The sequence below is a fragment of the Sus scrofa genome, chromosome X, assembly GCF_054392235.1.
Source record: "Sus scrofa isolate SSC_HxYL_T2T_F1_AM1 chromosome X, Sscrofa_HxYL_maternal_Yorkshire_Landrace_v2.0, whole genome shotgun sequence".
Taxonomy (NCBI): Eukaryota; Metazoa; Chordata; class Mammalia; order Artiodactyla; family Suidae; genus Sus; species Sus scrofa.
In genome coordinates, this window is record NC_139401.1 from 65628901 (window position 1) to 65700638 (window position 71738).

Here is a 71738-nt window from a genome sequence, read left to right on the forward strand (position 1 = left end):
TGAAAACATCACTCTGGGTTGGAAAGAAGCCAGCATGGATGTGTAGAAACCAGTTTGCTCTGCTAGATAAAATTAGAGATAATGGTAAATTGGACAAGGGTAGTGGCTGGCAGTGTCATTGAAAAGATGTGCATGGACTAAGAAATTTTTAAGAGGTAAAATAGAACTTAGTGATGGATTAGATATGAGGGACAGGGGTTGCTAAAAATGACTCCTAGGTTTCATGTATATATGTTTTTTTCTGGCCACACCACAGCATATATAAGTTCCCTGGCCAAGGACTGAATCCAAGCTGCAGGTGCAGCAACGCCAGATCCTTTAACCCAATGCACCAGCCTGGGGAATGAACCCGTGCCTCTGAAGCAACTCAAGCCACTGCAGTGGGATTCTTAACCCACTGTGCCACAATAGAAACTCCCCTAGGTTTCTGAATGACATAACTGAATAGTTGGGGATGCCATTCACCACAAAAAGGAAACAGTGGTAAAGATCCAGATCTCAGGGAAGAGATCATAGGTTTGGTTTTAGATATATTGAACTTGAGTTATGTTTCAGTCATCTCAGTAAAGATATAAATATGAGATACATGCCATGATCATGGATTAGATTTCCTTGTGAAAGAGTATAGAGAGTGAAGATAATGCAAATTTGAGGAACTCCAACATTTAAAAGCCAGTTAGAGAAAAATGAGACCCTAAAAGAAACCAAAGAGTTCTCAGAGACAGGAGAAAAACAAAGAAAAGAGGCTAACAGAAGACAACGGCTTGATAAAGAAGAAGCAGTCAGTAATATCAAGTGCCACTGAGAAGTCAAGTAAGACGATGATTGAAAGAATCCTTTGATGTTTATTGCCTGAAGGTCATTGGTGACCTGGGTGAAAGCACTTTTGGTGTAGTGATGGAGAGGAAGCATGTTTGGAGTAGGCTGAGGAGTTAATGTAGACAACTCTTTTGAGATTTTTACTTTGGAAGGGGATAAGAATAAGTGATAACTCAGAGTTCCCTGGTCACTTAGCAGGTTAAGGATTCAGTGTTGTCACTGCTGTGACTCAGGTCACTGCTGTGGCATGGGTGTGATCCCTGGCCTGGCCCAGGAAATTCCACATGCAGCGGACATGGCAAAAAAAAAAAGAATGAGTAAGAACTGGTGAGGAGTGTGGAGTGGAGTTAAGGAGGGTTATTAGTTTAAAAAATGGGAGAACAGGAGTTCCCGTCGTGGCGCAGTGGTTAACGAATCCGACTAGGAACCATGAGGTTGCGGGTTCGGTCCCTGCCCTTGCTCAGTGGGTTAACGATCCGGCGTTGCCGTGAGCTGTGGTGTAGGTTGCAGATGCGGCTCGGATCCCACGTTGCTGTGGCTCTGGTGTAGGCCGGTGGCTACAGCTCCGATTGGACCCCTAGCCTGGGAATCTCCATATGCCGCAGGAGCGGCCCAAGAAATAGCAAAAAGACAAAAAAAAAAAAAAATGGGAGAACATGTTTTACCTGCTACTGAGGAGGGTCCAGCTGAAAGAAACAGGTTGAATACACAAGAGAGAAAAGGGATGAATGATAGAGAGAAGTGGTAGGCTACAAAAACCAATGGAGGGGGAGTTCCCGTCGTGGCGCAGTGGTTAACGAATCCAACTAGGAACCATGAGGTTGCGGGTTCAATCCCTGCCCTTGCTCAGTGGGTTAACGTGGCTTGGATCCCGCGTTGCTGTGGCTCTGGCATAGGCCAGTGGCTACAGCTCCGATTCGACCCCTAGCCTGGGAACCTCCATATGCCGAGGGAGCGGCCCAGGAAATGACAAAAGGACAAAAAAAAAAAAAAACCAATGGAAGGGAATCGGCCTCGGAAAAGAAGAAACACTTCCTCCACCATTACTGGAGGAAAGAAGATGTTGATGAGGTAATGTGGGAAGCAGAGGCCCTGCCTGATGTTTCAATCCTCTTGATAGAGTAAATGATGGGTGAGCTCTCATAGTCATCTGCTGTGAGAGACAGGGTGAACACATGGGTTGGAGGTTTAAGAAAAGAGTAGAGAAGTTTTGGTTTTGTTTTGTTTTTTTTTTTTTTGTCTTTTTTGTCCTTTTTTAGGGCCGTACCAGCGGCATATGGAGGTTCCCAGGCTAGGGGTCCAATCGGAGCTACAGCTGCCAGCCCACACCAGAGCCACAGCAACTCCAGATCCGAGCCACATCTGCCACCTACGCCACAGCTCACAGCAACGTCGGATCCTTAACCCACTAAGCAAGGCCAGGGGTCAAATCCCCAACCTCATGGTTCCTAGTCAGATTTGTTTCCGCTGTGCCACAACTGGAACTCCAGAAGATTTGAAATAGTTATTCCAGAGAGGGAGGTGCTAAAGCAGTTTAGTACCTAATAGGACTATGAAACAGTATTGAAGGCTCAATTGAGATAAGTGATTTACAGTTGGGCAGATTCAGTTTGCGAAAATGGAGGTAGGTGGTTCAGGTAGAGTGGAAGAGATGAGGATGTTTAGGAGGCAGGAGGTACAAATGATAACTGAATCATCATGGACACTGAAGTCCCTTAGGATGATGTCAGGACTTGCTTTTGCGGGGGAGGGGGGGTTAGGAAAGCCAGTGAGATAGAAACAAAAGTCTTCATTGAGAAAGAGGATGTATTCATTTCCTAGCGCTGCCCTAACAAATTACCATAAAAAGATTTGCCTAAAACAATAGAAATTTATTCTCTAACACTTCTGGAAGCCAGAAGTCCTAAATCAAGATGTGGGAAGTGTTGATTCCTTCTAGAGGTCCTGAGAGAGATCTATCCCATGCATCTCTCTTAGTTTCTGGTGATTGTCAACAATCCTTGGTAGTCTTTGGCTTGACTTGTAGATCCATCACTCCAATATCTGCCTCTGTCATTGTATGGCCATCTTCCCTCTGTGCCTGTCTCTGTATCCAAATTTCCCTCATCCTATAAGGAGCCCACCCTAATCCAGTATTGTGAGAATTAACACATGTCTTTTCTATCAAAGGAAGCCTTGGTTATGCCATTTCGTTTCTGCTTTGTCTGAGACACCCTCCTCTACCCACTGCCCCCTTTTTCCTCTTCTCCCAGTAACAGTCTGTTTCAAATTAGCCAACCGAGAATAATGTACGTCCTGGCCTGACCAACGGGAAGGGGACAGATGTACTGCCTAAGTTAGGGGTAAATAGTGGGTTCTTCTTTCACGCACACTTGCTCACTTGCCTGCTTGTCACCGACGGGCAGCACTTGCACCCTTCTGCAGAGGTAAAGAGCCTTGTCGAGATCTCTCTGTGTTCGTGTATCTTACATTCCGACACTGATTATCTGAACCGGGGTCACTTTTCCTCAGTAGTATGACCTCCTCTTAACTTGATTACATTTACAAAGACTCTATTTCCAAATAAGGTCACCTTTACTGGCACTGGAGGTTAGAATTTCAACCCACCACAGAGGACAGAACCAGGAGGGCTGTACATGAAAGCAATGAAAAGGAGTGAGTGATATAGCAAAATGATGTGTGTCTCAAAAGAGCTGTAGTTTTTGCAAAAGAGAAGAAAACAAATGGTCCAGAAGTAGTAGTGGGGAGCAAGGAAAACATCCGCCCCACCTCTTGACCCTAAGGTACTGGACATGACAAGAAGCAGCCTTCACATAAGAAGGCAGCAGGGAAAACAGAGCCCTCTGGGTAGAACTAGGTTTCTGTTAGGTAAAAGAGGGCGAGAATGCTGATTAGGGAGCAGCTGGTCAAGAGGGCTCTTGTGGAAGACATGGGAAGATGGAAAAAAACTGGAAGGATGGATTGTATCTAGAAAAAAGGCAGAATAGTATGAGAATCAATGGGAGGGTGGAGGTTAGGCTTACACTTGGGAGTTAACTGATGACTTTGGGAAATGTGGCACATGGTGGCTTTAGTCCTAGTATCTTTGAGGAGTCATCAGGCTCTGGGCTTGGTGACCAGAAAACTGGCTCTCTTGGCCTGGGTTGGTGGCAGCTGCAGGAGCTGCGGGCCCAAGGGCAGTGGTGACCTCTGTGGCCTAAAGTGGAACAGAGTGTAGGGTGAGGTCACTGTCAGTTACCTAGGGCTGAGGTTGGATTCCTCACACTAGCAATTGGAAGTGAGAGGGAAAGCCCAAGGTGAGCTAAGATGTGAACATTTACTTCTCTTAGTTTTGACTGGGAAGGTATCAAAATATCTAAGAGCAATCCCCTGAGTTGGAGGTCTTAAAATGGGGCCCTGTATCTCTCTGCCCCATCTGTGCCAACTTACTCATCCCTACAGAACAATCAAACAAGCAGAAAATGCTCTCTGGTGTTCGAATCTGGGCATTTACCCAGAATCGCCAACCCTCTTCTGAGAGGTGAGGTGAGCATGAACCCTTGTGTTCAAATTCCCCCTCGGTCACTTGCAAACTATGTGACCTTACGCAAATGACTTAAACCTGTCTTCTTCATCTGGGAAAATGGAGACAATAACAGTTCTTACCTCTCAGAACTGTTGTCATAGAGGACTTAATATGTGTAATTGCTTAGCATGGTACTTGGTACATATGAAGCACTATATAAACATTGGTTTTTATTGTTCTTGATTCCCTCTCCCATTTAATCACTTGATACTACCCTGCTTGCTCTAATCTCCTTGGCTCTGAATGCTAACTTGAATAGGTACTTCTGATCCTTCCCCTCTGGGAGCTCTTCCCTGGGCCTGTTTACCTCTAGACCAAAGAAGCCCAGGTCCCTCAACTGTTCCTCATATGATGTGACTGCCGGTGCACCAGCCTAGTTACTCACCTTTGGACACTTAGCACTTTGTCATTGTATCCTTGTTTAAATGGGATGCCCAGAATGTAGTATGGCACTCCGGTTGGGATCTGACAAGTGTAGAGAAGGGAAGAACCGTCTTTTCTCTTGTTCTGGTTCTATACTTCCATTAATGCAGCCGAAAATCTAATTACCTCTTTTGGCAGCATCATCACTCTGTTGGCTCACATTGACTTTACAGTCAAATCGAGGTCTTTTTCATATGTGCTGTTGTTAAACCAGACAGGTATTTTCTCTCCTGTGCTAGAGAAACAAAGCAGCTCTAGCTGCTGTGAGGAAGTCAAGTCCAAGAGTCAAAGCCCAATATCTGTGGGGTTTAGCAATAAAGGAAAGGTTAGCCAGGCAAGCAGTTGGTGGTTGGGGTTCATGGCAGATGCTTCCAGTTGCTTGCCTAAGTAAGGATTTCCCTTTCTTGCTTACTTACAGAATCCCAACTTTGCTCAGAGCAACAATGTGCCAGCTAAAAGTACTGGATTTCCCAGCTTCGTCTCTAGCAAGGAGTGTCAATATGACACAGTTCTAGTCAGAGAGATGCAGGTGATCACTGGGAGGAGTGCTCTGTCCTGAAGAAAAAAGCAAAGCCTCTCTGGAAGGTCCATTGTTCTTAGCCTTCTTGCCCTGTGGCTGTTTCCCCTTATTTCTGTCTATAATACAGACAGGAGGCCCAGAACTGCAGCAGCAGTCTTGTGGCCATGAGACAAAAAGTAAATAGATGAAAGTTGACCCTAAGGAGAGTGGAGATGAAAAGCCAAGGTATTGATGACATTGTTGAACTGTCCTTCCTGTCAGGGAGTTGTTATTGCATAAGACAAAGAAACTTCTATCTATCTAAGCCGCTGTCGTGGAGTTATTATTTACAGCCCAAAGCATACCTAACTGACATAGGGTTATAATATAGGAAAACTAGGGATCCAAACAGAGGGCAAATATGACTAGAGGCATTTAGACATTTAAAAATATAAGTAGGCAGCTAGGGGGATCAGAGGAGTCCATCAGTAGGGCATAAGGACTTAGCCACTGGGTCAGGGCCTGTGGTCAGGACTCTCTCTAGATGGTGGACTAAAAGAGCCTGACCGGACATGGGCCTTGACTGGGGCTGGTGGTCAGGCTGGGTCTCTGACTGGGGGACTTAGACACAGGACATGAGACAGAAGGCCAGGGATCAGAGCTGAGCAATGAGCTAGGCTCGGTGGAAAACCTGAGATCACAGACTGGTAACAAAGGAACTACTTGATCCTGAGTTCCAGTGTACAGGGTGGGGTTACTTCAACCCTTTCTGCCTTAGCACAGACGTAGCCTTCAGGTGAGAGGAAAATTACCCCAACTATGGAAGGAGAGGGGGGGATAGAGGGTGTGATCCAGGCAAAGCCTAACAAGCTTCAGTTTAAGCTGTGCTTTAGCCATCCTGATGTTTTTCTTTCGGGTTCTCAGATTCACCTTAATTACAGGCTCTCATTACCATCTTTTACCCACGACCATTTAAGATCTGAGCTGAACAGAAATTTCCCCATGTAACCATGTTGGCCTCTTTAAATGACTCCCACTTTTTCCTCTGCCTAACTGTCGGAATTTCACCATGGAAAAAAAAACCTTTCCCTCCTCCCTCTACTCCAATCTGTCTTCCTCGCTGTCTGATTTGAGGGCACTCTATCACTGGGCAGTCTTGGTCCCCTTAGAAGTGAGCCAGCTGTAGCCTCCAGCTGTAGCCTCTGCTGACCCGGGAGCAGGTGAAGAGAAAGGGCTGGGAAGAAGACTGGCCAGGGTCCGCCAACTCTGGGAAGCACCAGCCCCCTCCCCACCTGGCTATTCTGTTCCAAGGGCTAGATTAGAAGCCAATGCCTTCCCTACCCCCATCCCAATTTCTTGTGTCATCTAGAGCGAGAGAAGAACTTCCTCCGACTGCTGGTGTGCTACCACTTCTCCTTTGTGTGCAGCGGTTACTGTGTGGGTAAGTTATTGTTATATTGTGCTCCTGTGATAAATGGACCTTTGTGAGACACTTTTCACCCTGTATGCGCTGGGGAGAAGGGAGGGAGTCTTGCCTGAGTGACTTCTCACAGAAAGCTCCAGAGGTGCTCAGAGCTGATAGCCTAGGCCTGGCAGGCTGCTCTTTCATTGGCACTCAAGGGTGTCAATCACCATGGCCCTGCCAATCAGCTCTGAACTAGGTATCTGTAAGCGATTAGCCTTCTTTGTTAAACAGAACACTGAACCCTCCAAGGACTAAACAAAGAATGGCTCTGGAAAGACAGTTCCTAGGTGGGCAGAGGCAGTAGTGCCTGTGTCACTAACTGGAACCCTTTAGTTTTATCCTCCTTCTTCAGGCCCAGTCTCTACTTGATTCCTTACATCTAGGCCAGTCCTAGTTCTTTCAATTCTATGTCTGTTATTTCCCTCCCAGGTGCATTTCTTCTCTCCACCCCTGCTGCTGCTGTCCTTGTTCAGCCCTCAACACCCCTTACCTGGACTACTAACCAGTCTCCTAACCAGTTTCCCTGCCTCAAGTCCCCCACCCAACCCAGTCTCCATCCTGCAGTTAAATCAATCTTCTAAAAATACAAATCTGATTGTGTCTCCTCCTGCTGAAAACCTTTCAACCTCTCTCATGGCTTTTAGTACCCTTGGGAGAAAGTCCAAACTACTTAGCATGACACCCAGGGCCCTTCATGATTTGGCTCCTGCCAAATCCTCAGCCTCATTTTTGGCAGTGCTCCCATTTCACACCTAGTCACAATGAACTACTTTGCAGGTTTCTGAGCATGCCATTCTTGGCTTTGCTCCTGGGTATTTACACATGACATTCCCTCTGCCTGGGACATCCTTCACGCACCACCTTCTCTCCTATTTGTCTAGCCAGTTCTTACTCATCCCTTAAGACTTCGACTAAATTCCCTCAGCCCAAGACACATATTTCACTCCTGTCTTTATCTCTGATGCTTAGTTCAGTGTCTGGAACATAACAGATCCTCAATAGATGTTTGCTGAATAAATGAATGAATGAATGCCCCCAACTCAATTGGCTGTGTGCAAAATCATCTCTGAGGGATGCTGGCAGAAATGATCAGTCTCTTCCTCTACAGGAGGGAGAACACTTCTCCCTCTCACTCATAGCACCCTTATTACTCTGGGTTGCAATACGTTCTCTAAAATATCTGCCTCCCTAATTCACCTGTGAGTATCTGAAGGGCAGGGCCATGTCTGACCCACCTCAGTCTCCTACTTAGTCCCTAGCACAGTGCTTGGAATATAATAAATGAGCGTCCCAAATGCCTGACAGTTTTGTCCCTTGTCTCACATTCCTCTACTCTCTTCCCCACAAGCTCTCACCACCAATACAACCAAACTGTCATATTCGTGGCTTCACAACCATACATGGCTCCTCCTCCTCGCTGAAACTTTTCACCTGCCTTCCTCTTACCTGAAATGCCCTCCTCACCCACCCACCCACTTACCCACTCAGATTCTGCTACTTCTTTAGGAACCAGCTCAAATTCCCCCTCTTTCAAAAAACTTTCCTGTATCTACCTCAGCCCATCTCTGAGCAGTGCTAACAATGCCCACCCATCTCATTCAGCCCTGGGCAACTCCTTGTTTTTCTCAGGGGAAACCCCAGACTCCAGGAGAGAAAGGACTCTCTCATGGCATGTTCAGTGGTAGAACTATGACCTGAACGCTAGTCTCCAATCCATAAATCCTCCCACCTCCCACGAGCCAACATGTATGCCTCATCTGTATATTCTTCATGCAGACTACGGCCATCTTCCACCTTTCCTGGGCTTTGACTGGAGTGTTTAAAGTTCTAGAGCCAGACTGCCTGGGTTTCTCTCTTAGCTTCACTGGTTACTAGCTGCATATCTCTAAGCAACCTAACTCTTCTAAACCTCAGCTTCCTCATATGTAAATCAAGATAACAGCCGTGCCTATCTCATTAGATTGTTGTGAAGATTAAATGAATAATGAATGTAAAGTGCCTAGAGCAGTACCTAGCACCTAGTATATGCTCTATAAAGGCTATTTTCTTTATTGTCAGTATTCTTAATAATGAACGAATCCTTACTGTTCATGGTTGATTAAAAATTAGAGGTGGGAGTTGCTGGGGTAGGAGGGAATGAGAAAGGAAACAGACGACCGGAACAGTCTGAGATTTGGTGGAATCCAAACAAGGTTAGTGGCGCGGCAGGACGTTTGTTCGTCTGAGTTAGTGCCATGTGACTCTGTGAGGGCCCCAAGCACATGGTTCAATCCTGGCGGCGCAGCTTCCCTAACTCTCGCTCAGCTATTCTCAGCGGCCTGTAGGGGGAGCCAGGAAGCTAGGACGGGGGAGAGGCTGCTGAAAATCTTACTAAGGGCAGAAACGACACCCCATCGCTACTACCCATCTTAGCCCACTGTCTTGCCCCCTCCAGGACGCTCTCCAAGCTCTGTCCTCTGCGGCGGCTAAACTGGGAGCTGTCCTTCAGCACCACGGGCCGTCTTGGCCTCGGGCAGGACAGTGAGGGCTGGCGGAGTTAGGGACACGGGACTGGTCCGATCCGCAGCCGGCTCCAGCGTCGCCTAGTCACGGGGACGGGGGCGGCGACCCAGGGTGGCAGCGAGATGCTACGGAGGTGCCTCCTGCCTTCTGCCTCTAACAATCACCCTCAGAAGTCCCCGAGCCCTCGGGGGGAGCGAGCAGCCACCCCAGGGAAGGAGGCGGGCGCCTGGGTCGGCGGGGGAGGGGGGGCACCGGGGCCTGGGACTCAGCGTGCGGCGTGTGCACGCGGGGAGCGGGCGGATGAACGGAGGCGCTGAAGTGAATGGAGTTGGGGGTGGACTGGAAACATCCCCAAACAGCACAGGCTGCGGCCGGCTGGGGTGGGGGGGTGGCGGGGGGAGTCCTGAGGCGCAGGCGCAGTCGGGGCCCCAGTCCCGCTCCCTCCGCCTCTTCGTGCCTCTTTCTCCGCCCTGCTCCCCCCCAAACACACTCGCACACGGGCTCTCAAGGTGTTCTCCGCACAGCGGAAGATGGCGACAGACTGAGGGGGCATGGCCAGCGGGAGCCACGGGGCCATGCCGCTCGGCGGCAGCCACAGCGGTGCGAACGAAAGGCGGAAGCGAGAGGCGCACTAAGTAAAGCCCCGCGTCGGCGTCCGGCGCCTGTGGCGCCGCCCGGAGCCAGGTGGCCCGCCCGAGCTGGAACTCCGGGAGCAGCGGGAGCGGAGCCGGAGCAGAGCTGACCCGGGACCGGCCCCGGCCCCGGCGAACGGCCAGAGCGCGAGCGAAGCCCGAAGGGCCGGGCAGCGGGCCGGCCGGAGGGCCTAGGAGGGCGCGAGCGAGGCAGGGAGCGGCGCGGAGCGGGCTGCCGGCGGGCAGACGGGCGGGCGGGAGCGGAGCAGCGCGGCGCCGGGCGAGCGAGTGGAGCGGAGCGCGGCGGCCGGGCCCGCACGGCGGCGCTGAGGGGCGCAGAGCTGCGCCGAGCCGAGACGGCCCGAGCGGAGTGCGAGCCGGGCGGCTGCCGGCGCGGAGTGGAGTGGCGCGGAGCCCAGGGCAGCTGAGGGGCCCGACACTATGAGGAGTGCGGCGCCGCCGCCGCAGCCGCCACCGCCCCACTGCCCCGCACCGCCCCCCGCCGGGACATCGGGCAGCGCCTAGCGGGCCGGGCGGCCGCGCCCGGGCGGCGTGCGAGGGAGCGCGGGAGGGGCGGGGGGACGGCGCGAGCGCGCCCCGCCACTCCGGCCTGAGCGGGGCCCCGGGCCGGCCGGCCTGCCTCGCCATGCAGCCCCCGAGGTAGAGCCTGGACGGCGCCTAGGAGCGCGGAGCGGCGCGCAGCCCGCTCGCCCGCCCGCCCGAGACGGCCGTCCGGCCTCGCGCCTGCCTGCTCCCTCCAGCCCGGACCCCCCCTGAAATATGTTCAGGGGCGCTTGGATGTGGCCCGGGAAAGACGCCGCCGCGCTGACTATCTGCTGCTGCTGCTGCTGCTGGGCTCCCAGGCCGAGCGACAAACCTTGCGCCGACTCCGAGCGGGCGCAGCGATGGCGACTATCCCTGGCATCCCTGCTCTTCTTCACCGTGCTGCTCGCTGACCATCTGTGGCTGTGCGCTGGGGCCCGGCCCCGGGGCAGGGAGCTGAGCAGCGCCATGCGGCCGCCGTGGGGGGCCGGCCGGGAGCGGCAGCCGGTGCCTCCTCGTGCGGTGCTGCCACTGCCGCCGCCCGGCCAGCCCAGCGCGCCCCCAGGCACCTGCGGCCCGCGACACAGCAACCTGACCAAAGCAGCCCCCGCCGCCGGTCCCGGGCCGGACTGCGGCGGCGTCCCAGAACCCACGGGGCTGGACGCAGCTTGCACCAAATTGCAATCTTTGCAGAGACTTTTCGAGCCGACCACCCCAGCGCCCCCTCTGCGGCCCCCGGACTCCCCCTCCCGTGCCCCGGCCGAGTTCCCCACCGCCAAAAAAAACTTGCTCAAAGGCCACTTTCGGAACTTCACTCTTTCCTTTTGCGACACCTACACGGTCTGGGACTTGCTGCTGGGCATGGACCGCCCCGACAGCCTGGACTGCAGCCTGGACACCCTGCTGGGGGACCTGCTGGCCGTGGTGGCTAGCCCGGGCTCCGGGGCCTGGGAGGTGTGTAGCAACTGTATCGAGGCGTACCAGCGGCTCGACCGACATGCTCAGGAAAAATATGACGAGTTCGACCTCGTGCTGCATAAATACTTACAGGCAGAAGAGTACTCAATCCGGTCCTGCACGAAAGGCTGTAAGGTAGGGACTGGCGTCTGCGGCCACAACGGCTGCTTCGGCGGCGGCGGGAGCGGCGGTGGCTGTGGGACCGGGAGAAAAAAAGATTTCCCCCTCATCTCCCCATCACCCCCACCGTTCTCAGGGCTTCACGAGGAGTGCTACCTTGGGACCCTCCCCGGAGAAGGGGCCTCAGGGATTCAGGTCAGGTAATCACCTGACCAGGTTCTATTAATTCTGGGTTTGGGCACCATCAGAACTGGGGCTTCCTGGCGCCCGGCCCCCGCATGAGGAGGGAGGGGTCCCTGGGTCCCAGGGGCTGGCAAAAGGATGGAAAGAGGGATATGGCTCCCCCAGCTCCCATCCTCAGCCGGCCGTGCCCCTTTCCTTTCCTGAACTGAAAAGTCTTGGGACTGACTGGTGCAGGGGAAAGGCCAATGGGTGGGGGGGATATTTGGCGACCTAACCCTCACCCTTTGGCCCCTGCCAGTGGGCGAGAGGAGGGGGTGCTCCTGGTTATGGGGCACAGCACACTGTTGACCTTATATGACCTGAGGTGGCTGGTCAGAGCCTAGGCAGGTGGATGCCTGTTTTCTCCCAAGGAGGGAACCTGCCAGCCCCTCCCTCTGCCCTGACAAAAGAAGGAGCTGGGAGCCAGGCACAGCAGCTTGTGGGAGGGCCACTGAAGGCTGGTGCATTACAAAAGTCCCAGTGCCTTCCCTGCGCCCTGGGGTGGCAGTGGAGGGAAAGCTGGCTTTCTGGCTGCTGGGGACATCCAGAGGAGAGGCGAGGCCGCTGCGGAATGGGCCTGCCTAGGGCAGAGCTGAGTGTTGAGAAACTTCTTGACCCTTAGCAGGGTCGTTGTGGACATTGGGTGTATGGTGACGCGGTGCTACTGCCCTGTTCGAGCAGCTTGGCCAGGTGGCCTGCCTCTGAAAGGAAAGAGAACAGCAAGGTCAAAGGGTCAAGTGAAGAGGAGACCAGGTGGGGTGCTGGCCTCACCCATTCTTGAGCTGGGGGCTGAGAGCTGGAGAAAGAGACACTTGCCTCCCCCTGAGGCTTTGGGGAGGGGCAGAAAGTGCCCTTTTCCATCGAACGTGACCCCTGTGGACTTTTGCATGGTTCCACACTCTTGGTGGGCTCCTTAGGGATTTGGGCAGGGGATTGGGAAGGCCAGGGGTAGCTCCTTGCTCCTGACTTCACTTTCTCATTCTCCTTTTTCCTGTTCTCGTAACCTAGCAGTCTCCCTCCCGCCTCCCTCAGCCTCAGCTGACTCACTGCCTCACTCACACTACCAAATGAGATATTCCACTTCTTAAAGGTGTACAGACAGATAGACACACACACACTGCCAAACAGTACCACCACCACCCCGGGCAAAGTCACAAAGAGATAGAGAGAGGTCGTCACACCCAGAAACAGTGCCACAGAAGCTTTCATGGTGTCATACTCACACACATCTCTCCAGGATGCCAGAGACACACAGGCAGAAGTACTGTCACATTTAAAAAGGACACATTTTGTCATATAGACATAGAGACACACATCCTTGATGTCAGCCACAGATACTCAGTGCGAGCAGAGGGATGTGGGCCACTAGCAGATGGAATAAAGGATGTCTGTTTTTTGTGGCCTTCCCTCCAACCCCGTGGCCCAGCCTCCCCCCCCACACACACACAATCTCCAGGATGAAAGACAGACTGTGCCACAACTTCCGGTGGGGTTCTCTCCAGGTCATAGTTGGCTTCAAGTTCTGTCTGATCCAGCACTATGTAACAGTTCCTCATGTTGATTATTTTTACCAAAATCAGTTTGGTGGAGGAGAAAGACAACTGATCTCTTGGATTCTGAAGGTCCAATCGACTCTACCACTTGTTCGTAGTGTGACCTTGGGCATGTCACTTCACATCTCCAAGCTTTTGTTTCCTCGTTCGAAAAACAGGGATAATAATCCTTGCTCTGCCCACATCCTGAATCTTTTGTGAGATTGAAGAGGTAGCTAATAGCATTTTGTAAGAATAATGTAACTCCGGACAGTGATGTCGTGCTTAGGGTTTGCAGCCTTTCTCACTTATATGATGAGATCACAACTGCCTGGGGAGGCTGGTAATGTCAGCACCATTAGCCCCATTTTACAGATGAGGAAACTGAGGTAGGGTGTGTGTGGGGGGGCTCAAGCAGTTTACCCAAGGGCCACTCTGCTAACGAGCAGGAGTGCCAGACCTCCAACCCGCATGGCGTCGGTGCTAAGCCCAACGCTTTTGCCATGGTCTCTCTCTCATCAGGTTCGCATTGGCCGGGGCCCTCCCTATTCTCCTTTGTCTCCTTGTTGCTGTCATGCTTTCCCTCTCAAGTGAACTCCGCCTGCTCTCTTGCTGCCTGCTGTGCCGGGAGAAGGGCAGTGCCAGCTCCACAGCTTTCTTCCTGTCTTTCCCACCCTCTCCAACTCTGTCTCCCTCCACTGAGGCCTACACCCACAGGCCTCTCGATTCCTGCTATATTACAGGCCCTACAGGAAAAGACAGCCCTGCTCCCCTCCTTCCTGCAGCCCCTCTCTCTTTACCCCAGTTCCCCGCCTCTATCCTAGACCTTTTTTTGCAAATCCCAAGCCTGCCCCTCAGCTCCAAGCCCTCCTGTCCAGCCTTCCCCCGAAATGATCCCTCGGAGGTAAGGCTCCATCATCAAAGCTTATCATGGGTAGAGAGCCCACAGCCCCCTACCAGAGCGAGGAGGCTCCCCCTGCTGCTGGAAACCAAACCTGGAGCCTCTGCTCCGGGGCCAGGTGACCCCCATCCCCAGAGACCTGTCCCAGGCATCTCAGTTAGATCTTTCCTGGGCAGCCCCAGAAACCCTTTTCTCTCCCTTTGCAATATCTGCCCCTGTTTTGGGCCACACAGGGCCCCACGCATCATACCTGTCCTCACTGCTGCCTGTGACACCTCCCAATTTAGTACCAGCTACCACATTTCCTTAATGTGCGACTGACTTCCTCTCGCACAGCAGAGCGATGATAACTTAGGCAGACCGATGCCCATCCCCATCCTGGCCTCCCCCAACCCTGGGGCCACGCTCCACCCCTCCCTTACCTCCCTGTGCACGCAGCCCCTGAAGTCCTTACCACCCCCTCTGCTTGGCCCTTCTGGCCCTGCGGACGGTTTATTAGACCCCACCTCACTCCCCCAACCCTCTCCATCTCCCAGCCCTGCTCAGCCCCACCTGGTTCTGATGACCTCTGCCCCTCCCCTACTCCAAATTCAGGATAGTTTTATGGGGGCAGTGGTGGAGATGGGGACAAACCCCAGCCTCTTCTCTAATGGCTCTGATCCTAGAGGGGCTAAGACTCCCAAGAGAAGGCTGGTTCTCAGCTCTCTCACCAGCCGTAGGGCCACATCCATAAAGGTTTAGTGGCAAGGAAGGAAGTGATAGTTCTGTTCTCTTCTGGACTGGCCCACACCCACCTGTGTATTAGGTTCTGGGTCTCACACAGAGCAAAAACCCAAGTTCTCCCGGACAGAGTGGAAGGAGCTGTTTCATCTGGAGAAGAGGAGACTCAGGCAGCTGTGGTTTCCGACTTCAGACCTCAGAAGAGCTGTCAGGGTGCAAAAGGAGAGGCACGCCCTGCTTCGCCCCAGAGGGACTTTGTGGTTAGAACATCTTGTGTTCAAACCCAGGTCTGTTCTGTATTACTTGTGTGACCTTGAGCCAGGGACTTCAGCTCTCTCAGCCCCACTTTTCTCATCTATAAAATGGAGTCAATTCACCAGAACAGCCCTATGAGCTCATTATTAAGTCTGCCCAGTACCTAGGTGTGGCATATCAGAACTATTATCAATTTTTCCCTTCTCAAGAGGAAACTAACAGAGTGCCTTGAGAGGAAGTGAGTTCCTGCTCCTTGGGGAAAGGTCTGGCCTGATTCAGGCCATCCCCTGGAGGAAATGCTGTGGAAATGACTCTGACTCCAGATTATAGGGCAGGTTGGACCAGCCGACCTCTGAGATCTGTGTCAGCTCAGAGTTCAGGCCAGTGAGCAGGGCCTGCTCCCTGAATAGTAGTACTGGAGGGGAAGGGCCACGGAAGGAGGCCTAACACCCCCACACAGGGGAGGGGGCTGCCAGAGCCAGCACCTCGCCTTCTACCCATACCCGTTGGGGCCCTGCTCTTCCTCCACTCCGGCTGGCAGCTGTTTCTGCCTCGCTGCCTTCCTCTCTCCTCCCACCTGCCACAGCTTTCCTGCCAAGCAGGACTCCCAGGCTAATGCTGGTGCTGAGAGCAGAAAGCTTGGGGCACCAGGCAAAGGGCAGGAGCCCCAAGTTGGCAAGTGGTCCCTGTTGTCACTCAAGCTTGCAGGCGAGGAGCAGCACCCCACAGCCAGCCTCCTTGTCCTAGGATTTTTGTGGGCAGAGAAGGTACCCTGGTCCATGTTTAGGAGTTGGAAGAAGGGGGAGGCAGTCAGGAAGCAGCCTCCCAGGAACCATAGCGAAGCCTCCACTGAGGAGGGGCGTCTAGGTCCACAGAAGCTCATTGCCCAGGATCAGGGTATTGGGCTTCTGGGAAGTGCCAGGGAGCAAGAAGAGGCTGTGTTTGTAGCTCAGACAAAAGATAATGGGGATTAAACATGGGAGTGGGTACGTGGCCTCATGCTGCCTCCACCTCTCCAGAACCCCTTTGCCTCCATCCTGGCCCATCCACTCCCAATCCCCATATTCCTCCCAAGTTTTGACCCGCACCCAGCACCCCCCACCCACATACCAATGACCCCACAACCTTCCTGGTCTTCTACTAGAAGGTCACCCTAGACCCTTGCCACACCACACCCGCCCCTCTCTCTCTAATCCTTATCCCCACACTTAGACTCTTCAACCCCCGCTTCTCTCCACAGTTACCTCCACCTACTCCCACCCCTGTCCTCCCCCCAGTGCCCCTCCTTGCTCCCTTGTAATGGCAAGCCCTTTCTCATCTCCAATCCTGCTCCACTCCCATCATCTTTCACCTCTATCTCACGCTCACCCAACCTTTACCCCACATCCTATCCCTCTTCTTGCCTCATCCCCTAACCCTCGCCCCTGCTCCCGCCACTGCACCTCTTGCCCTGGTCACCTCTATGTCCCCTGACCCTTCACATCCCTCATACCCCATTCACACTTCACCTCTCTGATCCCCATCCCTCCTCCTGCCCCCCGTTTCAGCTTCTGGTCCCCTCTTCTGTCCCGTTTCTCCCTCTCACTCTTTTTCTCCTTCCACCTTCTCTCCTCCCCACTCAGGGTGGATGTGTGCGCATATGCATGCACACACACTTAGACACATAGACACACACACAGACATACGGTCTTCTTCATGGCGACTTCCCATCCTTCCCACAGGCTGGTGCCTGACTACTATAGTCACCATAGCAACGGGAACCTCCAGAAAGGATAAACTGGTATCTCCTGAAGGTGGGGGCAGGGGGAGTTAGGTGGAGGAAGGGAGCCCAGCAGCCTCCCACCCAGTCTCATGGTCTGGCTGGAAGAGTCTGCTGAACACAGTGGAGGTGATGGTGAGGAAAGGGAAGACGGTGGGTGGGGCTGAGATTAACAGAGCGTCAAGGATCTCTGAACATAGCACAAGTACAAGAGGGTGCCTCTAAGCCACTAGGGTGCATGTCGGTCTCCTCCCCAGGCATCAGCGCCTCAGGGAAAGGGCACACCCACCCTTCAGTGTGTGGGTGCGTATGTAGGACGGCACCTCAAGCTTGAGGGTGGGAGTTCGCCCTAGAAAAACTTCTCTCTCAGGGCAGTTCTTTTGTGTTCCCACCCTCTGAGGCTGTTTACCCGCTGCGTGCCCAAGCAGACTAGGCATCAGACCTGCCCCTTGCCCCCAGCCCACCTCTCAGCCACATGTGGATTCCAGCTGCAGGTGTATTCTGGAAAGCCAAGGGCAGCTTGGGTCTGAGGGGGTCTCTACAACTGTGGGCCTCCAGAAGCACCACCCTCCGATCCCGACCCAGGTGGCCCCTGGGAAATAGGGAGATTGTGTTCCTGTGGATGCAGGTGTGCAGAACAGGGAGTGAACAGGGATGCTGGACCAGGCTCTTCTCCCCAGGCATGAGAGAGGGTTCAGAAAAGCCTGAATTTTTGACACCTCAAGCCAGGTAAGTGGTTAGAGGGGAGACCAAAGGCACCAGATGAGCTGCAGCTGGCCCTGGGGAAAGAAGGAGTTACCACAGAGTGACAGGGGCTGCCAGGGCCAAAGCTCCTTTTTGAATGGATTCTGGAGAAAGGAGCTGGAACCCAAGCCACACGTCTCTGGGCCAGAAGGAGAAGGCAGGCTGGCGCCAAAGACGAAAGGGAAAGGGGAAAAGAAGACTGCCAGCTTTCAAGTGCCTGGGAGATGCCAGGGGCTTTATGTGCGTCCGTGAACTCATTTAATCCTGGCAGGCAGGTACTCTCATTATCCCCTTTTTACAAATGTGACAACTGAGGTTCAGCGAGGGCAAGTGACCCACCCAGGCCACATAGCTAAAAGGTAGGGGGACAATCATACAAATCCAGGCTACACCTGTATAAAGAAAATTTTAATAAGCTCCTCCAGCCGTCAGAGGCAATGCCCAGCTGGCTACTGAGAGGCTGGAGTGAGAAGCTGACCAGCCACAAGGGAAGGCCAGCAGCACCTACTGACAACCTGTAGGGCCCTCCTGGAGTGTAGGGTGTTCAGTACCCTAGGCTCTTGCCTCTGAGCCTTAGTGGCAACCACCAGTGTCCTCTTGGGATAGTGACAGAGGATGGGCATGTGGACAGGAAACATTTGCTCCCTCCTTTTTCCTTAGGCTCTGCCAAGGAGGTGGAGGGAGCTGGGCTCCTCTTGCCTGGAAGGGAAGGTGTCTGTTATATTCTCAGCCCCAATCTGCTGGAAGGACTAATCAGGGCAGGAAGGGAATAGGTCCCCTAGGCAGGCCTAGTGCAGGCCTGAGCCCCACCCAGCACCTGCTGGGAGAGCCAAAAGAGGAAATGGTGAGACCTTGTCACCCCAGAGCCTGCTGAGGCCTGGCCTGGGCTTTGGACACCCAGTTCCCATGCCACAGTTTTGTTGAGGCTTCTCTTGGGAATAAAAGGAAGTGCCAACTCACCAAGCCCTGCCTGGAGAAGGACAAGTGGTGGTGGAGGGTGTTACCATTGTTTCTTGTCTTTGTTTTTTGTTTGTTGGTTTGTTTTTGTTTTTTTTGCTTTTTAGAGCCACACCCACGGCAAGTGGAGGTTCCCAGGCTAGTGGTCTAATCAGAGCTACAGCTACCAGCCTACACCACAGCTCACAGCAACACTGGATCCTTGACCCACTGAGCAAGGCCAGGGATGGAACCCACAACCTCATGGTTCCTAGTCGGATTCGTTTCTGCTGTGCCACGATGGGAACTTTTTGCATTTGGCTTTGAGCAGATAACATGGCCACCTGACTGATCTGTGCAAGGTGAGCATATCTGCTCATTGCTGAACTCAACTGAAACTTCCAACCACATTAATCCTTCAGAGCTATTATAGATACGGAATATTTTAAAAATACTTTTTTTTTCCAATTGCCAAAAAAAAAAAAACCCAAATGGTGTAATTTTGAAAAATAGAAATGTATCAGGCAGAAATTCCCAGAGATGCCCTTAATGTTATATTGCATTTCCTCCTAATATGTATTTTTGTGGCATAGTTCTTTACTGTGGTAAAATATACATAACATCAAATTCACCATTTTAACCATTTTTAGGTGTGCAATTCAGTGGCATTAAGTATATTTGCAATGTTGTGCATCCATCTCCTGTTCATTTCTAAAACGTTTTTATCGCCTAAACATAAAGTCTTTACCCATTAAATAATAACTCTCCATTCCTCCCTCCCTCCAGTGCTTGGTAACCTCTATTCTACTTTCCATCTCTATGAATTTGACTATTCTAGGTAATTCATTTAAGTGGAATCATACACTCTTTATCCTTCTGTGTCTGGCTTGTTTCATTTAACATAATGTTTCTGAGGTTCATCCATGTCGTTCATTCTTTTTACAGTTGAATAATATTCCATTTTCTGGATATACCACATTTTTTAAATTCATTCATCTCTATGGACACTCAGGTTTTTCCACCTTTGGGTAATTACGAATAAAGCTGCACCACCAATATGAACATTCTTGGACAAATTTTTGTGTGGCCCTATGTTTTTGTTTTTTCTCCATCCTTTGGCTATTGTAAATGCTGTTGTAAACGTTGGTATACAAGTATCTGTTTGAATACCTGCTTTCAGTTCTTTGGGGTATACATTCAGATGTGGACTTGCTGGATCATGTAGTAATTCTGTATTTAACTTTTTGAGGAACCTCCATACTGTTTTCTATAGTGGCTGCACCAATTTATATTCTTATGAGCAAGGAACAGGGTTCCAGTTTCTCCACATTCTTGTCAACACTTACTCTTTTCCATTTTTTTTTTATAATAGCCGTCCTCATAGATGTGACCATATATTTTTACATAGTTGAAATCATACAGTTTTTTACTCTGCTCTTTTTAACTTATTGCTAATAAGTTATACTGAGTATCTTTCCATTTAATTAAACATTCACAAACATCATTCTTGATGAGTATACAATATTCCATCCCATGAATATAGTGCAGTTTCTTTAACTAGTCCCTTATCATTAGGTATCTACTTTCAACTTTTATTATTATAAATAATGCTGTGATGGATATCTTTGTCAGCTCCATGATTCCTTTTTTCTAATAAATGCTATCTCAATCATTTTTTCTTATTTCTCTACTTTGCTGACTCTCTTGAATCACAAAATAATGCACCCTTGTTGTACTGAATCTAACAATACAGAGGTTTATCAAGAAAACATTTAATAATCCTCTTGTTCTCTTCGCTCCCAGTCCAACTGCCCTGAGGTCATTGATGTCACCAACAGTTTGGTGAGTATCCTTCTGTCCCTCTCTCTGAGCATAGATCAACATTTGCACACAAAATGACTTTTTCTTTCCCTTGTTTTGCATACAGTGGAAGCATATACAATAATTCTGCAGGATGAATGATGGGGACTATTCTGACAAAATCAAAGAGCATTAACCTAAGGCTTTTGACATATGAATTTCTTTCTTACCAGTTTTTTCCCTTGGTGGTTGTAGTTTATACCCTCACCAAAAGTGTGAGACTAATTTACCACCCTTGTCTAGTACTGCATATCATGTTTTTTAAACTTATTTGGAGCTGAAATATAGTATAGCATTGGCTTATAATTTGCATTACTTAGGACATACATTTGTTTTTCTTGTTTATGGGCCATTTGTATTGTCTGTTTTTATTATTGATTTATATGTACTCTTTTATATGTATTAATGATTTTTTCTGATTACATTTGTGGCAGGATTTTTTTTTTCATTTATTATTTGAATCTTAGAGCCGAAGAGAGGGCATGGGAAAGAAAGGAACTATCTCAAGCACTTTTTATATAGTTTCTCTCACTTAATACTTACATCCGTCTCGTGAAGTACATGTATATTTATCCCCATTTTACATTAAGAGAAGGCAGGAGTTCCCGTCGTGGCGCAGTGGTTAACGAATCCGACTAGGAACCATGAGGTTGCAGGTTCGGTCCCTGCCCTTGCTCAGTGGGTTAACTATCCGTTGTTGCTGTGAGCTGTGGTGTAGGTTGCACACTCGGATCCTGCTTTGCTGTGGCTCTGGCGTAGGCCGGTGGCTACAGCTCCGATTCGACCCCTAGCCTGGGAACCCCCATATGCCGCGAGAGCGGCCCGAGAAATGGCAAAAAGACAAAAAAAAAAAAAAAAGAGAGAGAGAGAGAAGGCAGACTCAGAGAGGTTAGGTAACGAGCTCAAGTCATCCAGCTAATAAGAGTCGGAGCTGGGATATGAATCCAGGTCAAATCCAGGGATTCATTTGCCAGAAGGCAATGGTACTACCCAATCTGTACCAGTCTGATTATTCTATAGATAAAGCTTTGTGCACTAGTTACTTTGCAGACATCATTTACAGGTTTAGGATAGGTGCTTTTTTATCTTCATTTTTCAGATGAGGAAAGTATAGATCAGGGAATTTAAGTAAATTGTAAGGTCTCATAACTGGTGACTGTTTGAGTTAAAGATGTTTGACCCTGTCTTCTCCCCATACGGCTGCCTCCCTATGGACCATCTTCTTGGATCCAAATTGAGACCTAGAGAGGGAGAGTACTTTACTTACAGTCACATAGCAAATTAGTCACTGAGTCCCTACCTCTTACAGAGGACCTGTCCAAATTCACATAGCCAGTTAGAGGCAGAGCCAGAATTTGAACCCAGCTCTGACTAACTCTTCACCTAATGGAGCAAAGGCTTATAAATGAAAAACATTTATGGAGCAAGCTGGGGAGAAGGAGCAATTAGGTAGAGTGTGTAGCTGCACTGCAACCTTTCTGAAAGAATGGACTCATATTGGACAGTCTTCTAGCACAAGGCAGTTCCAGAAGCCCTTAAATGACAAAACCTAGGATAGGAGAACTCTTGTCCAAAGGCAAGAAAACCCTTCTACGAAAACTGCCTTCCCATCACCAGTTGCCAAAGATTAGAGTAGGAACAGTTGCCTCTCTTCAACACTCCCAGGGGTGGGTGTGTGTGTGTGTGTGTGTGTGTGTGTGTGTGTGTGTGTGGTGCATGCATGCATGCCTTTAGAGGAAAGAAGAAAGAGGGTGCTTTGATGGGGGAATGGAAATGCTCATTTCTAGCCCCTAGTACCCAAATGTTCTTCCCTCCACACCCCCTTACACATAAAACCTTACTCACACGGGGAATAAGCTAAATACACTGTAGAAAAATCACTCTCCCTTCCAGTCCTAGAAATCTTTCCCCAGTTTGACCTGAAATTACATCAGAAAGATGTGGTTCACTACTTCAATGGTGGTAGTGAAATGGAGGGACCATCTGAAGGAAATGGTGCCTAAGAGCTTGGGCACTGAGGTCGAGGTAAACCTGGCTTCAAATTCCAGTTTGAAATCTGTCTTCTCCATAAAAATTGTTGAGACCTTGAACATACTCTTTCATCTCTCTTGAAACCTCACTTTCTTTTCATTCAAAACTAAGAAATAGGGTCAATTTGAGGCTTCAGTGACAGACAAGATGTTGATCTCTTAAAAGCACAGTGCCTGTGAGATAAGAAGTACTCAAGAAATGGTAATCACCATTATTATTATGGGCTGTGTGGCCTTGGACAAGCTATTTAAACTCTGGTCTTTCCTGTCCTCACCTGCAAATATGTCTCCATCTCATCAGGTGGTTGTGAGGATTCAATGAGTTGATGTCAGTTGCTTAGAACAGAGCCTGGAGTATAGTAAGCACTTAATAAATGGTAGCTATTATTATTCTCACCTTAATTAGATGTGTTTAATCTAAATGACTGCTTAATGCTCAATTGAGATTGACAACACTTTCCCTTAGGAGAATGGAAAGGTAATTTGGGAGCAGGAGTTGAAGTGTCTGGCATGGGGTGCGGGGGGGTGGGGTAGAGTGGAAGGTTAGGAGCCAGAAGGCACATGGAGAGATTGTAGTGAGTGAGAGCACAAAGATGCACTCAGGTAGGGGAGGGAAGAGGCAGAGATGGAAGGGAATCCAAAGCCTTGATTTACATCATCCCCAGAGACCAAATACAACTGACAGGTCCTTTTATTAGATCTCTGTTCTCCCCAGGCTCTCATCTGTTTAGCAAGGCACTGTGTTTGGGGACGGTAGTAAGGTAGGGGCAAGGAGGTGGTTTCACAGTGATCCCTGCAGGAAGCTGGAGATTTCTGCCTGGGCCAGGGCCCAGGACTAGCAGTGTGACATGCCCGGGAGGAGGCAGACAGACATGCCCGGGAGGAGGCAGTGGAATTTTATGCCACACACGTTTGTGTGCAGTGTCACTGGCACTATTTTTGTCGCGGGTGGCCTGCCCAGCTGTTGGGCACAGAAGCCCCCAAAGTTCCTGTCCTCTCATAGTAGTTCTTCTCTTTGGCTGTGGGACCACTTTTAATTCCGTTGGCCTGTTAAGCTTACCTGGCCCAAGCCCATGGCCCAGACAGTGGTGATGGAATAGATGATCCATGATTACACAGTTCAGGGCCTGGGGCTTTGTAGCTGAGTCTGGAGAGGTTGGTCAGGTCAGGTCTTGGGGATTTTGTTTTGTTATTTTTGAGGTTCATGGATGCATATTACTTTATATTTAAGACATAAAGGCTATACACACACACTCTCTCCAGAGTGAAACACTTGTAGCTTTTTCTTCTGATATTTATCATCACATTTTTAATGGTATACCAATACTGCTGCTATTTCTTGACTTTCTGTTTTAAATATCTTCGTGCAAACAAAGATACACAAACACACACATAAACACATGTGTATATCTATCCCATATATAGATATATACCCTTGTAGCTTCTATAGTTTTTTCATTTTTTTATTGTCATTATTTTTTTGATACACCCATGGCATATGGAAGTTCCCAGGCCAGGGATTAAATCTGAGCTGCAATGTCAGATCCTTAACCAACTACACTGGGACGTGATTGAACCTGCATAGTTGTGGAGACAATGCTGGATTCCTAACCTGCTACACCACATGGGGAAATTCTCTCTTTTAAATTGTATATAATGTAATGTCTTTTCGGACTTTTTTTTTTTTTTTTTTGGCTTTTTAGGGCTGCACTCGCAGCATATGGAAATTACCAGGGTAGGGGTCAAATCAGACCTCTAGCCACCGGCCTGTGCCACAGCCACAGCAACTCGGGATCCAAGCCACGTCTGCAGCCTACCCTGCAGCTCATGGCAATGTCGGATCCTTAACCCACTGAGCGAGGCCAGGGATCAAGCCTGCATCCTTATGGATGCAGATTCGTTTCCACTGCGCAATGATGGGAACTCCTAATGTCTTTTAAATGATCTAGATCTTAATGGTTACAAATAAAACAGAAGCCCTCTGCTCCAACCCTAAGACTCACTCTTCAGAGTTAAATACTTCCATATCTCTTAGCAATTTCTTCTGATATTTACCTTTACATCTCTGAATGGTATGCCAATTTTTAAAATTTTTTCGTCTTTTAGGGCCACACCAGTGGCATATGGAGGTTCCCAGACTAGGAGTGAAATAGGAGCTGTAGCCACTGGCCTATGCCAGAATCATGGCAACTCAGGATCTGAGCCATGTCTGTGACCTACACCACAGCTCAAGGCAACACCACATCCTTAACCCACTGAGCGAGGCCAGGGATTGAACCCATGTCCTCATGGATACTGGTTGGGTTCATTAACCACTGAGCCATGACAGGAACTCCATAGACTTTTAATTTTATTACAGGGGGCTTTAGCTCTCTTACTACCAGTGCACACATACTTCCCCTCCTCTCATATAACCAGTATTGTCATACCACAATTTCTGGTTTTAACAGTATTCCGTATTTACACCATTATAAATATTGTTCACAGCTGAGTCATGGAGAATACCATGGTTACACTTTTTTTCCTTGGCCAACTTGTTTTCTTGGAGTTAACAATTGCCTCTTTTTTCTGTTTGCTTAGTTTTCTATGATTTTTTTTTTTTGCTAATGCATCCCCAATTTCTCTTTCAAAGCTGTAAAATTCGTATAACACACTGCATAACACATTACTTCCACCTTTTTCTTGGAGCTATCTACCTTGCTCAAGTTTGGGCTAGTTGCTGGAGGCTTGGTTTTCAAGTGCTCATATTTTAAGTACTTAGTAGGTATCTCTTCCGTCTACCCAGCTCCATGCGAAATCCTGAGGGAAATAAGTTAAAATGCAGTCCCTATCCTCAGGGAGCCTACAGTCTCAAGGATATTTAATTCATTCAGATGTCTCTCTAGAAGGCTTGAGCTCCTTCCAGGGATTTTGATCTAGGCTGTGTCTTTGATCCCACATTACACGCAGAACTTCCCCTCTCCATCTCCACTGAATTATCAGAAAAATATACTATAGTCTCCTAGAAAACAAATGTGGTCTTGGGCTGCATTAACAGAAACAGAGCTTCTGGGACAGGAGGGTTAATACTTCCACTTGACCCTGTGTTAATAAACTGTATCTGGGGGTGTGTTCAGTTGCAGAGGACATAGAAAAATAGGAACTTGTCTGAATGTGAACAACCTGCATCCCCCAAAATAATTGAAAGAACTGTGAATGTCTGGCTTCTTGGAAGAGTAGTCTACACATAGCTCTCTCCATTTTTCTTCTCTCACATTCCCTTTTAAGTTGGCTACAGCTTGGTTTCTGCCCCCAGTGGTCCACTTGAAACTGCTCTCACCATGATGAGACTGCCAACGTGTCCTCTTCTGCTGACCACGCCTATTTGAAACTCTCCTCCCCTAATTTATAGAATGCCACTCTCTTCTGTTTTTTTATTCCCAACTCTTAAACCACTCTCCCATCTTTATCATGTTCCCTTCTTCCACTTGAGCTTTAAATGTTAGTGTTTCCCAGGGATCCACTGTTGGTCCTTTTCTCTCCGTGTTCATTCTCCCTAGATAATATCCTCTACTTCCTTGGCTTCCACTATTGCTTTATCAGAGTGAGCTAGGTTATGCTTTAGTAGCAAACAACTCCCAGGTATCAGAGGCTTAATGCAACAGTTATTTCTTGCCCACAATACATGTCTGAAACAGGTTAGCAGGGAGCATTGGTTCATGATGGTCACCAAGAGACTCAGGCTAGTAAAAGGTCTGTTTCAACCCCACTTCCACAGTCAGCAGCAGGGGGAAGAGAATGTGGCACATCTTACAGCACCTCTTAAAGCTTCTCCCCAGAAGAGATGTATGTCATTTCAACTCACATTTCATTGGCCCAAGTAAGTCATATGGCCGTGCCTAATTTTAAAGGGTGTGGGAAAGTATAGTCCTACTACGTTCCTAGTGATTACTTCCTTAACACTTGATAACTCGCATATCTTTACCTCTAGCCCAGACCCTCCTTCTGATCTCAGACCATTATATCTAACTCCCTCCTTGACATTTCTATAGGTTGACTATACTTCAGAGTCAACATGACCAAAAACTGGATTCATCTTCCTCACCCCCAAATCAACTCCTCCTCCTGGTTTCCCTTCCTTAATGAATGAAATTGCTATTCATCCTGCCACCAACGCCAGAATCCTGGTAGTCCTCCTGTACCCTTCCCTCTCCCTCATTCTCCACATCCAGAAGTTATTCTGTTGATTCTGCCTTCTTCTCTTCTTGTATCCATCCCCTTCTCTCCATTTCTTAATTCCACTGCCACTGCCTCAGTTGAGATCCCCATCATCTCTCACTCAGTTTGTTGCAGTAATCTCCTAACTGGCCTACATCCCAGTTTCAGAACAGAACACTGAAAAGTTAGTCCCATAAGCAATCTTTTAAAAAGCAGTTATTTAAAACTCAGTAAAGGCAGTCCATTGCCTATAGGATAAAGCTTGGCTCCTCCTCAGCATCCAGAACATAATATGGGTGTGGCCTTCCACCACAGCCTCATCTCCCATCATGGCCCCCTTTGGACCCTCTAACTGTACTAAACCACCTACAGTGTCTGAAACCGGCACTGTTTCACACCTTTTGGCCTTGCAACTTGCTCATTCCTTTGCTTTAGTGCACTAATTCCTGCCCTATTCCACCTCGTAAACTTCTACTCATTTTTTTTCCAAGCCCCAACCCCAGCCTCTCTTACATGGAGATGTTTTCCTGTGCTTCAGCCCTCAAAACACAGTTGACCCCTCCTCCCTCTATGCGATCACTGTGCTAAGTACATACTACTTACCCTAATGACTTCCAGTTATTGAATCACAAGATTGTCGCTCCTGCTCCTTAAAGATAGCCATCTTGTCTTACCACTCAATCATCTGTAGTTGCCCAGCACAGTGTCAGGCACTCGAACAGGTTCAGAAAATGATCGCTGCAGGAAAAAAATGAATGGGAGGACCTGACCTGATTCCAGGAAGTTTACAAATACCTCCTGCAGAACTGGCACGGGGACAGAAGGTTTATGGCCCCAGAAGAGCTAGAGGGAGCCATGAGTAATGCCACAGAGAGGCATTATCTCAGCTCAAAAGGAGGAAGAATTTCTTAAACTGCTAGAGTTGTCTGAAGACATGGGCTGCCCTAGGAGAGAGTCAGTGCCCTGTGACAAGAGGTTTATGATCAGTAGCTGGATAGCTTGTGGCAGTGATGTTGGAGTAGGAATGCCAATGGCAGATAGGGAGGTGGAATTATGATTCTCACAGTCTCTTTCATTCTGTGGTGGTCGTGAACCTGCTTCCTCTGCTCACCTGATTGATGCGAATCATTTAGGCTCCTTAAGAGCTGCTCCTGCACTAGGGACACCACTTCTCCACTAACCAGGCCACCCTTGGCCTTGGAGCAGGTGACCCAAGAGGCTTGGAGGTGACTGGACCCTCTGAAACTGCATTGGCTCTGGGTTCTCATCCATCTCTCCAGCCATCTCTGCCAGGGCAGGCCACTTTGACTCCTGACTGCTCATTCTCAGCAGCAGCAAAGCTGTTGCTTATTTTTACAGCCACTTAAGTAAAGCCATGTCAGCCACGTGGATTTGCCCTGTAATGCCTCTAATCCCAGTCTGACTCTGCTGGTCCCAAGGAACTGCTCCCAGAGTTATGTCTGTGACCTCCTTCCCCTGGGTTGGAGAGATTGACTTTGACCTTACCCTGTTCTGATTCAACTCTTTGAAAGCCCAGAATCAGAAATGGGAGCACACTGCTCTTTTCAGACCTGCCCACAAAGGTCCCTCACGCAATGCTACAGTAAAATTGAGGGGAGGGTGGTTACTTGTGTGCTGTAGACAGTGGGTTTCATCCCCAGGCCCAGCCCAGATTGCCACTCTGCCTCCACAGTCTCTTCAGCTGCAGCTCCTGGCCAAGTGTCCCAGGGGTGCATTAGCAGAACAAGCAGCCATGAAGAGAAGGTCTGTGGGGAGGATTTGGATGGGGAAATAGGCCCTAGGGAGGGAAGCAAGCTGGAATCCAAGAAGGAAACTGCCGACTTCCTGGTTGGCAGGAATTGAAGCTCTCCTCTCTGGAGGGTTTTCCAGGCCCCAAAACAAGGAGTTCTGGACGGCCTCCTCTTTCTAAACCCTCTGGCCCTGAGTCTTGGCTGTGGGCTGTGTATGTGCATTCCCACAGCACCCTCAGGTCCAAGAGAAGTCACATGCTTCTTCACAGAGGAGTATAGGGATGAGAAGGCCCTGGCCAGGGCTCTAAGCCAGGGAGCAGGAAGGTAAGGCTGTCCAGGGCCTCCCACTCCTCCCTAAACTGGCAGCTGCAGAGCCCAGGATGGGTGGGGATCCCCCTCGTCTTACCCGCACCCATTTCCAGAGTGGTTTAGTAGTCCAGTTGGCAGGAGGGGTGGGATAGCCTTCTCAGCTTCCTTTTTGGGTTAATTGGTGTTCCCTCTAGTTACTCCCTGCTTCCTTCCCCTCCCAGTTCCCATAGCAACTTGGCTGTAGCAGCCAGAACTTGATTGAGCCCAGCGGTGGCCTGCTGGAGGTGGGGAAGGGGATTCTGTAGGGAAAAGAGGGCACTGCCAGGTCAAGGCTTCCCACCCCACCCATCATCTGCCTCCATCTCAAGGGTCCAGGGTGGTTAAGCTCAGAGGGCAGGGCATGAAGAAGAAGCCTTTTCTGCCAGGACCGGAAAGAAAGCCCAGTGCAGGCCTGGTTCTCCTCAGCTCTCCTCTCCTCTCCCCATGCCCCTGAGTTTGGAATGCACAGTCACTGCTAGGGTGGTCCAGTAGGAAGAACCCTGCAGCTGGAACCAGGTTTCAAGTTCCTCCCTCTGCCACTATTTTATGTGACTGTAGACAAGTCCTTCCCCTTTTTTCCGGGCCTCGGTTTCCTCAGCTATACAATGAAGTAGGGCTAAGTTCTCGGATGAAAGTTACCTGAGATGTTTTTAAAAACTCCAGATGTGTGGGCCCCTCCCACAAGGATTCTTACTGGGTCTGGAGTGTGATGTGGGCCAAGAAGGAGCATTGTTAAGAAACTCTCTGAGTGATTCTGTTACGCAGCCAGAACTAGAGCAAAAGATCTCCAAGGGTCCTCCAACTGACTTTTGTCTGGTTCTGGGCCATTTCTGCCCTGGCCCTACCTGCCCCGCCTCCAGCCAGCCTCACAGCTCTCCGAACCCTGGCTCTCCTGGCTGTTGCCCATCCTTGTGGATGAGTGCCCAGGCCCCCTACAACTGCCCAAGCACCCTAGCCCCCTTCAGCTCAGTCCTAACACTGATGAGACAGGGCAAGCAACTTAGGCCTGTCAAGGAAAGAGGGCTGCAGAGACCAAGGCAGACTTGCTGCCCAGGTGGTAGCCCTGAGAGCCAGACTTTTTGCCTGAGAAGGACCCCAGACCCCTCTGAAGTCCGTAGGCCAGGAATGGCCCCAGCTGGCCATCTGTGGGGCCAAGGAATTGAATTACCTCTCAGCCCCGTGTTGCTCTTCTTACTCCTTTCCCCTCACTAATTCCTCGCCTATTCCCGCCTCACCACCCACAGGCATGGTGTCCTCCTCAGACAATCTGCTTGGCCCACTTGTTGCCATGGTGACTCTGGCTGGGGCAAGGGGCAAGGGGGCTTGAGAAAGGGTCCGTCTAATTAAGGCAAAAGACTGCCCACCCTCCCTCCCGCTGTCAGGCCACCCTTCTCCCTGCCCTGCCTCCCTCAACTCCCTCCCTCTCTCCCAGAACAGAGGAGGGCAGTGCCCAACCACCAGAGCCTGTTATTAGGCTAATCACACTTGCCTGGGAGCAGGGCTGGTACTCCAATGCAGCCTCCTCACGTGGGAGCAGGAATCTTTAACTGGAAGAGCCCATGGAGGTCTTGAACCCCAGCGTGGAGCAGTGGGCTCTTTAGGGTGAGGGTCAAGTTGGACTCTGGGTCCAGGCTGCAGAGATTGGGGCAAAGGCTGTGCACAGAGCCTCCTCTTGGCACTCCAGGGCCCACAAGATGGAGCGGGAACAGTCAGTGGGGTACTGGATCCTTAGCACTAGGGATTTCCTTTTATTTCCTGCCTTAACTTTTCTTTCTTTCTCCCCTCCTCCTTCTGCTCTCTTATCCCTCTTTCTTAGCCCTGCTTTCTTCTGCTCCCTTCTTCCTCACCTACCTGTATTCTCCTGCTCCCTCTTAAACCCTCATCTTTCTTACTCCATCTTTCTTACCCCTCCTCTTCACAGCCCTTCTTCCATCTCTTGTTTCCCCCCTTCTCCCTATACTCTGTCTTACCATTCATCTTCTCTCACCCCCACCACCCCTTTACCTCCCTTACACTCTCCATCTCTTTCTCCCCAACCCTGTTTTTTCCTACCCCAACTATAACCACCATTTCTCACCCTCCAACTCCCTACAATTTCTCACCCTCTCTTTCTTCCTCCCCTCCTCCCTTGTGCCCCCTCCCCTGGGCTCCTCTGCCACTCTCTGTAAAACCCTGAACCCCTCTCCTACCCCTCCAGCTCCCTCTTACCCTGCCTCTTACCTTCACTTGTTCATTTCCACCTCCTCCCACCTACTCCCCTCTCACTCCTTTGCACATACCTTTTGTCCCAATAATTGCACTTTTAAGAGTTTATATAAATAAAATTTAACACAGGTGTGCAAGAGAGGTGCATATAGACCTATTCGCTGAAGCATTGAAAACCCAGGACCAACCTAAATGTCCATGCCCAAGAGATTGGTGCCCTTTGCCATTTGTTTATACAAGATCATTCTCTGTCCCTTTAGCACACCATGCATGTGTTCACCTCCATCCTCTGGTTAAATTGTTATCTCAGCCCGAGTGCCCTTTGTCTCATCTCTGGCCATCCTATCTAAAATCCTACATTGAGGGGAGTTCCCTGGTTGTCTAATGGTTAGGACTCAGCATTTTTACCACTGTGGCCTGGGTTCAACTGAGATCCCACATCAAGCCATTGTATGCCACAGAGAATTAAAATAAAATAATAAAATAAAATAAATAAAATCATACTTCAAGTCCCAGCTCAACTCTTATCTCCACACTGAAATCTTGTCTGGCTTTTCTACTTGCTTCTCTCCAATAGCCAGTGGTTTAGCTTTTCTTATAGTATAGACCATGTGCCATAGTTTCGAGTTAGACCTATCTATCCATGAAACTAGAATTTCTCTGAGAGAGACTTGGCCTCATTTAAAACTTTTGGCCTCAAAACTTTTTTTACATATATTATGGCAAGTACACAATGGTCAATAAGACAGACTCATGTCTGCTTCCATGCATCTCACATTTTAGTGAGGTTGACAGAGAAAAATGAAAGAAGGATACAGACAAAGTCATACTTGTGCTGAATAAACAGTCAAGAAAATGAGTAATGAGGGGGCATTCTCTAGCTAGAGTGGTCAGGGAGACCCTCTCTGAGGTGATGTTTGAACTGAGGCTTCATAGTTGAGAAGGACCTAGCCAGGCCAAAAGTGGGGGGGTGGGAGAGCATTCTGGGCCAAGAGAACAGTGCGTGCCAAGGCCACAAGGTGGGAAGAAGTAGGTCATGTTCAAGGAAAAGAAAGAAAACCTCAGCGTGTGGAGCATGATGAGCTGGAAGGGGGAGGTAGAAAATGAGGTTGGGGAGACAGGGGCCAAGTTATGCAGGAGTTTGAAGTCTGTACTTAAAATTTTGGGTTTTATTGTAAATGCATTGACGGATTTGAAGCAAGGGAATAACATGATCGGATGTCATTTTGAGATCATTCTTACTCCTGTGTAAACAGTGGATTGGAGAGAGCAAGAGTGGAGGTAGGGAGGCCACATAGACTGTTGTCCAGGTGACAGATGACAGTGGCCTGCACAGAGTTATGGAAATGGAGGGAGAATCGGCATGCCTTGCAGATGGACTGCATGCAAGGATGCAGACAAAAGGAGGAGTGATGGCTGACACTGAAGTTTCTGGCTTGAATACCCAGGTGGGTGGTCGTGGCACTTAACAGAAGTGGTCAAGACTCAGGGGTGTGGACAGATTGGAGTAAAGACAGGAAAGAATTGGGGAGTTCCCTGATGGCCTGTCGGGTTAAGGATCCAGCGTTTTCACTGCTATGGTGCAGGTTTAATCCCTGCCCCAGGAACTTCTGTATGCCACAGGCACGGCCAAAACACACACACACACACACACACACACACACACACACACACACACACACACACACAACTGAATTTTAAGATTTAGAGCATGTGAAATTTGAGAGGCCAGTGAGATATGAAAGCTGTGTTCCTCAGGGGGATGATTTGCACCACAGCCTACTAACATCCACCACCACCTCCCATCACCCCTCCCTCAACCCCTTGCTTTGGAAAGGGCCAGTGTGGGATTACATTGCCAAGGTCCATGCTCATGGTAGAGTTAATTTGTATTTTAGTGTAAATGTTTAAAGTCTGTGTAAGAAGCTCCGACCACATTACTCAGAGTGTGGTTGAGAGGCCTCTGGCAGCAAAGTCTCCTGGATCCTTGTTCCAAAGGCAGATTCCTGAGCCAACCTCAGTCCTCTTGAAGCTGAATTGGAGGGGCCCATCTGCCTATTTAACAAGTGTCCCAGGGGATTCTGAAGCACACCGAAGTTGGAGAACCATTGCTAGGAGGAGCAACTATAGGAAAGTGCAGCTGTAGATACGAGGATTGGGTACGGGCAGAGCTCTGTCCCCATGTCTGGAAGTTGCCTGGTTATCCTGTTAAAACGCAGGTGTGACTTGGCAGGTCTGGGTCAGAGCTCGGGATTCTGTACTTTTCAAGAGTTCCTAGGTGATAGTGATGCTGCTGGTCCAGGTCCACACTTTCAGTAGCAAGGGGCTGGATCAATGGTTCTCAATGGGAGATGGTTTTGCCAGTCCTGCCACCATGGGGACATTTGGCAATGGCCACAGACATTCTTGGGTTGTCACAATGAGGTGGGGGAGGACACAACTAGCAACTACTGGGTAGAGGCAAGGGATGCTGCTCAATATTCTACAATGCACAAGACAGCCCCCACTGCAAAGAATCATCCAGTCCAAAGTGTCAGTAGTGTCGCCGTTGAGGAACTCTGGTCTTGATGATAGCCAAAGAGTACAGAGCAGGGAAACTTTCTCACCCAGGACCCAGTGCCTGGTACAGGGGCAGGAAGTATACTCGTGAAGTGAACCGGCAAAGCAAAGTTTCCAAATGAAATGTCGTGTCTGCCCACTCCAGGGCAGAAGCCAACAAGACAGAGTATAGATTAAGTAGAGCTTGAAGGCACATGTGATGCTTGGTAAAGCGGATTCCTGTTTTTATTAAAAAAGAACCCCCCACATTTGTATTGCACTTTAGAGTTTAGAAAACATTTTCATGTGTCATATTATTTCATCTACCACAACACCCTAATGAAGTAGAACAAAGATCTCTTTGCTTGAATTTAGAGACTTAAGACCATCAGCCAAAGAAATGTTTGATGAATTGAATGGAACTAAAATTTACCTCAACATAGGTGACCTCAGACATGTCAGGACATCTCTTGGGGCCAACTATAAAATGGTACAGTTGGATGGGATGAGTGGTAAGGCCTCGTCCAGCTCTGACCTTGGAGTCATTTTGTTATTTTTACCAATGAACAATTTGAATTCTTGGATGACGGGCAGACTGGGGGACTCAGGAGTCCTATGAAACAGGAGTTCTTAGGGTAGGAGGTAGTGGTCTTGACCCAAACCCTTCTTCTCCACCCCTTGGATCCTGGGGTTGGGTCAGTGAGGACACCTCCCCCTCCCGCAGTAGAATACAGGTACGCCCTTCCTCACTCCTCTCCTCTGAGGTGGGAAGGGGCTGGTGCCTGGGCTGATGCTCTTTCCTCTCCCACAGGCTGTCTACAAGGCCTGGCTGTGCTCAGAATACTTCAGCGTGACCCAGCAGGAATGCCAGCGCTGGGTGCCCTGCAAGCAATACTGCCTGGAGGTGCAGACCCGGTGCCCCTTTATCCTCCCCGACAATGAGGAAATGGTATATGGAGGACTCCCGGGCTTTATCTGTACAGGTAAAGGCGGGGGCACTGGGGAGGAGAGGGGAGGCCGTGGTGGGGGGCAGGGCAGGCACTGGGTCATGAGTGTGGGAACAGGGAGGACAGCAGGGAAGTCAGGTTAGGAGAGGGTTAGTGGCTATAGGAGCAGGAAGCAAGGTCCCAGGCTGGGGTAGGGCTAAGTGGAATAGGGGCAGAGAACAGAGAAGATACCCGGAGTTTCCCAGAGAAACTATCTGGTGTCCCCGGGAGATCAGTGTCCAGAAAGGGAAGGCGCTAAGGGGCAGGGGGAAGAGTCCTGGGCAGCGCTTCCAGAGCAGCATCAGTTCTGACCATCACCCTTCTGGGAAAGGCTTAGCCAGCAGCCCCCTTAGCACCCCACCCCACCTTCCTTATCCATTGGCAGGGTTGCTGGATACTTCGCCAAAGCGGCCGGAAACCAAGTGCTGTGACGTGCAGTGGGTCTCCTGTGAGTCGGAAAAGAAGAAGTTCAAGGAGACTGAAGCCCCCAAAACCCACCACCAGCAATTCCACCACTCCTATTTCCACCACTACCACCAACAGTACCACCACTACCACCCCCGCCATGACCCCCCAGGCCGCCTCAGCCACAAGCCGTCCCTGCTGCCCGTCTCTGGGAGCTCCCGCCTCAGCCCCAGCAGGATCCGGCTCTATGTCCTTGTTCTCATGCTCCTCCATACCATGGTGTCCTTCTCCAGCAGCCAGGGTGGTGGGGGACCAGGGCTGGAGGCACTGCCTGCCCTAGATGAGGGCCTGACTCGGGAAGAGTGACAGTAGGGAGGGAAATCAGACCTCCACCACACACGACGACATCAGCTCCAGCCCCGCCAGGGGGAGGGGGAGGGGGCTCCTCCCGTGGGAGGTGCAGGACCAGGTGGGGGCGGGGAGAAATGGGGGATCACACATCGCCCCCGACCGACCCCCACCCCCAAAGCAGCTCCAAGAGAGCCGCCAGAGGGCCCTAGGGAGCTGCAAAACTCACCCAGGAGAAAAAGGCAGGAGCAGCAGGTGCCTCCCTCCACGCCCCCGTCTATGGGGCTTAGCCAAAAAAGCGGGGGTGGGAGCTGGAAATGTCCAGCCCCACAGAGAGCCCTGACCCCAGGGAAGGAGGCTGCTTACCCAGCCTTGGCCCTGCAGGGAATGCTGGGGGGCACAGAGGGGAGAAGCTCTTTCCCCCTTCCGCATTCCTCTTGTTGCCAAGATCCTTAATTCCCTCCTGCCCATACCCCTACAGGCAACAGCAGACGATGCAATGGCCCTCCTCCCGCTCCAGTGTTTCTTGTCCCATGTGGGGCCGCCACCAGGAAGGGTCAGGCGGGGACATGAGGTGTACGCAGTTGCAGCCCAGTCAGGGCCCCAGCACCCTAGACGTTGAGGTATCAGAATGGGGTGCAGACTGAGTGGTGGGAGCGAGTGGAGAGAGGAGAGACGCGGGTGGAGGGCTTGGAGAGACGGCCAAGTGGGCCGTTGCCACTTGGCTTGTGGGAGGCGGCTGATCAGTATTGAGGCAGGCTCGAGGACAGCTTCCCAACCCTGAAAGGGTTAGCCTAAGGAGCCCTCTGGGGAAAGAGCACAGGGACTGGGTTCTTGGGCCTTGAAGCAGAAGGCAGAGTGTACGATGTCAGACTGCCGCTGTCTGCAGGGCCATATCTTACAGAAGGTGCACATATTTCCAAGGGCCGCTCTTGCCCTGGAGATCTTGGCCTTGGGGCCAAAGACATTTCCATTTTTGATCTCCATGGGGAGGAGGGACTTAAGCCCAAGTGGGTCAGGCCTGGCCTGGGTCCCCAGACTCCCCCATCTCGTCCTAGCCCAGGCCTCCATGAAGGAAACCCTGGTGGTGTTGCCCCAAGGCTTTCCAGAGATGAGCCTCCCCGATCCACAGCCCGTCCCCAGCCTACCAAAGAGTATTCATCCCTTCTGATCCCTGACCCCATGGGTTACTATCCCAATTGTGGAACCACCAGACTGCTCCTCACCCTGCAGCAGGGCCCCTAATCCAGACACCCCTGCCCCCTTGCTGGAGAAAGTCCAGAAACTGGCAAGAGGACCCACTGAATAAAGACAGCGTGCTGTGGTCCCTTGGCTGAGAGACCTGAAGTGTTTCATTAGGCCAAAGGGCTGCACTAGAGAAGAGACCCGGAGAGCGGCTCATGGGCCATTAGCCTTGTGCTGATCTCTGAGGAGTGGGAGGCCACATGACCGGACATCAGCAGATCAATAGGAGCAGACAGGAAAGGGAGCCACAGCTGTGTTTCTGGGACTGGCCAAGGGGCTTTCAATGCCAGAAGGGCCCGTGTCACCGGATGCCATGCCAGTGAGTTAAGGGGAGGGGTGGGCCTGGAGCTGCATTAGGCAAAACAAAGATGGGGAGGGGACAGGGACAGCTGACTTGGCTGGCTGGGGGAATAAATGGGACACCTCCCTGGCAGAGAAGGAATCACTCTAGGGCCTCAGCTGGGTCCCCAGATAGGCTTTGTGAGACTGGGGAGTCCTTCCCTGCCAGTTTTCTCATCTCTCACAGTGTGTCCCCCTCCTCCCAGCCCTGCCCACATACATACTCCTCATTTTGGCCTTCAGCATTTCAGGCCTAGCCACCTAGCCACATACCCCATCCCTAGAGTGCTCTTTTCAACTGGGGAGGGGAAGAGGTGCTGGCTCCTTTCCAGAGATGCTTCTGTAGACATGAGAGACCCTAGGTACTGCCTTCTCACTCCTGTATCCTCAGGAGAGGAAAAGGGACCGGGAAGTAAAGGGGGAACCTTAGGACCCCAGGGAATGGACCCTTAGAGACTCCCATTCCCTCTTCCCCCTCACCAAGTGCCCAGGAGACCCCTGGCTCAGTCCAGCCCAGGGCCTTGCCCAGTGGCAGGGGAAAGGGGCACCTCACTCCACCTCGAAGTCATTTGACTGTCCCCATCCACCCCACGGCCCAGATCTTCCACCACGCCTCCGGCTGCCCCTGTCCTCCGTCACAGGCAGCAGAGCCGGGCAGCTTTCTTATGCCATTTTCTACACTGTGCTTCATGAGTAGGACTTTCTTGCACTAGTTCCTATGACTGAGTCTCCAAGCTGGATTCCTAGTAGTCCCCATCCCTTCCTCCCTCACCTGGCTATGATTCAGTTGTTGCCCTTTCCTTGCCTCTGTGTTTCGGTGAGAGTCTCTGTATGTGTACTGCTTTCTGTTTTGTTGCATTGTGGGGCAGAGGCCTCTCTGCTCTTGTTTAACCCCATAAAGAAATAAATGGTAAGACTTGATGATAACCTTCTCTTCATGGTTTTGTTCTGTGGTGTCAAGAGCTGCAGGAGGAAAAAGTCTATGGCTTGGGGAGGAGGTGGGGCCAGAGGATGCTGACCCTGGGACCTGCCCCTAGTTGGCTCAAGCCTGGTGGGGGGTGGGGGGGCGGGACTCTGTGGTAGGCCAGCCTAGAGGAGGAGGAAGCCCCAACTCAGAACCCCCTACAAGGATCAAGCAGACAAGTGTTTGTGAAGGAAGTGGGCTAGGCAGGCTGAAGTACAGGCACCAGGGCCATAAGTGGTGACTAGTGCGGGGCACACACGGGTGTCTACAGGGGCATCTCAAACCCAGGGTCGACGTGTGGGAATGTGGACCCAACTTAGCCAGGCTTTCTCTCTCTTCAAGGGCCATCAGAAGGTGGGATTTTTACTTGAAGCCTCTAATGTGTCAGTGCCATCTCAAATCTTAAAAAACAAAAAGACCTCTGTGGCCTAAACAGGTCTGCAGTTAGGCCTGGGGATTCGCAGTTTTCCACCTCTGTTGCAGCCTTTACTTCTAGTCTCCCCTCGTCCTCTCACCTCACTGCCTCCCCAGGCCAATCTTCCCACCCGAGGCGTGAAGGCGCTCAGGGAGAGCTGGGAGGCGGCAGACAGAGCTCTCCACTGCTGCCACCTTCTCACATACACTGGGGAGGGAAGAATGTGGGTTTGGAGGGAATCTGGTATCCTCTCTGAGCTGCTGAATTCCTCCGCAGAGAAAACCCAAGTCCCCCAACTCCCCCAGAAAGCAGCGGGAGTGTAGAGGGCTCTGGAGCCAAAGTGTATGAGCTCCAAGTCCAGCACCACCATCTTCTACTTGTGTGACTCAGCGCAAGTTCCTTGACTTCTTTGAGCCTGAGTGTCCTCATCCAGCAAAAGGGTTATTGTGAGAGTTAGATGATGGACAGCAAGCCCTCTGCGCACCAGCTGGCATGAAAGCGCCACTCAAATATTGATCGTTATTATTGCCATCGGTCACCCGGTCTTCTCTTTCCTTCACCTCTACCTAAAATAGTCACCATGTTCTGTCAATTCTCCCTGTCAAATATGTGTTAAGTCCTTTCCCTCCTTCCCACCCCTCCCACTCAGCCACTTCCGCCCTGAGCAGCTCTTGCCTGAGCTACTATGATACCTGCCAACTAATCTCTTGTTCAATACTACGATTCCGATCCGTCTTCCCCAGCACAGCGCACTTCGGCACTTAGGAGGCACTCCATAAATATTCTGTGAAAGAACTGCTGTGGTTAAGCACGTATCTGATCTTCCCGAAGGGAACATATTACACCCATGATCAAAAACATCAGATGGCTCCACGGTGCCTGCCTGTAGAATCGAATGTAAACTTCTTAGCGTGACTCTCAAGGCTCTTTGGATTCTGATCTCATCCTACCAGTCTGATGCTATCGAGCACTCGTGTCCCGGCCAACTCTCACTGAATGAGCTCTGCCCTCTCTCACCTCCTACCCTTTGCTTACATGCTTTCTTCTTCCCCGGGATGACCTGTCTTCATCTCTGCCCATCGCTGCCTTAGCTAGCTTGCAAAGTCCAGCTCAAATGCCATCTCTGCTATAAAGACTTCCGCATTCCCCCTCTCCCAAGCTGAAAACACTTTGTACTTTTCTGTACTTCGGGAACACTTTGTACCTCATTCATGGTACTTATCACATCCTGCCTATATTGGACTTATTCATTCACTCAAAACATACCTATTGAGCAATAACTCTAAGTCTAGCACCATGCCAAGTGCTGGCAATACAGCAGTAAAAGATAGACATATTATTGGAGTTCTCTTATCGCGCAGTGGGTTAAGGATCTGGCATTGTCATTGCAGCAACCTGGGTTACTGCCGTGGCATGGGTTTGATCCCTGGCTCAGGAACTTCCACATGCCACGAGTTCCACCAAAAAACCAAAGAACAACAACAAAAATAAACCCATGATATCATGGGTTTGGAAACCATAATATGCTTACTATAACATTCAAGTTTTTCTGTCACCACATGTTCATGAGGGAGTCAGGCTGTCTTGGCCTTGAGCATAGGAAAGAGAGGCAAGGGAGGCTATACACCCACAGTGCTAACTAAGCGAGTGAAAGGCACAAATGGCTTTGTCACCCTAGGAAGTGACCCTACCAGCCACACCAGTGAAAGGGCAGAGGAAGTTGCCCTTTGACTCCTGGATCTTGCCTTGCAGCTACTCCTCTGAGTGACCCCTTTTCCCTGGACCCAGGCCCTGGTGTTCTCCCTTCAGGGCAGTCCGACTGCAGCCAGCCTGTTTCTGCCAGCTTCAGCATGTGCAGGAGGGGTGGCGCCAGTGTCTCACACCCTTAGCCCATGCCACCAAATCACCTGGAGAGTTTTTGCTCTGGTCCCACCAGCAGAGATTCAGATTAAATTAGTCTAGGTTGGGGTCCCAGATCAGTATTGTTTAACAAACTCCACAGGAGGTTCTAATGTGCAGCCAGGCTTGCCAATCGCAGGATGAAGAGATGGCTGGGGCTACATGAAGTCCTTGTTATTCTCCAATATGTAATACTAGAGAAGGCCACTTACAATGAGTCCATTTGTAGTGGGGACCAACGTTTCACAGGAGAGTGGGGGAAAAGAGGGAAAGGGTTTAACTGGGGCTTCAACTTGGAAAATAAATTTGAAAATGTGGAAAATATTTTTGTTTAAATTGAAAAGGTGTAAATAATTGCAAATATGCACTAATTCTTAGCATGAACAAAGAATGAGTCAAGCATGGGGGGATAATGATTTTCCTGACTCAAGTGCATGACAACACAATATTGACTTTTGCCACATGATCATACACAGAGTTTTGTTTTGTTTTTCCAAAATTAGAGAGCTTCTTCAATTATCCCAAGGACCTCCTGTAATCCTTTGAGAGTCAAGAGTCAAGTCGAATCATTCTCTTTGAAGCCTTGATCCTGTCATTACCCAGGTCAATTTTCTCTTTTGCCAGTGGTAACTGGTCTATCTCTGCCAAATCCCATTTATCAAGGACTTTACATCACATTAGAGATAGTCTTCTACATCACTTTCATTAACTTCATGAAACCCTGAATCCTTTTCAAGACCTGCAGTTTCACTCTGAAATTTATTTGTATTGCATAATACTAGCAATTAACAAAAGGCTGGAAAAGACCTTAGCATAATGAGTATGGATCAACAGCATTAGGGTGTGAAATGGAGGGGGAGGGACTTATATGTAGAACTCAAAATAGTGAATATTTTGTGCTATGACAACTTTGCCTTTCATAAAGTCTCTTTTCCTTTTTGGGTTTTTAATCTGCTTACCTCTAAAATGAAAGGATAGGGAGTTCCCTTGCGGCACAGAAGATTAAGGACCAGTGTTGTCACTGCAGCGGCTTGAGTCGCTGCTGTGGCATGGGTTTGATCCCCGGCCTGGAAACTTCCACAAGCATCAGGGGTGGCCAAACCAATAAAATAAAATAAAATTTAAATTAAATAAAGGGATAGGGTTAGATGTTGTTATAAAGATTAAAGAAACAAAACAAAGTATATATACGTGGTAGCATTGAGCACAATTCCTGGCAGAGAGGAGGAACTCATAATTCTTGCTTTTCCTTCCTTTTAAAAACATTCTTAGATTCTTTTAGAAGATGCTGAGAGAAAAAGAAGATGAAAAGGAGAAACATGTCAGAATAACTAGAAAGGAGACCCAGAACTCCTGCCCCAGGCCAAAGTTTCTATCTTATTCTCATTCCCTCCTGTCACATTCTCTGCAGAGGGTCACAGAGATCTAGTCACCATACACTGAACACCTCTTAGACTAGCTGTTTAAGGCAATAGTGTGGGACTCCAAAGATCATCTAGGCAGGGAATCTTCCCTCAACAAGCTCCTGGGTTTGTGGGGAAGAAAACACATGAAGAGAAATCGCTCAAAAATACCACTAGAAAAAAAGAATAGTATGTTTATTGGTACTCCTTGGTGGCTCAGCGGGTCAATGATATGGCATTGTCATGGCTGTGGCTCAGGTCACTGCTGTGGTGTGGGTTCAATCCCTAGCCTTGGAACTTCCACATGCCACAGGTGTGGTCCAAAAATTTTTAAAATAAGGTACTGAACAATAAAAGGACTACAGAAAAAAAAAAAAAACCCAACTCTAGAATCTGATAATTTCTCCCACCTCCTTTGTCAATACTTAGACCAAGCCACCATCAACTCTCTTCTGAACCATTGCAATGGCTTTCTAACTGGCCTCCCTACTTCCAATTCTGCACCACACACACACACACACACACACACACACACACACACAGTCCACTCGAAATGATCTTTTAAATATGCAAATCAGATCATGTCTTTCCCCTGCTAAAACCTTCCAATAGCTTCCCATCTTAACTGGAATAAAATCGAACTCCTTACTGTGGCCCACAGGGCCCTACATGACCTGTCACTTGCCTACCTCCAATCACCCAGTACACTCCCTTCACTATCCTTGAGCCACTCTGCCTTATTTCTTCTCCTCTAATCCACTCAGCTTGTTCCTGTTTCAAGACTTCTCTACGTGCCTTTTCTTGGCCTGAAATGTTCCTCCCCTAGATTTTTGCAAGGCTGACTCCTTATTACCAGATCTCAGCTCACTGGTCACTTTCTCAGAAAGTCCTTTCCTGACTCTTCTAGGTATGGTAGTGCCCTTCTTACCCCCAGATACTCTATCATACCATCTTGCTTTAATATGATCTAGTTCCAGTAACTATTTGAAATGATTTTGTTTATACACCGGCTCATTGCCTCTCTCTTCATTTGAATGGAAGCTCTGAGTAGACAAGGATCTTGTCGGCTCCCTATCTCTCCAGTGCCTTAGTAAAGGTTCATTAAGTGAATGGAGGTAGATGCCAGTGAGTGGTCCATTTGGGCAGGCCTGGGTGGTGGTAGGTTGTGTAGAGTGGGTGGCAAGAGATGGAGCGTGAAACACAGCCTGAGGTCAAAACATGGACGGTCTTGAAGATCAAGCTAGGCAATTTGAGCTTTATACCGAGGCCCATGGAGAGCAAAGGAAGATTGTTGAGCTTAAGAGAAATATTATCAGCTGATCAGGAGGAAGATTCATCTACTGCCACATGCCGGCTGGATTGGTGGGCAAAGTGAACAGAGGATGTGGTTTGAGTCCATCAACCACTAGGCACCCCACCTTGGCGCTCGCTCCCCTCCAGGGCCTCCTCCGGGGCCCTGGTCCACTCAGCGCCCCCACTCTTCAGGGGCCACGCAAGAGCCCTGACTGACGTTCCCCGTCACCGGCCGCTGGGTGGCGCTGTGGCTCCTCCTACCCGGGCGGGAGGCGCCAGGGAGGCGGAGGCGCAACCGCCGAACCCGGCCTGGCGCTGGGGTCCGTAGGCGCCTGCCGAGCGGACTTTGCCTAGTCCGCCTCGTTCTCCCTCCTCCGCGCTGCCCCGCGTCCAGGCCCGTCCCGCCCCCCGCCCCCACCCCCACCCCTACTCCAGCCCGCCAGCCCGCTCTCCTCCGCCTCTGAAGCTCCTTGGCTTTCCGACCCGCCAGGCCAAAGTGGGGCCACAGACGGGGGCTCAGGCGGGGCACAGGGGCGGCTGGAACCCGGGGGCCCCCTCCCTTTTCAGCCCATTCGGGCTTCTGGCCTTCCCGGACCCCAGGGACAATACAGACAGCTCCTGCGGCCGCTGCCTTGAGCCGCCTGGCCACCCGGTCCAGCCAGGCCTGAAGTAAAGACATGTCAGGGATGCAGGGAATTTTGATGGAAAGGGGCCCGAGCCAATAAGAGGCCAAATCCCCGTTTGTGTTAACAGCCCTGCTTTTCCTCTAGGCTCCTGGTTTGGTCCCTTCAACACCCTACTGTTGGCCCTGATATCCTGTATCTATCTCTGTGTATATTTTATTTCCTAAACGGATCTCTTCATCCTCACTGCTATTGTCTGCCCAGTTCTTCACTACCTCCCAGCAGGCCCCTCGGCCTCCAGCCTCCTGCCCTTGCAGCCCTTGCACAGGCCCAGGAGGCTCCTGGAGCACCGGCCTGGCATCCTGCCCCTGTAATGGCTCCCATTGCTTGGAAAAATTGAAAGCTGGCGTTCAAGACCCTCCACGCTGACCTCACTATCTTGGCCTCTCCTCAACCCACATGTAGAGTAAAAGGCCTACCCCTGGTAGGCTGCCCTGAGTAGGAGAGGAGCTAGAAGGGGAACTGAACACAGTGGGAGGTTCTGTGGGCCTTTGTACAGGGCTCCAGGCATCTGTTTGAATAGCTTTTAACTTATGATCACACTGTCACAACTGGAGAGATGCAGAGAACACAGCACCTGCCACACCTAGAGCATGGGAGCACATCCATGTTTATTCCTTTGTCTCCCCTGTCGCCTGGATCTTTTCTGCTCTCCTGCCATGGCCCCATCCCCCTTCCCATCCATGCTGCTCACTCCCTTCTGACCCTTCTGCTGGTCCATGAGGCTTTTTCTCAACAAGGACACACCATCCTCTCACAAAGTGGTTGATGAAATGCATGACCGGTTTCTCAGTGATGTTGAGTCTCACTTTCAGCAGTTTCTTTCTTGATATTCCCAGACGCTAAGATTATAGGTAGCTCTTCCCAGGGAAAGGTTGGAGACTCCTATATTGAATTTAGCCTACTTGAACCTGGCACATAAACCTGGGAATTAACACGGAAAAGCATACAAGTGAACAGGAAAATTGGCAAAGGCAGATGTGTTGGCAAACAAAGCACTGATGGTTAATTTCAGGCTTCCCTGCACCCTGGAAATCTGTGCCCAGAGTTAGATATGGCTCATTCATGATCTTAGAAGTGGCCTAAGAGACAAAAGAGCTTGGGATCAAAAACATGACCCTGAGAAGTGTGGGATGACAGGATACAACTCATCTTCCCCGGCTCCATCTCAGGGTAGCTTCCCAAGGGAAATGACAGCTTCCTGTCCCCCCAACAAGCTCTACTGCTAAGAATATCCTCTTGCATTTGTACTGCACATGTACACACAGGGTCTTGTGCTCCTCACAATAACCCTGTGCAATTGAGATTATCAGTTTGCATTTACAAATGAAGAAACCGAGGCTCAGAGGGGCTGAAAGTCCCTGACCTCGCTCAGTGGGTTAAAGATCCAGTGTTGCTGTGAGCTGTGGTGTAGGGCATAGACGCCGCTCAGATCCAGCACTGCTGTGGCTGTGCTCTAAGCTGGCAGTTGTAGCTCTGATTTGACCCTAGCCTGGGAACCTCCCTAGTGCCACAGGTGTGGCCCTAAAAAGAAAAACAAAAAGCTGAGGTCTCCATCCAGAGGCTTCCAAAGCTATTTTGTTTGACTTGGAGGTGTTGGTCTGTGCAGTGCTTAAACTTGACTTCAGTTTCCTCAATAAGAGGTTTTTTAAGAGTGTTGAGGAGTTCCCATTGTGGCGCAGTGGAAACGAATCCGACTAGGAACTATGAGGTTACGGATTCGATCCCTGGCCTCGCTCAGTGGGTTAAGGATCCGGCGTTGCTGTTATCTGTGCTGTAGGTCGAAGACACAGCTCGGATCTGGCATTTCTGTGGCTCTGGTGTAGGCTGGCAGCAACAGCTCTGATTAGACCCCTAGCCTTGGATCTTCCATATGCCATGGGTGTGGCCCTAAAAAAAGAGAGAAGACTAATAATAATAAAAGAGTGCTGAAAGTTCAGTAAGAGTATAGTCATGAAGAACATGGCCCAGGTTTACATCCTGACTCTGTCACTTGTTCTGTATGACTCTGGGAAGGTTACTTAAACTCTCTGTGCCTCGCTTTGCTCATCTGTGAAATGGAGATAAACAACAGTCTTCTACCTCACAGCATCACAGCGAATTTTGAGTTAGGATGTCTAAAGCATTTTGAACAGTGCCTGGCATCTAGTAAGCACTGTATGCATCCTTGCTATTGCTATTACTATTTTATTGTATATAAATTGGGGAGAGTTCAGATAAAATTCATATTTCTATCTTCTTAAAAATTCAGCAGTTCTCCCCACAGACGTAGAAAACACATTTACCAATGGGGAAAGCAGGGGGAGGGGTAAATTAGGACTTTGAGCTTAACATACACACACCGTAATATATAAAATAGATAACCAGCAAGGACCTACTGTAAAACACAGGGAACTCTACTGCATATCTTATAATAACCTATGAGGGAAGGGAATCCGAAAAAGAGTACATATATATATTTTTTTAACTGAATTACATTGCTGTACACCTGAAACTAACACAACACTGTAAATCAATTATACTTCAATTTAAAAAAAGAAATTCAGCAGTTCTGATAGTACTGGGCCCCCATTGCCTGCTGAAACTGGAATCTTCCCTTCTTACATGGAGGGCACTTGCTCCTGCTTAGCCCCAGCTCAGCCCCACCCCCACAATTCCCCCTTTGGTCTGTGACACTGAAGGTAGGTGTCTATTGCCATTTATCCTTCATTGTCTGCCTGGTTTCTAAAACAAATCCAGGCCTTTGCCCACCATCTTGTTTTTTTTGGTGTTTTTTTTTTTTTTTTTTTTTTTTTTTTAGCTTTTTAGGGCCACACCCGCAGCATATGGAGGTTCCTAGGCTAAGGGTCGAATCAGGGCTGTAGCCTATCACACAGCCACAGCAACTAAGGATCCGAGCCGCACCTGCAACCCACACCACAGCTCACGGCAACACTGGATGCTTAACTCATTGAGCGAGGCCAGGAATCGAACCTACATCCTCATGGATACTAGTGGGATTCGTTTCCACTGAGCCACGACAGGAACTCCCATGCCCACCGTCTTCTTGATGTCCCACATTGGCATTTAGTGGCACTGGTTTGTAGGTCAAGAAAAGCAGCAAAGTGGTAGAAGGAGATTTGTGTAGGCCACGACATTCTAGAGCATTCGCTCCTGCGGCCTCACAGTTGGGTTTAGAATCTGGCTCTGTGGAGTTCCCGTCATGGCACAGCAGAAACAAATCCACAATGACCCATGAGATTTCAGGTTCGATCCCTGGCCTTGCTCAGTGGGTCAAGGATCCAGCATTGCCATGAGCTGTGGTGTAGGTTGCAGATGCGGCTCAGATCCCACGTTGCTGTGGCTCTGGTGTAGGCTGGCAGCTATAGCTCTGATTTGACTCCTAGCCTAGGAACTTCCATATGCCATGGTTGCAGCCCTAAAAAGCAAAAAAAATAAAATAAAATCTGGCTCTAGGACTCTGCTATAAGATGTACCCACACCTCTGCCAAATTAGGTATATTCAAAAATAGTTACTGTAGCATTGTGAATAATAGAAATGATTATAAGGAGCCCACCTGTCATCAAAGAATTGGTTAAATAAGTTTCGATGAGTACATACAGTAGAATACTATGGAGCCATTAAAAAGAACATGAAGAGTAGTATGGACTGAATGCTTCTGTTTCTGTGGGAGGCGTATGCAAAATAGAAAGATATGTATTTGCTTGCATTTGTATAGGATAGCTCTGGAAGGATATATGCATATGGTCTAGGCATAAAATATCCCTGGAATATTTTATCCAGATCAAGAAACTGGTGACCATGGTTGTCTTTGGGGAAAGGAATTTGGGAACTGGGCAAGGAGAGAGACACACTTTTTTTCACTATACACCTTTGTATTCCTTTTGAATATACACCATGAAGCTAATAAAAATATATATATCTCATTTTAAGAAATTCTGCAGTAGATACAGAAGGAAAAACAACAACAGACAAACAATAACTCCGAAGTCTCTCAAAAGACAACCTGAAATCAAGGACAGCTGCACAAGAAACAATCTGGCACCTCTAGTTCCCAAACCCTTGCTTAGTAAACTGCTTGACTACTTCACTACCATAGTCACCATTCCACCTCCAAGTGTACTTAAGTCTGTTTCTTTTTTTTCTTTTTATGGCCACACATGCAGCATATGGAAGTTCCCAGGTTAGGGGTCAAAATGGAGCAGCAGCTGCCGGCCTGCACCACAGCCACAGCAACTCCAGATCCAAGCTGCATCTGCAAACTAGGCCACAGCTTGCAGCAACACCAGATCCTTAACCAATTGAGCAAGGCCAGGGATCAAACCCACATCCTCAGGGAGACAATGTCAGGTTCTTAACCCAGTGAGCCACAGTGGGAACTCCCTTGTTTCACTCTGCTCCTTCCTGCCCAGGCCACCTCTTCTACACTGGTTGGCTTTACTCAACCTCTCCATAGTCCAGGTTTGGGTGGCCTCCTTGGCACCTAGAAGTGCAGCTTTCTGGGGATTTGGGCTAAAGTGGAAAGGGCTTGGCAAGAGCCATGCACCCGAAGACCAGGACTTAAATACTCCTCCTCCAAAAGTGCTTCTCCCAAAGTGCTTCTCCCAGTCATCTGGGAGGGCAGTCCAAACTGGACAGAGCACCTGCATCTGAGTAGGGCAGTCTCCCAACCAAAGCCCCCCTCCTTTACCCAACCAAAGTTCCCCAATTCAATCCAACAGACTTCTTTCTTTTACCTTTTTGTTTTTTAAAATTCAGTGTGAAGCCTGGGCCGGGTATAAAAATCTAAAGGTACTAGGGACACAGGGTAAAGGCAACAGCATCTGCCTTTTAGAGACTCACAGTCTAGATTCTGAAAAAAGTCTGAGTTGGAAGGCATCTGAGGAGATAACTGAAATGATGGATTTCGCCCAGAGTTGTGTGGGGACCTAAGGCTTTACAGAGAAGCTTCAGGTGTTCTGCAAACATTGGATGTGTTGGCAGAATCAGACAGCAACCAAGAACCATAAGCCTTTGCCACAGCTGTGACATAGGTTGCAGCTGCAGCTTGGATTTGATCCCTGGTCCCAGGAACGTCCATGTGCCATGGGTACAGCTTAAAAAAAAAAAAACAAAAACATTAATTTGATCAAAATCTCCCCTTATTCCAGTTTGATTCACTTTATGCTAAGGTAAATTATGTAAATTTGAATTCAATAAACACTTTTCTATTTAAAAGCACTGCTTTTATCTGTTTTATATAGTAGGGTGCTGTGCAAAAGTTCATGAAAAGAGGGAGGGTTCAGCTGCTTTATTATTTTATTTTATTTTTGTATTATTATTTTTCTTTTTGGTCACACACATGGCATGTGGTAGTTCCCAGGCCAGGGATCAAACCCACACCACAGCAGTGACCCAAGCCACACTAGTGATGACACTGGATCCTTAACCCACTAGGCCACCGGGGAACACCCCAGCTGCTTTAAAAGGTTCTCCTTGTTTGACAGAAAAGGAAACAGACCCAAAGAAAGGAAAAGACACACAGTCACACAGTCTGGTCCAGAAGCAAGGCCCCCTGCCTGCTAGGCTGTGCCAACTATACCTCTAAAATATTGAATATAGAAAATGAATTAAGAAATGAGGTGGTTAGAGGCATCCTTCCCTGTGGAATCTTTTTTGGTGGGGGGCGGGGGGAGGCGCCCAGAGGCATATGGAATTCCCAGTCCAAGGATCAGATCCAAGCTGCAGTTGTGCCCTATGCCACAGATGCAACGCCAGATCCCTTAAACCACTGTGCCAGGCCAGGGATCAAACCTGTGTCCTGGTGCTGCAGAAATGCCACTGATCCTGGTTGCACCATAGCAGGAACTCCTCCCTATGGGATCTTAACATGTCTGGAACAAGCATCCCTGAATATTCTGGAGCTTAACCAGCCCAGCTAACCACCATTTCTCCATCATATGACTTTCTTATGGGGTCTGAGGGTTCAGCAGGCTACATACAGGTCTAGGCTTTTTTCTGTCAGAGGCACCACCTTCTTGCTTGCTCTGTTTTCTGGGGCTTTCTGAGATTCCATCAAGCCAGGGCCTGGGCTAGGAAAGCTGAAAATTATTACTTGCTCAACATGGCTTGACTCCCAAAGGCTGGATCTGAGCTCTGAGCCTCTTGCCTACCGTTCCTGGGGGCTCCCAGCCCTTGCCTTTTTCCTGCTCATTCCACCCCTTTCCTCCCAGGTACTGGACCCCTTCAATGCTCACTTGCTGGCAGATGTTCCTGTGGGCCCTCCCCCTTAGTCACCACTCCCCCTGAAACCACTATTGCTGCCTCAGACCTCCTGCCTTTTATCTTGCCCCAGAAGCTGAGCCCTCAGCTCCCTTAATTGTTGAGGTTGCTCTTTTCTGAACTCACTCCAGTTGAGCTCCATAAATTGAAGATAATTGGACTGTCTCGCTCAGGTTATGAGCCCCTGGGGCAGTGTCTTCTGGGTCTGGTACAACCCTGCCCAGAAAGGGTGTGGGTCGAGGGAAGGGGCACAGAGACCAGCCTATGGGTCTGCTCAGACCCCTGGGAAGAAGGCAAAGGGTCATGGTACAGACATTCCTCCACCTGTTAATCTTTGCAGCCTAGATCCCAGGTGCCTGCCCTAGTCCTCCCAGGCCAGTGACTGTTTGAGGGGTCAACCCTTCTCCACCAGTGATGCTGGCAGCAGCTGTCTGGTATATACAGTGGTTTTTCAAATACAGTCCACTAAGTTCTAGGATTCTACATAAAGGACCCTCTTTTGGGGACACCTCAGTGAGTCACCAGTGAAGAGCTAGAAGCTTATAGGAGGAAACTCAGTCTGAGGAGAATTCTGGGCAACTTGCCCCTCTGTAGACATGTTCCATTCCATACAATAACATCATTCCAGGGAAGTTTATGCTGCCACCTATCTTAGGCAGTGCTAGGACGGTTGACTTGGCCACATCCAAGGAATCCAGGGATATGGGGATTATTGCTGCTCTAAGAGGTGGTTATAGCAAAGATTGAGGGACTAAAACAATCATGTTTTGCTCCACATTCTGGACTCCCTCCCTACCCACCATCTCATGATATCTTCTTGTCATGGTACTACAGTGAACCAAGACACATCCTGGAGCAGCTCTTTGGCTGTTCTTCCTGGACATTGGAGATGCTCTCTCTCCATCACCACCAAGGTCATTCACCACTGGCTCATCCCCTTATTCTTGCTTCCCATTGTATCAAAAGCTTCCATCACTGTCCACTAATAGAGCTGAAGACAGTAGACCCCCACCCACCCATCATACCCTTGGAGCCTGGCACAAAGCTAATGTCTGTTGAGTTAATGAATGTGAATGAATTAATGAATGCAGTGATTATGGTCTGAATTCTTCCATGCTTTATGCCTCACAGAATCTATCTCCTTCCTTTCCTTGTAGGTATAACATCATAGCATTCCCTCACAGGAAGGGACAGGGGGAGGTCATATTGTCTGTCCTCTTGCCTCCAGTTTGTATTTCATCCAAATGCTGTCAAGTGGAAGGTTTTCAGGACTTCCATAAAATGAGGCTGAAAGGGAAGCAGCTGGGCTGCAGTTGAAAGAGCACTCAAACTTGGAATCAGAAATCCTGTTGTGAGAACTCTTCTTGAACTTGCTAGCTAGAACCTAAATTGCAAGAGAGGAAATGAGGCTGGAAAGGAGGAATAGGCTTTGTATGTCACTTCAGAGAGAATTCGGACTTCCATCCATTCAACAAAACTTGACTGAATATATGTTATGTCCCAGATACTATTATAAACGTTTTCCATTACTCCGTTAGGAGAAACTGTCATTGAAGAGAAGACAGTAGACCAGGGGATACATTAGGAGGCTGTATCACTAGGTATGGTGAGATCTAAAGACCTGAATGATGAAGGCGGTAGCAATGGAGAGAATTAGATACATTGGAAAGCTATTTAGGAAGTAGATTTGATAGGACTTGATGATTAATTGGATGTAAGCACTGAGGGAGAGAGGACACTCTTGATAGTTACACTCAGGTTTCTTTTGTGAGAGACTTAGTGGGTAACAGTGTCACCAATAAAGGTGAGGAATTGTGGGCTATGGTTTGATGGTGTGATGGAAGAGGATTCAAGAGCTTGTTTGGGACATGTACAATTCTAGAAGAAGGAAGAAGAGAGATCCAATAGACAGTTGGATATATAAGTCTAGAACTCAGCCAAGACACATGACTGGACTGAGAGTTTGGTTCTTGGTATGAAGCTATCTAGGGAGAAAGTATAAAGAGAGAAGCAATGAGGATTAAGGACAAGACCTTCAAATCTGCCAACTCCTTTTTTTAATGGCCACACCCACAGCATATGGGAGTTCCCAGGCGAGAAATTGAATCCTAGCTGCAGCTGTGACCTACGCTGCAGCAGCAGCAATGCCATGTCCTTTAACACACTGCACGGCTGAAGATTGAACTTGTGGCCTCTAGCAACCCAAGCTGCTGCAGTCAGATTCCTAACCCACTGCATCACATCATGAACTCCCAAATCTGCCAACTTTTAAAATACATACCCAACACTATATATGGGGGGGGGGCAGGAATAAATTAGGAATTTAGGATTAACAGATACACACTACTGTATATAAAATAAGCAACAAGAACCTACTGCATATATCACACAGGGAACTGTATTCAATATCTTGTAATAGCCTATGCTGGAAAGAATCCTAAAACGAAGATAGATAGCTGATAGATAGATAGATAGATAGATAGATAGATAGATAGATAGATAGATAGATTATAGATTAAAAAGAGGATAGATATATAGATAACTGAATCACTTTGCTGTACACCTGAAATTAACACAACATTGTAAATCAACTAAACTTGAAAAAATAAAGACTAAGGATGATGCAGCAATGAAGTCTGAGAAGTGGTCAGAGAAGTAGGAGGTGAGCCATGTAGTAGAGAGTCATGAAAGCCAAGGTAGGTTTTCAAAAGGCAGAAATGGTTAGCACAGATGGTGTAGAAAAGAGTTCCAGTCAAAGAAAGATTGCATGTGTCTCTGAGGCTTCTGCCCTGACTGTTTCCCATGCAGTTAGTGGAGTAGCAGAAGCATGGTAGCTATGGTTTGAGTAGTAACTAAAAGGTGAGGAAATGTAGACAATGGGTGAGACCACACTTTCAAGAAGCTTAGCTGAGATCAAACACATGCAGATGGTAGCTGAAGGAAAAGACAAGCTCAAGAAAGAGTTTTTAGAAGATGAGATAGACTTGATGTGTGTTGGGGGGGCGGGTGTATGGTGTGTGTGTGTGTGTGTGTGTGTGTGGCAATTATCATGCCTCCTTCCTTATTGAAGGAAGGAGGCATGATAATTGGATCCAGAACACAGAAAAAAGAATCAGCCTTGTGCAGTAAAAGGAACACTCCTCTCAGAGAGAAAGGAAAGAGAAAAGGACATCAGGAGATACAAACAAGCTTGTAGTTCTGAAAGGGGAGCTCTATTCAAAAAAAGGGGCAAAGGTTTCAAATTGTGGCCAAGAGAAATAGAAGAGAGAGATGAACAGAAATCATGTAATCAACATTGCCCAGAAAACAAATAAAATTAAAATTCACACATTTGACTGACATTCAGTTTTTTTTCCTGAAATTTGGCAAAACAGAGGAGGCAGATTTTCTAATAGAATCAGGATTTGGGCTTTGTAAGGTAAGTGTAATAGATAGGTAAGAGAGTTTGGGTAGGGAAATTACAATGGTAAGGATGGTCAACCATGGAAGCCAAGATGTGTAGGCAAAGAACCAAGGATGGAGGATGGCTAACAAATTAGGAGAAAATGGTGGGGTCAAGGGTCTGAAGTTGTAATGAGATGGAAGAGGTACCAGAGCAAGGAAGTGTGAGAGCCAGAAGATTGTAATGGGACTCTTGGGATGACAGGATTCAGAGGTAACAAGATTCTAGGTGATACCAAGGTCAGGATATAAACCATGAAGTTGGTTTTCTGAAGTTCAGTGACAATGAAAGCCATTAGAACTGTGGATGTCGGGAGTTCCCACTGTGGCTCATCAGAAAGGAACCCGACTAGTATCCATGAGAATACGAGCTCAATTCCTGGCCTTGCTCAGTGGGTTAAGGATCCGGCATTGCCGTGAGCTGTGGTGTAGGTCGCAGATGTGGCTCAGATCTGGTGTTGCTGTGGCTCTGGCATAGGCCGGCGGCTACAGCTCCGATTCAGCCCCTAGCCTGGGAACTTCCATATGCCATGGGTGCAGCCCTAGAAAAGACAAAAAAGAAAAAAAAATTATCTATGTGAAAGCCACATGCACAGACATTCAGATTCAATTGGTTTGAGTTGGTCCCAAGCATCAGTATTTTTTAAGTTTTCCAAGCAATTACAGATTGAGAACCACTGGCTACAGAAATGGGTGGAACCATCAGCACGGATGTTGAAATCAGCCAGTGTGACAAGAGGAGTTGGAATGGGGAAGAAATATATAAGCCAGAGGGAATCACAATCCTCTAAGAACGTGGGAGAATGGATGACAGCAATGGTGGAGGGAGCAGAAGGTGATAATATCAGATGGGAAGAGTGTCGAAGGAGGAAGAGGTTTTACACAATAGTGGGGAGCAGTGGTCTGGAAGCAGCTGCAGGGATTTAGGCGATGCTGGCCCTACTTTGAGGCAATGTGTTGGTGGAATGTGAGAGAAGGAGATGAGTTGTAGAGAAAGTACTGTGCCCACAAAGAGCCTGGTTTCAGGAGTTAGTGCAGGAGGTTCGGATGCACTCTGAGAAGAGGTTGAGAATGTAGGGAGTGGGTTGCTTACTTACTGTCTTTTTTTCTTTTTAGGGCTGCACCCACAGCCTATGGAAGTTCCCAGGCTAGAGGTCGAATCAGAGCTGTAGCTGCTGGCCTAAACCACAGTCACAGCAACACGGGATCTGAGCCACATCTGCAACCTACACCATAGCTCACGGCAACACCAGATCCTAACCCACTGATCAAGGCCAGGGATCGAACCTGTGTCCTCATGGATACTAGTCGAGTTTGTTAACCACTGAGCCATGACGGGCACTCCTGGTTGCTTAGAGTGTCACTTCCAGAGCACACGTTGAAATCGGAGCTTCCACACTGCTTAGCTCCAGGGATGCCATTCACACTGGGAATGTTGGACCTGGTAAGGAACAAAGTCCGGAGCAGTATGGAAGTAAGAGAATAAAATAATATTTGTGACCAGATGAGACTTCTGTGCTTCCCCCTCACTCTTCTTGCTTTAAGTTTGTTTGTTTGTTGTTTTTGCTTCATGAAGGACCAATTAACAAAGAGGTTTTGGAACCCACTCATTTCAGGGGAGGGGGCTCTTCTAATGGCCTTCCCCTTACATTTCTCAATTCACTTTTTTCCTGAATTTTTCTCAACCTCCTTGACTGCCATTTACTCCTTACAATTTCCTGGTGGGCCTTAGCTTGAAAGAACACCACTGTGATCTGATTTCACCATGTCACCTTCCATTCAAAGGTCGGAGAGTCAAATCAGTTGCTCTATGGTGCTGGCTGGCTTGCAGTTTCAGAGAGGCTGTTGGAGTCTTTTACAGCAAGGCTCCAATGGGGCATTCTCTTCTGCAAATATGATTTTTTCAGGCAGAAGAGATGTGGCATATGTCTCCAAGGGAAGTGCAGAGGGACAAAGGAGTTCCATGGCTAAAAGAAGTCACAGCTAAAAGAAGTTTCACCTTTGGGCCCCAAACACTGCTTATTAGCTGAAAAGAACACTTATTAGCTGAATAGATGAGACACAGAATACTGACTCTAGTAAAGGATAGAAAATAGATTACAAGAGAGAGGGTATTTCCTACATTAATTGGACCTAGGAAAAGCTTCTGCTCTGATCTGACTAATCTGGGCTCTATTTTCAAAGAAAAGGCTCACAAAATAGTGGTCCTCCCCCCACCCCATGCTTCACACCACTCTATCATTAGCTGTTTAGTACAGAGCGAAAGCACCCGGTCCTAACTCTGTGAAGGAACAGCCATATCATATTTTGCTTGGGGCTTGGCATTCACACATGCACCCATATCTACCTTCAGTTCCCTATAGAATTTTTCCAAACCAGCCAATTGTCACCTAGACAAGACATTAAAGCTAGGTAGTCTTTCTCAAACTCAGAGAATGAAAAAAATGGGTGTGAATGGATGTTCCCAGCATGTGACAGATAGAATTCTAGGATGCCCCCACCGCAATAATCCACACCTTCATATAACCCACCTCTCCATGAGTGTGGGTGGGAACATTAAATATGATAGGATGTACTACTATATATTAAAAATTATGTTTCATATGTAATTAAGATCCATAATCAACTCAAAGTTGACTTTGGGTTAAACAAAAAGGAGATTATTCTCCTCTTGGTGACTGAATTGAGTAAGCCCTTAAAAGAGACAAGAAGTGTTTTCAACAAATGGTGTTGCTGCATTTCGATATCCACAGGCAAAAAAATTAAACTTGACATAAACTTTGTACCTTATATAAAAATTAACTCAGGTCTTTTGCCCATTTTTCCATTGATTGATTGGCTTTTTTGCTGTTGGGTTGTATAAGTTGCTTATATATTCTAGAGATATTAAGCCCTTGTCAGTTGCATCATTTGAAACTATTTTCTCCCATTCTGAAAGTTGTCTTTTTGTTTTCTTTTTGGTTTCCTTTGCTGTGCAAAAGATTTTCAGTTTGATGAGGTCCCATGGGTTTATTTTTGCTCTAATTTCTATTGCTTTGGGAGACTGACCTGAGAAAATATTCATGATGTGGATGTCAGAGAGTGTTTTGCCTATGTTTTCTTCTAGGAGTTTGATGGTGTCCTGTCGTATATTTAAGTCTTTCAGCCATTTGGAATTTATTTTTGTGCATGGTGTGAGGGTGTGTTCTAGTCTCATTGCTTTGCATGCAGCTGTCCAGCTTTCCCAGCAATGCTTGCTGAATAGACTTTCTTTTTCCCATTTTATGTTCTTGCCTCCCTTGTCAAAGATTAATGGACCATAGGTGTCAGGGTTTATTTCCGGATTCTCTATTCTGTTCCATTGGTCTGTCTGTCTGTTTTGATACCAGTACCACACTGTTTTGATGACTGTGGCTTTGTAGTATTTCTTGACGTCTGGGAGAGTTATGCCTCCTGCTTGGTTTTTGTTTCTCAGGATTGCTTTGGCGATTCTGGGTCTTTTGTGGTTCCATATAAATGTTTGGATTGTTTGTTCTAGTTCTGTGAAAAATGTCAGGGGTCATTTGATAGGGATTGCATTGAATCTGTAGATTGCTTTGGGTCGTATGGCCATTTTCACAATATTGATTTTTCCAATCCAGGAGCATGGAATATCTTTCCATTTCTTTACATCTTCTTTGATTTCTTTGATGAAAGTTTTATAGTTCTCGGCATATAGGTCCTTTACCTCTTTGGTCAGGTGTATTCCGAGGTATTTGATTTTGTGAGGTACAATTTTAAAAGGTATCGTATTTTTGTATTCCTTTTCTAATATTTCATTGCTGGTATACAGAAATGCAACTGACTTCTGAATGTGAATCTTATATCCTGCTACTTTGCTGAATTGATTAATCAGTTCAAGTAGTTTTGGGGTTGAGTCCTTAGGGTTTTCTATGTATAGTATCATGTCATCTGCATACAGTGACAGTTTTATCTCTTCTCTTCCTATATGGATGCCTTTTATTTTTTTTGTTTGTCTAACTGCTGTGGCTAGGACTTCCAAAACTATGTTGAAGAGCAGTGGTGAGAGTGGGAAAAATGGGCAAAAGACCTGAATAGACATTTCTCCAAAGAAGATATACAGATGGCCAACAAACACATGAAAAAATTCTCAACATCGTTGATTATAAGAGAAATGCAAATCAAAACTACCATGAGATACCACCTCACACCAGTCAGAATGGCCATCATGAATAAATCCACAAATAACAAGTGCTGGAGGGGCTGTGGGGAAAAGGGAACCCTCCTGCACTGTTGGTGGGAATGTCAACTGGTACAGCCACTATGGAGAACAGTTTGGAGATACCTTAGAAAGCTATACATAGAACTTCCATATGACCCCACAATCCCACTCTTAGGCATCTATCCGGACAAAGCTCTACTTAAAAGAGACACATGCACCCGCATGTTCATTGCAGCACTATTCACAATAGCCAGGACATGGAAACAACCCAAATGTCCATCGACAGATGATTGGATTCGGAAGAGGTGGTATATGGAATACAATGGAATACTACTCAGCCATAAAAAAGAATGACATAATGCCATTTGCAGCAACATGGATGGAACTAGAGACTCTCATACTGAGTGAAATGAGCCAGAAAGACAAAGACAAATACCATATGATATCACTTATAACTGGAATCTAATATCCAGCACAAATGAACATCTCCTCAGAAAAGAAAATCATGGACTTGGAGAAAAGACTTGTGGCTGCCTGATGGGAGGGGGAGGGAGTGGGAGGGATCAGGAGCTTGGACTTATCAGACACAACTTAGAAGAGATATACAAGGAGATCCTGCTGAATAGCATTGAGAACTTTGTCTAGATACTCATGTTGCAACAGAACAAAGGGTGGGGGGAAAAATGTAAGTGTAATGCATACATGTAAGGATAACCTGATCCCCTTGCTGTACAGTGGGAAAATTTAAAAATTTTTTAAAAAAAGTGTAACCTTTCCAGGCAGGAAGGAAAGACAAGTCATCCCTACTGGTTCCCTAACTTAACAAATAAAGTCCATTCAAAATGTGAAAAAAAAAAATTAACTCAAAGTGGATTTAAATATAAAATGTCAAACTATAAAACTTTTAGAAGAAAACATAGGAGAAAATCTCCGCTAGCTAGGACGTGGTGGAGAGTTCTTAGATTTGACATGAAAAAACTGATCCTTAAAAGAAAAAAATTAATAAATTTGACCTTTTCAACATAGAGAACTTTTTGTCTGTGAAATATCTTGTTAAGAGAAAGAAAAGAAAACTACAGACTGGGAGAAAATATTTGCAACCACATATCTGATAAAGGATAAGTATCTATCTAGAATGTGTAAAGAATTCTCAGAACCCAGTGGTAAAAAGCAATCCATTAGAAAATAAGCAAAAGTTATGAAAAGATATTTCACTGCAGAGAATACACAGATAGTAAAGAAGCATATGAAAAAATGTACAACATCATTAGCCATAGGGAATTGCTAATTAAAGCCACCTATCCAAGAGGCTAAAATAAGCAACAATAATAATAATAAAAATAGTGCCAACACCAAATTGTGGTGAGGAGGTGAGAAACTAGAACACTCATACATTGCTGGTAGAAATGTAAGAAACTAGGCCACTTTGGAAAAGAGTATGATAGTTTCTTCAGACTCACAGACATAGAAAACAGACTTGTGGTTGCCAAGGGGGTGAGGGAGGGAAGGATTGAGAGTTTGGGATTAGTAGATGCAATATTCTTTTCAGATATATATACATATATATACATATACATATGTATATATATCTGAATCACTTTGCTGTACCGCGGAAATTAACACAACATTGTAAATCAACTATACTTATATAAAATAAAGAATATGTTAGTTTCTTTAAAAACTATACATGCACTTACCAAACTTGCATAACTCAGCAATTGTATTCTTATATTTATTCCAGAAAAATGAAAACCTATATCAACACAAAAATCTGCCCACAATTGTTCATAACAGCTGTATTTGCAATAACAAATAAAAGATGTAACCACTGAGGAACACTGGATAAGGATACAGGGGCACAGAAAAGGAAAGCATTAAAAAAACAAAAAGACAACCCATAGAATGGGAGAACATTTTTTCAAATGACTCAACCGACAAAGGTTTAATCTCCAAAATATACAAACAACTCACACAACTCAATAGCAAAAAACAAACAAACAAACAGCCCAATTGAAAAATGGGCAGAAGACCTGAAAAGACATTTCTCCAAAGAAGACATACAGATGGGCGGAAGGCATATGAAAAAATGCTCAACATCACTAATTATTAGAGAAATAAAAATCAAAACCACAATGAGGTACCACCTCACACCAGTCAGAATGGCCATCATTAACAAGTCAACAAATAACAAATGCTAGAGAGGATGTGGAGAAAAGGGAACCCTCCTGCACTGTTCGTGGGAATGTAAATTGGTACAACTACTATGGAAAACAGTATGGAGGTACCTCAGAAAACTAAATATAGAACTACCATATGACCCACCAATCCCACTCCTGAGCACATATCCAGACAAAACTTTCATTGAAAAAGATACATGCACCCCTATGTTCATTGCAGCCAAGACACAGAAATAACCTAAATGTCCATCAACAGATGAATGGATTAAGAAGACTTAGTACATATATACACGGTGGAATACTATTCAGCCATAAAAAAGGATAAAATAATGCCATTTGCAGCAACACGGATGGAACTAGAGACTCTCATACTGAGTGAAGTAAGTCAGAAAGAGGACAGACACCATATGATATCATTTATATGTAGAGTCTAAAATATGCCACAAATGATCTATCTGCAAAACAGAAAAGATCATGTTTATATGGAGGACTGACTTTTGCTTGCCCTTGGGGAGAGGGAGGGAGTGGGATGGACTGGGAGTCTGGGGTTGGTAGATGCAAACTATTGCATTTGGAGTGGATAAGCAAGGAGATCCTCCTGTATAACACAGGGAACTATATCCAATCACTTGTGATGGAACAGGATGGAAGATAATGTGAGAAAAATAATGTATATTTTGGGTCATAATAATGTATATAATGGGTCATTTTGCTATATAGCAGAAATTGACAGAACATTGTAAATCGACTATAATAAAAAAAATTTTAATGTAAAAAAAAGCATACTGGGGCCTCTGGAAGGAAAGCTCCCAGTTGCTCAATACTATACTATATTTGTATATATAATATATACCATACTATATTTATATATAGTTGTATATTTGTAAATATGTTCTGCACTATACTTTTAACTTATGACCTCCTGCCATTTTATAATTATTTTAAAATAAAAAGTTAAAAATGAGAGAGAAAGAGAGAGAAAGAACCAAGCAGATGCTCTCTTTTTGGCCTTATAGAAATAATAAACCATGTTATGAACTACCTATGAAAAAGGCCCATGTGGCAAGGGCCTGAGGGTGGCCTCTAGAAGCTGAGAGTAATCCCCGACCAACAGCCAGCAGGAAAATGGAGATTTAAGCTCTACAATCACAAGGAACTAAATTTTGCTAACAACCAGTGAGTTTGGTGGAGAACCCCAACTTCCAATGGATGACCTTGCAGCCCTGTGGATTTCAACCTACTGAAACCCTGAGCAGATGACTCAGCTAAGCTGTGCCCAGACTTTTAATGCATGGAAACCATGAGCTAATAAATTTGTGTTGTTTTAAGCCACTAAGTTTGTGGTAATTTGTTACCCAGTAAAAGATAACTAAGGTGTGAGATGCCATTGAACGACTGGGAGCTTTCCTTCCAGCAGTCACAGTGGGGACCTATACCCTCTGACAAAAGAAACCAGCAACATCAGTGGGGGAGGGGCCAGTCTTGGCGCTTAAACAGATGCTCGTGATCTTTCCCCAAAAATACGGTTTTTCAGTTTAGAATCTTGAACTGCCTCCAAACCAGCACAGCTCTGCTAGCTGCTTGACCCTACAGTTGGCTGTCACATCCCAAATATGCTGTTCACAGTCACAAATGAATTGCACATTGATGGCACTATGCACTTGCCCTGCTTCTTACTGCAGAGTTTCAGCTGGATCTAATTCCTCTTGCAGCCTTCCTGGCACCTCGTGGGGAGGTGGCCTTGCACCCGGGGCCCCAGCTGCTAGAGCAGCCCTAGCTAGTTCACAGGCAGCTGCAGCAAGCCAGCCTGAGCCTCAGAAACTGGCTCCTTTCCCCTTCCTTCTAGGCCCCAGAGCCAGGGCCGGCAGGACACCCAGGCTGGCTCTCAGTGAACACCAGAAAGGTCAAAGACAGAGTGGGATTGCAAAAGTGGGCTGGGAGCTTTCTTTCGATCTTGCTTTCTGCTGCTGAATATCATGCCACTGTCTCAGACTACTTGGGAGGAATGGTTTAAACAGGAATTTGTTTTCCCACATTTGGAGGCTGCAAAGTCCAAGATCAAAGTGCCAGCAGGAGTTCCCTGGTGGCCTGACAGATTAAGGATCTGGTGTTGTCACTGTTAGGCCTCAGGTCCTGGCTGTGGCGTAGTTTCGATCTCTGGCCTGGGAATTTCCACATGCTGCAGACTGGCAGATTTCATTCCTGGAAGGACAGTTCTCTTTCTGGCTTGTAGACAGCTGTCTTCTTACTAATGCCTCACATGGCAGAGAGAGAGAGATAGAGAGAAAGGAAAGTGTCCTCTTCTTATAAGGACACCAGCCATGGAATTAGGGCCCTACCTATATGACCTCATTTAACCTCCATTACCTCTACACAGACCCTATCTCCAAATACAGTTGTATTGGTGGTTAAGGCTTCAATATGTGAATTTCAGGGAGACACAGTCAGTCCCTAAGAGTCATCTTCTACTGTGCTGCCAGTATTCACAAATACTGTTCCACTACAAGTGGGCAGTATTGAGGAGGGGTGGGGACAAGAGCCATCTGATCATGACCTCATAGGCTTGACCAATCTCACTTCGGGTATTGGAAGGAGTGATGTAGAGTGGAAAGAGCATGGGCTTTGATGTCAGGCACAGGTTTCCTCTTATTGGTTGTGAGACTTTGGGAGAATCATTTCAATGCTCTGAGCCTGTTTCCTCATCTGTCAAATGGAGACTATAATATATATTTCTCATGGGTGTTGTGAGGGTTAAATGAAATAAAGCATGAAAGCACCTATCGGCATCTAGTGCACAGTGGGTATTCAATAAATATTAGATCTCTGGATCTCTCAGCCCATTCCCCACACCATCTACCTTCACCAGGTCCAATGCCTGCTCTGACACATTCATCTCCTTTGCTCTGGGTGGAAAACAGCAATACTCAATATCCCTGAATTGGAGGCTGTGGTAACTGGAATTTCTAAGATTAGCTCCCAGGATTCCACATCCTCATTCCCACAACCTGTAAATGTGATAGAGATACCACTCTCAGGTTGTGTTATGTTTTGTTATATAGCTTAGTTGACCTTAAAAATGGGGATTCAATGGAAAATTATTCAGCTGTATAAAGGAAGGAAATTCTGACACATGGTACGACGCGGATGACTTTGAAGACATTATGCTACGTGAAATAAGCCAGTCACACACAAAAAAGTAGTGTATAATTTCATGTATAAGAAGTGCATAGAATAGTCAAGTCCATAGAGAAAGAAAGTAGATTTGTGGTTTCCAGGGGCAGGGAGAAGAAAAAATGGTGAGTTATAGTTTAATGCAGACAGAGTTTCAGTTTGGGATGATGAAAATGTTTTACAGATGAAGAGTAGTGATGGTTGCACAATACAAATGGATTCAGTGACAGTGAATTGTATACTTAAAAATGGTTAAAATGGCACATTGTACGTTATGTATATTTAGATCATAATAAAGATGTTTCTGGGAGCTCCTACTATAGGGCAGGGAGTTGATGATCTGGCTTGTCTCTGTGGAGGCACATGTTCAATCTGCAGCCAATGCAGTGGGTTAAGGATCTGGCATTGCCACAGGTGTGTGGTAGGCCACAGCTACGGCTCAGATTCTGTCCCTAGCCTAAGGAACTTCCTTTTGCCATGGGTGTCGCCAAAAAAGAAAAAAAAAAAAAAAAAGATTTTTCTCAATGGGCCTAATCTAATCACAGGAACCCTTAAAAGAAGAGAACTTTCTCCAGAGGGTAGCAGAAGAGAAGGCAGAAGGAAAAGTTCAGATTTGATGCACACTCTTGCTAGTTTGAAGGTGGAGGGGGACATGTAAGAAGCAATGCCTCTGACCCCTGACAGAGCAGTGAGGGGCCCCAGCTGGTAGCCAGCAAGGAAAAGGAGCCTTAGACGTATAGCCACAAGGAAGTGGATTCTGCCAACAATCTAAATCAAAATGGCAATGGACTCTTATTCAGAGCCTTCAGATAAGAGCCTAGGCCAGCCAAATCCTTGGAAACCTTTATTTTGGTTTTATGAGACTCTCAGCAGAGAACTCAGTGGAGCCCATCCAAACTTCTGACCTTCAGAGCTGTGAGTTAATAAATAGATATTGGGGGTTTGGGTTTTTTTTGTTTTAATTATTGGTTTTTTTTTTTGCCATGCCCACAGCATGCAGAAGTTCCCAGGCCGGGGTCTGAACTAACCAGAGCCACAGGAGTGACAACACCAGATCCTTAACCCACTGAGTCACCAGAGAACTCCTAGATATTGTTTGAATCGCTAAAGCTTGTATTAAGATATGACAGCAGCCATAGAAAACTAACACAGAGGCCTTAGAGTTTTAGTCCCATGAGGAAGCATCATCCATGCCTTGGAAGTCTGTTGCTACATGCTTTATTCTTTTATTTATTTACTTTTATTTTTGGCTGCGCCCATGGCATGTGGAAGTTCCCAGGCCAGGAATTGAAAACCCATGCCACAGTAGTGACAAACCATGCTGGATCCTTAACTGTGGGGCCACCAGGAGACTCCTGCTTTATTCTTTTAGACATGTGTGCATATGCACTGTCTCACCTATTTGTTGGGTGCTCCCAATGCGCTAGGCCTTGAGGACACAGTAATTACAGCATAGATAGAGCTATGGAACTTCCAGCCTAACCCAAGGGCAGTATTCCCTCCTTCTGGCCAAATGCAGGCAGGCTTTCTGACCTGCTGTCACTGTCTACTTGGGCCCTCCCAGCACCTGAAAGCTTGGTACCATTCCCTAATGGTTGTGATGCAGAAAGGGGCATTGACAGAAAAGGCCAGGCTGGGAAAATCTCTCTGAGCCTCAGACCCCAGGCACTGAAATTCTGCACTGTAGCATGTCAACACCCCTCAAGTATGCTTGTGGGGGCTGGGCAAGGCTGTCAGCATCTCTAGATAGGCTGAGGCCCAAACCATTGAAATTGAACATTCTGCCTGGGCTTCTGAAAGAGTAAGTGTAGGGAGGGGAGGTGAAGTGAGTGTTATCTGGGGCCATTTTTAAAGTTCTTAGTGGGTATTTGGCAAGGAGACCCAGACAGGGAGGCCCAGGGTGGTAAATGTGCTTGAGAAAATCGGGAAAGCAGCTGGGAGCCTAGGAAGACTGGCAAGAGATGGCAGAAGGGCACGCCCAAGGGAGATGGGCAGGAGCGCAGGCTTGAGAAGCAAAAAGAGTTGGAGTGGGATCCTGGGAGGAGAAGGCAGGGAGAAAGAGGCAACAGTGAAGAGAGGCCCGGGCCTGGCCAAGCTCAGGGTTTCCCTCAGCAATCGAGAGGCTGGGTGGAGGTTACTTTTCAGAGACCCAACTCCTTTCCCAGGCCCTGGGCAAAGCTGGGGCCTGAGCTTAAGGGGAAATGCCGGGGTGGGGCTGGGGACAGCTCAACTCTCCAAGCCCTTAGCGGCCTTTACTGACTCACTGGTAATCTGTTTATGTGTTTATTTGCAAATTGGTCTCTGCTTCAGTGAGGGGAAGCTTGGCTCCCTTCCCTCAGGCCCCCAGTTCTGAGTTAAACTCATCTACAAGGCAAGCTGCCTGCTGCCTGCTCCCTGCCCCATTTGGCTGACTTTCTCCTGCCCTCTCTGTTCCTTTGGCCCCTGGCTGGTGGACCAGGAAGTTGGGGCGGTGGCGGAGGAGGGGAGCTGGTCCTCTGGGACTGGCCAGGGCTCTGGTTCCCTACAGACCCAGACATCTGGGGCGGGGGTGGGGTGGGGTCTGGGCAGAAACTCAGGCTCCATAGGAACCTTGAGAAAATCGAACTGAAATCCTGCCCAGGGAAATCTGTAGTTGTCCAACAAGAGCTTCACTTTAATACATGTGGTAATTTTTTTTGATGTTGTGCTTATTCAGACTGCAGCAGCTGCAGAAGGAGAGGCCCTGGAGGGGGAGGAAGGGGACGGGTGAGACTAGAGCAGGGTGGCAGGGTGGGAAGAAGATATCTGGGTTGCCACCAAACGCCAGAGCCCAGTGTGAGGAAAAGAGAGATGGGCTGGCAGTTGGGGTATAAGAGAAGAAATCCTCAGAAATGCAGGACCTTGTCTGGAGAGAGAGAGGAAGGGGAGGTGCAGTGACAGCGGAGGGGTAGGGTGCAGGCCTGATGAGGGTGGCACTTGGTGTGGATGGTGGAGGCAGGGCAGAGAAGGGAGGGCTTGACAGAGCCACCCTCTTACTGTTGATAAAGATTGTCGATTACCATAACTCAGCATGTGAAGCATTTTTCTACTGCAAAACTGGAGAGAGAAAATTCTAGAAGGTCATTCCCAAGGATAGGAAAGGGGCACCTGAATGAATCATGGGAGAAACCCTGGGGGAGTAGGTGGAGTCTGTAACCTGAACCTGGAAAGGCCTGATGATTCATTGGACTCAAGACCTATCAATCCTCTGTCTTCTGCCAATGGCCTGAGACCTGGAGGCTTTTCTCAGAGGAGACACTGAAACTCACTGAGTGCTGTAATAGGGGGAGGGGAGTAAGTTTGAAATGGGAAGAGACAAAGTCTGCTGCTGACCTTTGAAGGGGCCTGACCTGAGTCATAGAACCAGTTCATCTGATCCAACATCTTAATTTTACACTTAGGGAACTGGAGCTCAGAGAAGGAAAGTGATTTGGCCAAGGTCACAATGTTGTGTTAGTGAACTGGGCAGATGGACAGGCTTCAGAAAGAGGCCACATAGGCCACTAGAGAGAACAGCCCCAGGTGTTAGCCTAAATAAGGTCTGCAAATACTTGGTGCCACTTAACCACTGCAAATACAGTTAGCTCTACATATTGGCAGATTCTGCATCCAGGGATTCAACCAAGCATGGATCGGAAATACAGTTTTTAAATTTTTCAGAAAGTTCCAAAAAGCAAAGCTTGAATTTGCCTTGCTCTGGCAACTATTTCCATAGCGTTTACATTGTATTTACAACTATTTTCATAGCATTTATATTGTATTAGGTATTATAAATAATCTAGAGATGATTTAAAATATATGGGAAGATGTATATAGGTTATATGCAAATACTACACCATTTTATATAAGGAACTTGAGCATACACGGATTTTGGTATTCATGTCCTCAAACCAATTCCTTGTGGATTCTGAGGGATGACTATATATAGCGCCATATAACCATTCCCATGCCTATGGTGGACATTGCTAATTGGTCACCGCATCCCAACTTTGGTGCTGACTCAACCTCAAAGTCCTTTTTAAATTGAACACTCTAGGCAGCACTGACATGGAAGTGAAAGCAATTTGTAATTTCAGGCCTAGAATAACAGCTGTATCACAAAAGGGCAGAAGTAGTCCTAATTAATGTCTAATAGGTTAGATGTCATTATCTAAGTCTCTTTCAGTTGCAAGCAACCGAAGGAAGAGTTGCCCTCAGGAAGAGAAGGAAAAAAACAGGACATCTCTGTAGACACAAACATAGAAGTTTATGACCCTACCTCAAGAGAGCCCTGCCGCTCATGAGACTCAGCTCCAATAGCTGGCTCCCATGATTTGTTGCTCTGGGTCCCCCTTTATCAAATTCCCCAGAGGATGAAGTTGATTGTACCAACACAGAACACAGTTTTAAAGTCTGGAACAATAAATGATGGAGGGAGGTCAGGGTCATACAGCATAGGGCAGACTTGACCACTAGGCCCATGAATTGGGTCAGACCCAGAAGATGCTTTCAGCTACAATTAATAGAAAACACATCAAAAGTGACTTAAGTTATGATGTTTATTGTCTTAACAACACGATGGCTAGGAAAACGGAGTTCTGGGATTGGTTAATTCACCCAGCATGTTTCCATCTGTGAGCCAAAAAAGTGGGGAAATAGCTACTGGCTAGACAATTTGCTGTGACTGTCAGAGGTGTGTTGTTGTAAGCCAAACCACCACCCCAGATATGTTTCAGGAAAACCAAAAAGGACCAAGACTAACAGGCTGGGGCTTTTCAGAGACCAGAACCATAGAGGTCTCTAAGAGGAGTTACAGAAACACCTGCAAGGCCTCCTCAAGTGCAAGGAAGGCCTCTCAAGGGCTAGATGAGTGAGTGCTTTCCTTACTCATAGGACCAGAAATGAGGGTAGTTCTCTCAGGGGCCAGAAAAGCTACTTAGGACAAGTATGAAGTTTCCCAGAACCAGGAAGTAATATGAACATATACCCCACATCACACCCCCCATCCAAAGCTAAATGAACAAAGCAGATTTTGGAAAGGACAGAGAATCCCATCAACCCTAATGGTGGCACCAACCCAAACTTTCCAGGCAATGAGTCTGAGCAGCCTAGTTGAGACAGGATTGAGGCCAGGAGTATGAACAGGGATTGAGTGCCCTACAAACTGTGCTAGCCAAACTCATCAGTGGAAAGATCTGCCTTCCATTAGGAAAAGAAATCAGTCTCCTATAAACTCATTTATTTCTTGGGTTTTCTAATTAAAAAAAAAATTGTTGCATTCCCCTGAGTTTCTGAGAAGAAGTTCTTTTGAAAACTCCCATCTGGTCTCAGATCACTTCAAGAGCAAAGGCCACAGATAGGTCAAGGCAGTTAGGAAGGTGGTCAAGCTCCCAAAGGAGAGGGATAGAGGTGGCTGAGATGGGCCACTTGAGGTCTTAGGATGAGAAGATGGAACAGAGGTAGATTGAAAGGCAATATTTCTAAGCATCTAAGGTCCTTCTCAGACTTTTTCCTCATGGAGAGGTGATGTAGATGACTGTGGTCTTTAGATATGACAGGGTTTGAGAGCTTTGCACATGAAGGCAGGTTGGAGCTGATAAGGATTCAGGTTGGGGCCTTTTTTTTCTTGTAGGGCTGCACCCACAGCATATGGAAATTCCCAGGATAAGGGTCAAATCAGAGCTATAGCTGCCAGCCTACACCACAGCCACAGCAATGGGGAATCTAAGCCACATCTGCAACCTACACCACAGCTCACTGCAATGCCAGATCCCTGGCATGTTGAGGCCCTTTTGAGTAAAGACTTTCCCAAGGAGTTTCAATTCTTTTCTCTCCCTCACCTTTGCCTCTGCCTTGATTATATATATGTGAATGTGTATGTTACCAAGTCTCACAGAACCCCAATTTCCTCATTTTTAAAATTTTTTTATTTTATTTTTTAATTTTTAATTTTATTTTATTTTCCCAATACGTTATTTTTTTCTACCGTACATCATGGTGACCCAGTTACACATACATGCATGCATTCTTTTTTCTCACATTATCATGCTCCATCATAAGTGACTAGACATAGTTCCCAGTGCTACAGTATGGAGGCACCTTAGAAAACTATACATAGAACAACCATATGACCCAGCAATCCCACTTTTGGGCATATATCCAGACAAAACTTTCCTTAAAAAAGACACATGCACCACATGTTCATTGTAGCACTATTCACAATAGCCAAGACATGGAAACAACCCAATTTACTCATTTTAAAGGTAGAGATGTCAAGTATGGATGCTGTGAGGATTAAATGAGATTATATGCCAATGGTTTAACATTCTTGGCCCAGAGCAAGTGGTCAAAGAGTCAATAAAATGAACAAAAAAATACTTTCTTTTTTCCTTCTGTGTGTGTGCATGTGCACATGTGTGCATGCATCTTTGTGCCAGATACTAGATACTCAGCTAGGGGCTGGGTATTCAGAGATGAAATCATATTGTACACCTGCCCTTGAGTGTCTTGCAGTCTAGAAAAGAAGAGAGTTCACTTACAATGAAGTCTCTAGCAAAGATCTATATGCATGGGCTCAGGGGTAACATGGAGAAAAGGAAACCAAAGCCTACCTGCGGAACTCAGGGAGGGCTTCACAGAGGAGGTAGCATTTAATCTGGGCTCTGAAGGATGAGTAGGAATTTGGTCAGTGGACAAGCGTGGGGAGAGTCTTCAAGGCAGAAGAAACAGCACATGCAAAACACAGAGGTATGGGGAGGCCATACCTAATTCAGTGTTGCTGGAGCGTTACCTATTACTATATCAGGCAAAAAAAAAAAAAGTAAATTTAATCCTATAGTCTGGGACATGTTACAAAATAATTTTGAGCAGGAAAGTGGCTCATCATATGAACAATGATATTTTAGGGTGATTTGGAGGGATAGTGAAATTAGAGGTTAGATGAAAGATTACTATTTGGGGGCAAGATGGGTCCTGAATTGGAGTATTGGCAAATGGAGATAAAGAGGAGGAGGTGAATTGAACAAGTTGTCAAGAAAACAGAATCTGGAGTTCCCATTTTGGTGCGGCAGAAACGAATCCGACTAGGAACCATGAGCTTGCAGGAACCATGGCCTCACTCAGTGGGTTAAGGAGCCAGTGTTGCCATGAGCTGTGGTGTAGGTTGCAGATGCAGCTTGATCTGGCGTTGCTGTGGCTGTGGTGTAGGCTGGCAGCAGCAGCTCTGATTAGACCTCTAGCCTGGGAACCTCCATATGCTACGGATGTGGCCCTAAAAAGCAAAAAAAGAAAGAAAGAACGAAAGAATCTTTAGAGCTTGGTGATGAATGGGTTGTGGAGTATGAGGGAGGAGAGGCATCTAGTATATGCCGGGTGTTTTAACAGCTGGGTAGGTGATGGTTATACGCACTGGGATAAGCAACATAAGAGGAGGAGGGAACACAGCATGGGGCAGGGAGGAGATGATGAGTTCCATTTTGAAATGTTAGGTTGAAGAGTCCATGGGATGTTTAAATGGAGATGATCAATCACAGCGCAGGAGTAAAATCGGAGCTGGAGATGACATTTAGAAAATATCAATGGTTGGAGTTCCCTGGTGGCTCGGTGGGTTAAAGATCTGTCATTGTCACTACTGTGTCTCAGGTCACTGCTGCAGGTTTGATTCCCTGGCTCTGGAACTTCCATATACCATGGGCATGGCCCCCCACCCCCCAAAATAAAAAAATAGCAATAGTTAAGAGGAGAGAAGGAACAGCAACACTAAAAAGTAGATAGAGGCCCTTTGGAAGATAGTCTGGCATTTCTTCAAAAGGCTAAGTACAGAGTTGCTATTTGACCCAGCAATTCTGTTCCTAGTCATGTAATCAAGAGAAATAAAAACACGTCCACACAAAAATTTGTAGCATTCCCATTGTGCCACAATGGTAATGAACCCGACTATTATCCATGAGGATGCGGGTTCTATCCCTGGCCTCGCTCAGTGGGTTAAGGATCCAACATTGCCATGAGCTGTGGTGTAGGTCACAGATGTGGCTTGGATCTGGCATTGCTGTAGCTCTGGCGTAGGATCCTGTGTTGCTGTGGCTGTGGTGTAGGCCAGCAGCTATAGCTCTGATTCAACCCCTAACCTGGGAACTTCCATATGTCACATGTGTGGCCCCAAAAGGCAAAAAAAAAAAAAATTGTTTACAAGTGTTCATAGAATCACTATTCACAACAATCAAAAGTTGGAAAAAAATGCCCATCAATGGATGAATGGATAAACCAGTTGTGGCTATGCACACAATGGAAAATTATTCAGTCAGAAAAAGGAATAAAGTACTCACATATACAACAACATGGATAGATTTTGACAATTCTGCTGAGGGTAAGAAGCCAGACAAAAAGTCACACACTGCCTTTCATATAATTCCCTTTATATGAAATGTCTGGAATAGGCAAACCCAGAGAAACAAAGTATATTCGTGGTTTCCTAGGGCTGGTAAGGATTCAGAAACTGGGGGGAGGGTGGCTAAGAGGTTTGGGGATTCTTTTGAGGACAATGAAAATGTTCTAGAATTATGGTGGTGAAGTTTGCACAATTTGATGTTTACACTAAAATCCACTGAATGGCATACTTTAAATGGGTGAACTGTATGGTGTGTGAATTATATCTTAATAATTTTTTAGGAGTTCCCGTCGTGGCGCAGTGGTTAACGAATCCGACTAGGAACCATGAGGTTGCGGGTTCGGTCCCTGCCCTTGCTCAGTGGGTTAACGATCCGGCGTTGCCGTGAGCTGTGGTGTAGGTTGCAGACACGGCTCGGATCCCGCGTTGCTGTGGCTCTGGCGTAGGCCGGTGGCTACAGCTCCGATTCAACCCCTAGCCTGGGAACCTCCATATGCCGCGGGAGCGGCCCAAGAAATAGCAACAACAACAACAACAAAAAAAAAGACAAAAAGACAAAATAATAATAATAATAACAATTTTTTAAAATATGAGCAGAGA

At 47.6% G+C, this 71738-nt stretch overlaps 1 protein-coding gene across 1 annotated transcript; it reads left to right on the forward strand.

The window, feature by feature from the left end:
- Window positions 1–10549: 10549 nt before the first annotated feature.
- NALF2 (NALCN channel auxiliary factor 2) lies at window positions 10550–37773 on the forward strand. The gene is made up of 3 exons (XM_003135158.5): window positions 10550–11540; window positions 34335–34506; window positions 34895–37773. The coding sequence occupies exons 1-3, from the start codon at window positions 10686–10688 to the stop codon at window positions 35278–35280; spliced, it is 1413 nt and encodes a 470-aa protein (XP_003135206.1). The 5' UTR covers window positions 10550–10685; the 3' UTR covers window positions 35281–37773.
- The last annotated feature ends 33965 nt before the right edge of the window (window positions 37774–71738 follow it).

Excerpts from the sequence above, each read along its gene's own strand:
- NALF2 (XM_003135158.5), top strand. The coding sequence starts at position 10,686 with ATGTTCAGGGGCGCTTGGATGTGGCCCGGGAAAGACGCCGCCGCGCTG. Across the intron at positions 11,541-34,334 it reads CCTGCACGAAAGGCTGTAAG|GCTGTCTACAAGGCCTGGCT; the intron begins GTAGGGACTGGC and ends CCTCTCCCACAG. Across the intron at positions 34,507-34,894 it reads CCCGGGCTTTATCTGTACAG|GGTTGCTGGATACTTCGCCA; the intron begins GTAAAGGCGGGG and ends ATCCATTGGCAG.